The sequence below is a fragment of the Miniopterus schreibersii genome (genome assembly GCF_964146895.1).
Source record: "Miniopterus schreibersii genome assembly, chromosome: 16".
Lineage (NCBI taxonomy): Eukaryota > Metazoa > Chordata > Mammalia > Chiroptera > Miniopteridae > Miniopterus > Miniopterus schreibersii.
The window spans coordinates 12,372,906-12,426,728 of record NC_138116.1 but is presented as its reverse complement, the minus strand read 5'-3'; the positions used below and the strand labels follow the sequence as shown (position 1 = coordinate 12,426,728).

General features: G+C 40.1%; 2 protein-coding genes and 2 pseudogenes across 4 annotated transcripts; 2 read left to right on the top strand and 2 right to left on the bottom strand.

The window, feature by feature from the left end:
• Nucleotides 1-4,929: 4,929 nt before the first annotated feature.
• Nucleotides 4,930-8,617, top strand: CHCT1 (CHD1 helical C-terminal domain containing 1; the record flags this gene model as incomplete). The annotated part of the gene is made up of 4 exons (XM_081161995.1): nt 4,930-5,028; nt 5,310-5,485; nt 5,945-6,044; nt 8,483-8,617. 4 exons carry the CDS (start codon nt 4,930-4,932, stop codon nt 8,615-8,617), a joined length of 510 nt encoding a protein of 169 aa, XP_081018121.1.
• Nucleotides 8,618-16,402: 7,785 nt separating this feature from the next.
• APPBP2 (amyloid beta precursor protein binding protein 2) lies at nt 16,403-51,315 on the bottom strand. The gene is made up of 13 exons (XM_081115746.1): nt 50,851-51,315; nt 44,860-44,948; nt 42,277-42,428; nt 38,320-38,443; nt 32,604-32,772; nt 31,706-31,795; nt 29,636-29,703; nt 29,454-29,559; nt 28,171-28,295; nt 26,746-26,831; nt 24,735-24,925; nt 23,617-23,782; nt 16,403-20,976 (listed from the first exon to the last, which is right to left on the bottom strand). The coding sequence occupies exons 1-13, from the start codon at nt 50,986-50,988 to the stop codon at nt 20,723-20,725; spliced, it is 1,758 nt and encodes a 585-aa protein (XP_080971872.1). The 5' UTR covers nt 50,989-51,315; the 3' UTR covers nt 16,403-20,722.
• On the bottom strand, nt 30,648-31,125 carry LOC308568991 (ubiquitin-ribosomal protein eS31 fusion protein pseudogene; annotated as a pseudogene). The gene has a single exon. The product of its transcript is annotated as a ubiquitin-ribosomal protein eS31 fusion protein pseudogene (transcript).
• Nucleotides 43,604-43,919, top strand: LOC308568485 (small ribosomal subunit protein eS27 pseudogene; annotated as a pseudogene). Its single transcript has one exon. The product of its transcript is annotated as a small ribosomal subunit protein eS27 pseudogene (transcript).
• Nucleotides 51,316-53,823: the final 2,508 nt, after the last annotated feature.

Below are 53,823 nucleotides of genomic sequence, written 5' to 3'. Positions count from 1 at the left end.
TGTTTTCCATGTCATTAAATATGGAGTAGTGATGTAAAACTTTAAAATTTTCATTAGTATCATATAGATATAGAGAGTAGCATTTTAATATCTAGTAGTATTTTAATAGTAAAGTATTTTTTTAATTAATTTTAACTTTAACATTTAATAGAGTAGAGTTTTTAAGTATGGGTACCACCATCTATTTTCCCTTTCCTATTGATACAGAGTTAGAATCCTGAACACAGATTTTCAAGGACTATCACGTAGAGATAGAGAACTATTACAATAGTCAGTGTAAGGAGATGGAAGAGAGCAATAAAGAGAGAAAAACAAGAGATCTCCACCCGAAGATTCAAGAAATAAAAAGGAAATTCCCTAGCTGGGAATGCCGGATGACCAAAGAGAAAGCACATTATCTGATCAGGAGAAAATAAAGGGAAGGTGGAAGCAGTGCACTGGAAATTTACACAGAAAAGACAAAAAGATGACAGATATCTTTGAAGAAGATTCCTCGGAGGAAGAACCTGTAATTCTAGAAAACTAAGGGAGAGCTGCCCTGAAAGCATTGGGGAGCAATAAATTACCAGGGGTAGATGGAAAACGATAGAATTATTTCAAGCCACAGAGACTGAATCTGTCAAAACCCTAACAAGAATGAGTCAACAAATACGGAAAACAAAACAATGGCCTACAGACCAGAAATGTTCTACATACTCCCCAGTCTTCAAGAAAGGAGGTGTCAAGGAGTGTAGTAACTATTTGCTCTAATTTCCCACACAAGTAAAGTGATGCTCAAGGTGATGCAACAAAGGCTTCCACCTTTCATGGAGTAAGAAATGCTGGAAGTTCAAGCTGGATTTAGAAAAAGAGGCACTCGAGATCAAATTGCAAACACGCTCAGTGCAGTAAGTCAGAGAAAGAAACACCACATGACTTCGCTTATATGTGGAATCTAAAGAACAAAACAAACGAATGAGCAAAACTGAAACAGACTCGTGGACACACAGAGTGGACTGGTAGGGCTAGACGGGGGGGTTGGTGGGACTGAGTGGAAAGAGGCGAGGGGATTAAAAAGCACAGGGATGTAGAGTGCAGCACTGGGAACACAGTCAGTAATGTAATAACTACGTGTAGGGCCAGGTGGGTGCTGGAGATATCGGGGGAACGCTTTGTAAGGCACGTGATTATCTAATCATTGTGCTGTACACCTGAAACCAATACAAAATAATATTGAAAGTAGTTCATAATTGAAAAATAAAAATAAAAAATGGAAAAAATTCGCAAACATTGGTTGGATACTGAAGTGCTCCAAAGAATTTCTGAAGGAGGTTAGTCTGTTTTATAGACTCCAGTAAAGCTTTGGCTGTGTGGATCATGATGAGCTATAGGTTGTTCTGAAAGAAACGGAGGTGCCTCCGCACTGGATTGTCCTCATGGGAAACCTGTACTGTGGACAGGAAGCCACCGTCAGGACAGAGCATGGGGACGCAGTGGTTTCCTATAGACAAAGGCGTCCAGCGAGGGCGCATTTTATCTCCCTATTTGTTTAATCTGTACACAAAACATATCGTGTGAAAAACTACAAATTGCTGGAAGAAATATCAGTGACTTAAGATATGCAAACGACACCAACATACTGTAGGAAAGTAGCCGTGGTGGTTTGAAATGACTTCTGATGAAAGTGATAGAAGAAAGTGCCAAACCAGGACTGCATGTGACCACCAATAAGAAAAACTCATGACTGCAGAAGAAAGACACAACTTTAACATAGACAAAGGAGACACTGAACTTGTTAAAGATTTTGTTTACCTTGGTACAGTCATTAATTCAAATGGATTCCGCAGCCAAGAAATCAAGAGAAGGCCAAGACTCGGAATGGCATTAATGGAAGAGTTAGGAAAGGTCACCAAGAGCAAAGATACGTCACTGGAGACCTAGGTTAAGGCTGTCCACACATCGTGTTCCCAGTTACTAGGCACAGACGTGAACGCCGGACAGGGAAGAAGGCCGATAGGAACAGCACCGGTCCACTTGAAACAGGGCGGTGGAGGAGAGCTCCGCGCGCCCCTGGACCGGCGGAAAGACGCACAGGTGGGCCTGGAGCGAACTCAGCCTGAAACACCGCTGGAGGCAAACATGACAAAGCTGCGGCTGCCCTACTTTGGGCACATCATGAGAAGGCGGGGCTCTTTGGGAAAGACTAATGCTGGGAAAACAGAAGGCAGCGGGGATCGAGGGAGACCGAATGAGACGGGTGGACTCCATGCAGGAAGCCACAGGCAGGAGCCGAGCGGGCTGCTGGGGCCAGGACCCTGCGGACGGCGCTCACTCGGGTCCGCGTCGGCGCCTGCTCGGGGCCTGCAGCGCTCGGCGACGACACTTCAGTTGTGTCTAAATTGTCACCGCTGTACCGGCCCTCCTGCAGGCATCTCCCCTTGGGACCGACCCGGAGAAGGGGGCCAAAGGGAGCGCCCGCTTACACTGTGCATGGCCGCGCAGGTTTCCGAGCGCCGCTCCCGGGCGGGCGCGCGGGCCCCTTCCTCGCCCTTGCCAGTGTAATCATCCTCAGTAGCTGCCAGGTAATTCTGAATTCCTGCTCAGAGAACGACTCCCCCTTGTCCTGCAAGTATGTCAAGAGCCACCGCCTCCCTACAAGGCGCGGGTCCGCGGTCCGACGGCGAGGGGGGCAGGGGGGCTGGGGGTTGGGGGGCTGGGCGGCGGGACCCGAGCCCCGGCTTCCGCCCCTCGGCCGGCGGCAGCCCCACCCGGTGCCCGCCAAGACCCGGGAGAAAGGGGGCAAACTGGGCGAGGGGACGGGACCCTGGACCGCGAGGACCAGGGGCGGGGCCGGGAGATGGGCTCAGCGCCCCAGGGGAGACGCGGCGGGTGAAGGCGGGAAACGGGCCGCAACGGTCCTGCCGTGGGCGCCGGGCCCACGGACGCGCGGGGGGCCGTTGCCGCGTCCTCGAGGGGGCGCCCCGAGGACCTGAGGCCAGCGGCCAGGTGAACGCTCGCCCGGGTCCCCCAGGGCGGCGCCGGGGGAAGAGCCGGGGCGACCCGAATCCGACGGAACCGCCGCCCGCTTGGCGGCTGCGACTCGAGGCGAGTCCCGTCGGGGCTCCTTCTCCACGGAACGGGATCCGCTGGCGCCCGGCCCGGGGCGGGCTGTCGTGAGGGTTAACTGAGATAAGACGCGGTGGCGAGGGCTTCGTACACACCCCTGAAGGCACCACCTCGCCCCCCGACGCCCGACGCGCCGGGCTCCGCAGCTTCCCCCGGCGGGAGGGCGGAGCGGCGCCAGCCCCGGGGCTCGGGTTCCATGCGCTCGGCGCCCCCAGCCTTCGTTCCGAACCCGGAATGTTACAAGCCCGTCCCCGCCCTCGGGGAGCCCGCGGTGTGACCGAGGAGGCGCGAACGACACACGCGGGAAAAGCACTTCCCAGTCCACAGCACCTGACGGCCTCGCGGGAAGGGGCGCGGCCTCCCCGCCGGCTGCGCGCTCTGACCGGCCCGGTCCCCCGCGCGTCCGCGCGCTTCCCGGGTGCTGGTCCCGGTCGGGGGTGGGGGGCGCCCCTAGGAACCCGGGCGCCAGAGGGGGGTGCGGGGAGGAGGGGCGCGGGAGGGGAGCGCGGGGAGGGGGGCGCGGGGCTCAGCTGGCAGTTGCCATGGTTTTGTCCTGGGTTCTGGAGCCAACCTGCCCACTGCCTGAGACACTGAGGTCACAGAAGCGGTAGGTCGGGGCCCGAGGGGCCGTGAGGAGGGCCCTCCGGAGCCCCTGGCACACCTGTGAGATGGAGGCCTCGGGCGGGCACGGGGGTGAAGAGAGCCAGCCGCCGGAGGAGGTGAAGGGGGCTGCGCCCTGAGGGAGGCGGGAACGGCCCCGGAGGGGCTGCTGTTGGGAGGCGGAGAATATAAAATTCAAGGAAGAGGGGAAATTAATGAGGTGCGTGAGTTAGCAAGAAACCAAAAGACCAAGAGAAGGTTAATTCATTCAAGGAGATGTTTATCAAGGACATACGTACACCACTGGCAAGATAATGGGAGGATTCCTGGTGAGATGGCTCTTGGTTATGAAGACCCAGGGCTCCCGCGTGTGCGTGTGTGTGCGTGTGTGTGTGCTGTGAGCCCTATGTTTATAAAGTTCATCAGCCAGAGTCCCCTGTCTCTGGGGCTGGAGGAACCCGTGTCCTGTACCCTCTCCGTCTACTTCCCTTCCTTTCCCTGATCTCTCCCTTCAGAAGGGTCTGGCCTGGGGCTTCCCTGTTCCCCTGAACACAAGCAGGAATTAATGGCCATGATTCTGAGAGGCTTTTAAAAGGTCAGGTGCAAATTCAGCCATGTCAATCTAATTCTGTGCTCTGGCTTCAAGCCACTTTGTCTTCATTAATTAGATCTTTTGCCCCACTTGTGCTGTCTGAAAATTCCTTCTCATCATTCCCATGACCAGCGCACATTTTCTCAGTGCCCGCTAGCATGGCATGACCTGAGGGTTAGGCATAGAAAGAGGGGGCCTGGGACTTAGGCACTGGGCAAATGCTTGCTGAAGGAGTGAATCCCTCCTCATTCCCCCAAGGAGTGAGCTTAATTCCTTGGCGCCTTAGTGCTCTTATCTGTGACCAGGGATTATCATATCTAAGCTCACAGAATTTTGGGTGAATAAAATGAGTTAATGTTTATCTAGTGCTTTGAAAAGTTAGCTAGTGTACTATGCTATAATTATTATTTTTTAAAATGAGTTGGGAATTGTAGGTTTTCTCAGCAGGGATTCTCAGAAATGGGTTTTTTTGCCCAGGACTCACTCGTCTCAGTGCTGGGTCAAGGAAAGGTCTCAGGGAAAATGGAGGCTGGCTTTGGCGGCATTTGGATCAGTGCTTGTCCAGCACTGCCCCTCAGGAGCAGTAGCCCAAGCCCCCCAGCTGACCACTGCCCCCTGCGTCCTCCCAGGTGATGGATGCACCCTGCTTGGAGAAGGGCTCCAGCACCATCGCTGCTGGAGACTCACTTGTGAACCAGGCGAAGGGCCTGGACCAGTGTACCTTCAGAATTGTGAGTAAGGGGCCATCCCAGGACCCTGTCCTCTGTTCCTCACAGGTCAGGAAACCTGCATAAGAAACTGGTAGGCTTCGGGCCCATAGCTCATTGCCCCATTTGTCACACTCTTGGGAAAGAAGTGGGATAAGACATTGACTGGAGCCTCCTCACTTAACATCTGTAACCCTTCCTGGGTCCTGAGGGCTGCAGTTGGACCAACCTGCTGGTTCCTTGGGGCTACCCATCTGCCTCTTCTTTTCTCCTATGGCCCCTCGCTTCACCTGTTGCCTCCTTAGTGTAAAGAATGTCTGAGGCCATTAAAGAAGTGTCTGCGAAAGTTGTACCTGCCCCAGGACCTTCCCCAGAAGAAGAAGCTGAAGTACATGAAGCAGAGCCTGGTGGTCCTAGGTGATCACATCAACACCTTCCTGAAGCATTACTGCCGAGCCTGGGAAATGAAGCACTGGAAGAAGTAGGGCTGCCTCCTTGCCCTTCCCACTGTACCCACTCCTGGGTAACCCCCTCTAGATTCAAGGTCACACCTCAGTCAAGACCCCCTAGTCCTTCATCTTGATGTGAAAGAGTCGGGATCCTGGAGCGAGCATGGAGACAATGGGGTGGGAAGGTCAGGGTTCTCTAGTCCATCAGGGCAGCATTGATTTACCACAGCTGCGCGCACAGTGAACCAAAAACTCTCCTGACCCTGAGGACAATGATCTCTGATTGAACAGCTTCTATACGGTGTGGGTGCTCATCACCAGGACAGGGTATTCAAAGTCTGAAAAATCCCCATATCTCCATGCCCCCAACCAAAAACCAAGGAGGCAGCATGTGGCCTATTTTTCTTTGGGTGGGTCCTGGCCACAAGACAGATGCTGGAGGGACAGGGGCTGTGCTCTGCCTCCCTCAGCCTCAGGTTTCTCCCCTGTAGGATGCTTTGGCGATTCGTCTCCCTCTTCTCGGAGTTGGAGGCAAAGCAGCTTCTCAGGCTCTACAAGTACACCAAGAACAACCAGAACACCAAGTTTCTGGTGAGACTTTCTAGAAAGCTCCTCCTGGGCCCAGCTGAGGGTTGGTTGGTGTGTCCTTGGATTGTGGATTGGCGGCCTGGGACTGAGAGGCCTTCTGATAAAACCAGCACCCCTCCAGTCCTTTCCACAGCCCACTGCCTGAGGAAAACCCCACCACCCCTAACTTTACTTCTGCGGTGAGCACAGAGCGGGGCTGAAGAAGACAGAGACTCAGCTTCCAGTTCTTGATGCTTATTCACCCTCCGCACCCACATACTAGCATTAGCAGGAGCAAGACACATGCGTTCAGTGCCATGGGTGGGGATGGTTGAGTCCTGGCAGAAAGGCACAGCCAGCTTGGGAAAGGCTCCAGGGTCTATTCACAGAGCCTGACCCGGCTTTGTCAAAGTGGTTCTCAAACATTTTGGTCTCAGGTCACTTATACCCTCTTAAAAATCATTGAGAACCTCCCAAAAGCATTTGTTTACATAGGTTACATCTATTGATATTTTCCCTATTAGAAATTAAAGTTAAAGAAAAAATTCAAACTATGTATTTACTAATCCATTTAAAAATAAAAACAAGTAGCCCATTACATAAATAACATAAATAATTTTTATGAGAAATAACTATTTTTCAAAACAAGATCGTTTAGTGAGAAGAGTGGCATTGTTTTACATTTTTACAAACCTCTTTTCTATCTGGCTTAATATAAGATGGCTGGATTCTCCTGTCTGCTTCTGTAGTCCATCTCTTTATGACATATTGATTTTGTTGAAGTATACGAAGAAAACCCAACTTCATAAAGATATATAGTTGGAAAAGAGAGTAGTAGTTTATTAGCATTTTCAGATAATTGTGGATATTTTTCTCTGATGCCACACCAAAACTCAATTTTACTTAATTGCAGTGTGGAACCTGAAACCATATTAATGAACATTTTTAAATATACTTAAAAAAAAAAAGTATTGATTTCAGAGAGGAAAGGAGAGGGAGAGAGAAATAGAAACACCAATGATGAGAGAGTCATTGATCGGCTGCCTCCTGCATGCCCCCTACTGGGGATGGAGCCCACAACCCAGGCTTGTGTCCTGACTGGAAATTGAACAGCGATTGCTTGGATCATAGAGGTCAATGCTCAGCCGCTGAGCCACGCCAGCTGGGCTAAATAGACTTTTTTTTTTTTTTTTAGCAGTTTTAGGTTTACACAAAACTTGAGTGAAAAATACAGAGTTCCCATATACCACTCCCTCCTATACCTACTTATTATTAGCATGTTGCATTAAAGTAGAACATTTGTTGTTATTGATGAGCCAATATTGATATAATTAACTTATAATGTCCATAGTTTGCATTAGGGTGTCCTCTCTGTGCTGTATGTTCTATAGGTTTTAGCAAATGTATAAGGACATGTATCCACCGTTACAGTATCATGCAGAACAGTTTTGCTGCCCTATTTCCCCCACCCTGGTGCTCCACCTGTTCTCCCTCCTTCATTCCCTCCAAACCCCTGGCAGCTACTGATCTTCTTACTGTGCCCATAATGTTGCCTTTTCCAGAGTACCATATAGCTGGAATCATACAGTATGTAGCCTTTTCAGATTTGTAGCAATGAACTTTCAACATTAGGTCACATGAAAATCCACTGGTTCCTCTCTCACACTTTTGAGTGGACCTCACTTTGCAGGGGGTCTGTGAGATCAAAATATTTTAGTGACCCCCAGGGAGCACACGTTGAGAACCTTGTCCAAAATAATAATCATAGGTAATAGTTTCTATGTGCCAGATACTTTATATTCCCTCCCGTAATCTTCAAAAGTAACCCTAAGTGGTAATGAGAATTCTCGTTCCGTGCATAAATGAAGATACCAAAGGTAGGGAGGTCGAGTAACATGGCCCAGACCACACAGCAGGTGGGACTGAAGAACTGGATTCAAACAGCCTGGTACAGAGAGAAGCCCTGCTCTAACCATGCCCGAGCCCCCCCGCCCCCACTCTCTAGCCGCACAGCTTTAACCAAAGCCTCTCCCTCCCCGAGTCTCCGTTTCTTCCTCTGAACAGGGATGGTTGGACGGGTCAGTGGTTCCTCCTGTGAATACCAGGAGCTGCCATTTAGTGATGCCTGGATTTCACCAGCCAGGAAAATTTCCAAAGATATTTCCAGGCTCTGAATTTTAATTTTGCAAAGGACTTTTAAAAAATTGCTTCACTACAAAACATATAAGACACTGTAACTCAAAAAAGAAATGGAGGACCTACCTCAAAGTAAAGAGCCACCCACCAACAGACGGTGGCAGCCCGGCCTCCATGTCTCCATGATCCTTTCTCTCCCACATCAGTGCCTCTCCATCCTTCTGGCTGGGCAGGTGTTTGGTGCAGCCAGACCGCAGCAGTTTCCCAACAAGGGCACGGCTGGCTCTCTCTTCCACACTCCTCTTCACACTGTGGCCCCATTGCAGGCGGCGTTCTGCCCCTTGGATGCTCCGGAGAGCTCCTTGCTGGCTGACCAGGAAGACAGTCTGCCCAAGCTCTGCAGCGCCTGGGGGCTGCACAGCGACATCAGCGGCATGAAGGAGAGGCTGTCCAAGATGTAGGCCCCCAGCAGCGAGGCCTCCCTGCTGGCGGAGCCAGGATCTGGGGCCCATGTCAGGAGAGGTAATGCCCCTAGATGTGCGGGGAGTGCCTGGGGAAGGGCGCTTGTGAGCAGAGCCTGCGTGGTCCACCCTGGAGCAGCCTGACACGCGCCCCTTCCCTTCTTCCCATCTTCTCTTCACCTCTGCATTTATTTTTCTGCCCATTTTCCTTCTCTTTCTCCACTTTGTTTTTTCTCTTTTTTCTCCCCATCCTGGGAGGAATGCTCATTATAGAAAGTTTGAGATGCACAGATAAATATAAATCAAAAGAGGGAAAATCACCCATCATCCAGAGGCCATGACTAGTAATGTTTTGGTGTTTCCTTCAGTGTTCTGTGTGATTTCCCCCAGAGGTCTCATGATACATAGTTTTGAATTCTGCACTTTTCAGTGAACAATTAAGTGAAGACACTTTCCCATCTGACCAGAAGCAGAACAGAGACTGTTTCTAGTGGCCACGAGTGGGGAGTCCCAGGAAGTGTCCTAGGAGCCGCAGGACACCCACTGTAGGTGTTGGTTGGGGTATGGGCTAAGGGAGGGTGTTCATTCCCATAAGGAGAAATCCAGCCAGGTGGCCTGGGGACAGCCTTCCCAGCAGCTTTGGCCTTGTGATGATTGCACTGCCTGACCCTCTGAACGGAAGCTGTGGGGACAGGGGACAGAGCCTCTTCAGTGGGAGGGGCCTCAGCCAAGGTTGGAACCTATGAAGACCCACCCCGTCTGTGCACTAAGGTGCAGAGCAATGTTGGAGCCACCCACCCCTCACCCTTCTGGAACTGGCTTCCGGGGCCAGTTAGCTGTTCTTATTTAGCTACTGGGGGAGAAAGTGAAGGCAAACAGGGTTGCCCAGGACCTCAGAGCATGGTCCTAAGTTGGACCCAGGTGTTTCCTCTGAAGGCCGGGCTGGCTGGGGCTAATGCAGACCAGCAACCCTTGGGGGTGGGGGAGGCCTCGTCCACTAGGCACAGCTGAACTGAGTGGGAGAGCAGGGGTGAGAACAGGTAAGGTGCAGTGGACACGGGTTAGGCAGCTACTGAGACCCAGAATCCTGCCCGGGTTCTGCGTGGGCCCCTGGCCCCAGTGCCTACAGTTTAGTTGGGGAAGTTGAACCTACAATGGAATGAAGACCAGTCATTAAGATGATCTAAGCCCAGCAGTCCATGAATCAGATGAGGAAAGTGAGCTCCCGGCTTTGGGCAGCCCTTCCCTGTACCAGGTGCTTTGTATCTCATAATTTCATTTCAGCACAGCAGCATCCCTGAGAGTTGGGTGTCATCCTCATTTTACCAAGGAGCAATCTAAGGCCTTAGGGCAAAGGGCAGGGCAGGCTGTCCCGAGGAGGCCAAACCAGGACAGGCTTTAAAGGAAAGGATAAGGGGAGGAGAGGGGGAAGAGAGGAGAGGAGGTAGGAGGAGAGGCATGTGCAGACTTGAGGGGCAATGAGTAGACACTGGGTTTAGAGGCAGGTTGGAGAAGTGCAGGTAGGGGGGTAACCGAAACGCCTTGGATGGTAGGTTGAGAAGTTTGGCTTTCACGCAATTCTTAAAATAACGTTTTATTACTACAAACGTAAGCATATCACAGAAAATTAGATAATACAGATAAGCAAAAATAAGAAAATATAAGCATCACATTGTCCTACCACTGCTAGCACTTTTCAAATGTTTTTTATGCATATAAAGCATGTATTTTAACCAAAATGAGACCACAATGTATGTGTACACATATATATGTGTGTGTGTGTGTATATATATATATATATATATATATATATATATTTTTTTTTTTTTTTTTTTTGAGAGAGAGATTTCTTGTTTCACTTCTTTATGCATTCATTGGTTGATTCTTATGTGTGCCCTCACCTGGGCCCTCAACCTTGGCGTATCAGAAGGACACTAACTAACTGAGATACCTGGCCAGGGCTACAATGTATATATTTTTTATTTGAACTTGCATTCTTCAGTTAATTATATTAACCTTCCATGTCAATATTTTTATTTCATCTAATTGTTGGATTAAATAATACTCCATATTCAAAATTTCCCAGAAGTCAAAGATATGTTTTGCACTGTTTTCCCAAACCATGCATCTCACCAGGCTATGTGTCTTAAGCCTCCTTTACCCTAACAAAGACCCCTTTCTTACTCCCTGACCCGCAGAAGAGATCGGGCTGTTGTTCAGCAGAACATTCCACTTTCTGCTTTTTTCTTGTTTCTTCCTTTTGGCACCTTTTAAGCTTGCTCCTCTATCAAAAGTCTGGATGAATTCATGTTAAACTGGTTTTTTTTTTGGACTGGGAGACATTAGAGATAATGTTATGTTCTTCACGTATGTGTTACATAAGAAAACGCATAATGTTCTATCTGGTGGACCCACCATGATGAGCTGAGTTCTATTGTGCAATTGAAAGTGTGTGGTGTTTGTTTGGCACTATGTTTCTAAGTCAGTTCTCAAGTAACACAATGGCAATGGTGTTTGCAAACAGTCCAGCAGCAAAGTACTGGGAACTGGCGTATGAAACCTACAGAGAGGAGTGGGGAGGAATCAGAGTCTGAAGCCAGATGTCGAGAAATGTGGGTCTGGTCTGCACTGGGCCCTTAACGTGCCTCAGGCTCTGGGTAGGCCATTTCCTTACCGCTAGCTAGGTGAGATCCCAACATCTGTAAACTGAGGTGATTCCATCCCCCAACCCCACAGATTTCTGTAAGGGATATAGGTTGGAAGTAAGATTTTGTCCTTCCTTTAGATCCCTACAAATGTTAGAGACTGAGATTCTCTTGGTATTTGTGATGTCTTCAGGGCTGTCTTTGACCTTCCCTTTTTCAGGTTCTTTAAGGAAACTTTCTCCAACACCAAAACTCAAGAGAAAGAGGGTTAAGGAAGCCCCAGAAACCCCAGAGACCTGCCCATAAGAAGACCTGGCTGGGGCAGAGGACAACTTACCCTGGGCCCCAGAGCACATGTGTCTTTAACACCTCTGTGCACCTGGGGAGATGGGGACCCATGAGGGGAAAGAATAAAATTGTCTTTATCAAAGGACACTTGGGTCTTAATTATACATAAATGGGATGAGACTGCTAATGCATGGGCTTGGGAGCCGCCTTGCTTGGTAGATCCCTGACATTGAGACAAGGACAAGCAGGCTGTAGGTGTGTCTTTGTTCATTGGGAGCGCTCCAATTTTCTCTACTCTGAGATTTTATTTACAAGGTCCCAGGGAGGTGTCTCCTGTGTGTGAGGCAGCACTGCCACCTAGAGGAATTATGAAACTGCTTTCTCTTCCAACCAAGGCAGGTGTGTGCAGAGTTGGAAGTGGAGGAGCTTCATATTGGCCTTGGGACAGTCAAGATGACTGAAGGCAAAATGGGCAACAGGTGAGGCATGGTTTGAGTGCCCTTAACTCTTTCCTCAAATTCAGTAGGATCTCAGAATTCTGAAAGGGCAGATCACTTGACATTGCTCTGCTCAAAATCCTCCAACAGCACAGGATACTAGTAGCATACTCTGTATGATACTAAAATGGTGGATACATGTTTTTTGTTGTTGTTGTTTTAAACATCTTTATTGATTTCAGAGAGAGGAAGGAAGAGGGGGAGAGATAGAAACATCAATGATGAGGGAGAGTCATTGATCAGCTGCCTCCTGCACTCCCCCTGCTGGGGATCGAGCCCGCAACCCAGGCATGTACCCTGACCGGGAATCGAACCACGATCTCCTGGATCCTAGGTCAACGCTCAACCGCTGAGCCATGGTGGACGGGCTAAAACGGTGGATACATGTTGTTATACATTTGTTCAAACACAATGTGCAACGAAGAGTGAACCCTAAAGTAAACTATGAACACTGGGTGATAATGATGTATCAACGTAGGTTCATCAATGTAAAAAATGTACCTTTCTGGTGGGGTTGTGGATGGTGGAGGCTAAACGTGTGAGGTGGCAGTGTACAGGAAATTTCTGTACTTTCTGCTCAATTTTGCTGTGAACCTAAATAAAGCATTGAAAGAAACAACCCCCTCCAACAGCTCTTCACTTCATGCGGATTAAAAGCCAAAGGCCCTCTATGATCTATCCCACAGTCCATGGTGTTACTTCTCTGCCCTAACCTTACATTCTCATACTTGTCAAGCATACTCCTGCCTCAGAGCCTTTTCACTGTGTTTCCTCTGTCTGGAATGTTCTTTCTCAAGATACTCACTTGGCTGACTCCTTAATTGCTCTCTCTGTTCAAATGTCACCTCTTCAGTGTAGCCTGTCCTCCTGTTTTAAATTCCATGCCCCAGACATTCTAAATATCCCTTACTCTATTTTTGCTTTCCTAAAGTATTTACACCCCCCCAAAAATATTAGATACTGTAGTTTATTATATTTATTGCTTATTGATGGCCTTCTTCCCCTAAAATATAAGTTCCATAGGGCAGAGCTTTTTATCTGTTTTGTTCATTGCTGTATCCTAAGCAATTACAACCGTACACAGCATGTAGGAGGTAATTAACAAATATTTGTAGAATGAATAATTGAATGAGTGAATGAAAGAACTCAAGTAGAGAATTTAACCACCTGGTTCAGAGGGGGGAAAAAAGAAGCCCAAAAAGAAAGATGACTTCTTCAAGGTTGTACGGGAAGTCACCACCAAAAGTGGCACTAGACTCAGACCTGATGACCCCAGGCCAGCACACTTCCCACACACTAATGACACAGACACGTGGCCAAAACATTTTCCACAAAAGGTAAATAACCCCCAGAACTTAATGTACTGCTTCTCCTGGGATCATTTGTATTTTCTTAGTTAAGAGATCTCTACTCAAAGTATGACTCACTAAGGCGGACTTGGGGAGACCAGAAACAGGTGGTTGGAGGAGGCTATTTGGAGGTGGGGAGCCTTGGTGGAAACCCCGAATCACACTTCAACCTATGCTGCCTCATGGGTAGGCTCACCCTAGGGAAAATGCCTCTCTGATGGCCAGACAGGCATCCCTCAAGAAGGGCCCTTCTGGAGAATGGATACTTTCCCTAAAGCCTAAAATGGGAGAGACTCCTGACCGCAGATGTAACGACCGACCACTGCCTGACCGACGACTCCCAGCCTACAGGAGCCACCTGTAGTCTCCACTGCAAAGTAACGCTGCCAAAGACGCATGTAACTCAGGAGAGATGGCAAAGGCTTGGTGTCCTTTACATCAGACTTGCGAGGGAGACTCCTCCCCACTACAGAGAAGAAAACAGGTTTAGGGGCTGGCACAGCTGAATTGAGATCTTGAATTTCCAGGTCTCCTGACACCATATCCTGTGTTTTGACTTTATGATTTTTCCTTTGTACATGCAGGCTTTTTAAAAAAATCCTTACCAGAGGATATGTTTTATTAATTTGAGAGGGAGGGAGGGAGGAAGGCGGGGGGGTGGGGGGAGAGCTGGATCAGTTGTTCCCCATCCGTGCCATGACCGGGCATTGAACCTGCCACCTTTTGGTGCGTGGGGCCATGCTCCAACCAACTGTGCCACCCAGCCGGGCAGAAATTTGATTATTGACACCAACATAACAGAGGCAGAATGTGGGCTGGCCAGTAACAGGAAAGGAAAAAACTGCACTCAAACTACAGGGTGGAGCAAAAGTAGGTTTACAGTTGTTTGCGTGGAAAGTAATAATACAAAAATAAACTCTCATGTACTCACTACTGTAAACCTACTTTTGCACCCCCCCCACATTCAAGTAGCACCAGGAGTGAAAAACAAAGCCTGATTCTGTGCTGAGCTGGAATTTAAATGCAAATCAACTTTGACATGTTACATCAATGTTCTAATTCAGAAATAAACTGCAGTTGAGGTTTAGCAAGCACTGTCTGGAAGTGATCAGATTTTTTTCAAACTTTATGTATCGTCTGATTTAACTGCTTATGCAAGTCGAAAGCCTTTGCCCTGAAATTTAAAAAAAGGCAGTAACTCAACTTTACCACCTTACTTGTAAGTGTCCAGTTCAGTAGTGTGAAGTATATTCATTGCTGTGCAACCGATCTCCAGAACTTCATCTTGTAAAACTGAAACTATACTTACTATGCAACCACTCTTCTTCCCCTTTCTTACTCTGACAACCACCCCTTTCCTTCTTAGGAGTTTGCCCAACTTAGATACCTCACATCTGTGGAATCATAGTATTTATTCTCACTTCCTTTTATGACTGGCTTATTTCACTTAACATAATGCCCTCAAGGTTCATCTGTGTTACAGAATGTGTCAGAATTCCTTTCTTTTTAAGGCTGAATTGTATGTATTATATATTTTTTTATCCATTCATTGATGGATATTTGGGTTGCTTCCATCTTTTGACTATTGTAAACAATGCTGTGAACACAGTGTATGAATATCAGTTTGAATCCTGCTTTTAATTTTTAGGTATACACCTAGATGAGGGATTGCTGGATCACATGGTAATGCTATTTTACTTTTTCCAGGAACCACCTGTTTTCCAAAGTAGATGCACCATTTTATATTCCCACCAATGCAATAATTCTAATGAGTATGCCTCAAATTTTCAAACTGTAGAAATTTGTATAAAGTGGTTACCAAAAAAAAAAAAAAAAAGTGGTTACAATTTGCTAACACTGTAAATTCTGTTAAGTTTGTTAAGTAAATGCACAAATCACCATAGCTTATAAACTGGAAACAGTCTTAATTCTGTAAGTTATACGATTATATGGTAATGGCCTTAGCAAAGCTTTAAATAAAATGCTGCGTACCAAGAGGAGGCAATTTAAGCCTTAAGGGAAAAAGCCTCTTGTCCATTGAGCTTAACAGATAAGACTTTACACAGGAAATAGCATTCCATATGAGAACAGCATGTTCTAAGTCACGAGGTGTAAAAGGAAAAATGTAAAAATTCAGCATCACCGAAGGTGGCAGGCGATGAAGCCAGTGCTGGCTGTTCCAAGTAAAGGTCGAATTTTGTCTAAATGTTGATTTTATGATTTTTTAAAATTTGATTTTATTTCCTGTAACTGTTTTAAGAATTGAGATTTATTACGTTTCATGGCGGATCTTTTTTGAGACTGAATTTGACCCCACCATTCATATGAGGAAATGAAACACAAGCTTATGACTCATATCTCAAATTCCTACTGTTCAGAGGCAGAGCTGGAACGGTAACCCAAAGCCAGGGTTTTCTCCACTCTGAAGCCAGCAGAATTCCACCAGGTCTCATCATCCATGTTTAGCTATTTAAAGTTAAAGGACTAGGGTAAAGACTGGTGTAGTTACTTTTGTAAAGTCTAAAAAGTCCACCCCTCCCTCCCCAGGCCAGCCTGGCTCAGCGCCTGAGCATGGACCTAGGATCCAGATTGCGGTTCAATTCCTGGTCAGGGCACATGCCTGGGTTTCGGGCTCGATCCCCAGTGGGGGGTGTGCAGGAGGCAGCCGATCAATGACTCTCTCATCATTAATGCTTCTCTCTCTCTCCTCCCCTCTTTCTGAACAGACATTAAAAAAAAAAAAAAAAAAAAAGATGCTTAACTTAAAAACAAAAGCCCCCTGCATTAATGTGTTTTGTCTTTCCAACATACTTTCATGGGCACCACTTCCAAATGCTGTTACAATGTGCCTCCTCTGCCACACAACTTACTTTTCTTGAACAACAGCACTTCTGTTCTGGTTCCAACACCTCTCACACTGTTCTCTAGTGAAAACAGTCTGCAATGTTTAAACAATCCCAAGTTCCAGTCAAAAGTGCTTAAACTAAATTGGAAACAGATACACTATGAATGCAGGAACACTATATTTATTAGGTCAATAATTCATTTTTAGCAATACAAGTACAGAATATATCACAATGCTGGTTACAAACATACTCAGTATGGTTTAATGGTTACAAAGAATGGTGGGTACTACAAGTTTGTGATAAAGATGATATGAAAGGTCATTCTGTCACAATGAAGAATTGTTTTAAAAAAATCTATCAATGACCTTAGGTATTTCTATAGAAATTACTGTGGCACTATTAGTGGGGATTCTCATGTAAAGAAATGTTAGTGATTTGCTTTTGTTTCATTAAGAGCTTTTTACTTTGAGTCTATTAAACTAAAATCCCCTGTTGCTTAATAAAGTATAAAAATAGTACTGACCTGGTAATATTTAATAAAATGTAGCATTCATTCACATCATAAAAGTAGAACTAAAATGAAAAGTTTTTAGTTACCATGGCAACATATCTTCCCATAAAAGGAATATACAGAAATGAGTAATGTTACACAAATGGTACCTGCAACAGTTATTTAGTGATCCAACATTTAATTTGTGCACCACAAACCGAGTTTTCTAGATATCTATATATAGCATATATTTTAATCTTAAATTTTACTCTTGAAAAAAAATGTACACTTCAACGAACTCACTAAGGCCACTCATGCTATCGATACCTAGGATTGCAATTAAAGAAGGGTATTAATAAATTCTAAAGTACACTCCTTCAGATCACCAACAGGGTAAAACCAGTTTCTGCCTAAAACATTCCTGAGATTTGTGGACAATACAATTAGTGTTCAAGCTGGAGATTAATCCAAATGTCAGATTTAAAAAAAAAGAATCTCCTAGCAAGATCTGAGGTTCTCCAAAGCCAAGAGATGAAATATGTTAATTTTAAAGTAAAAATAAAACTCTTAAAAAAGTTTGCACTAATTATAAATAAGTACTTTTCCAGTAGTAACTTTGCTATCCAGAAAAAGAACAGTTTGGAAGTACTAAGGCTACACATCGTGGGGGGGAAATAAATACCAACTGGCAGTTAACTATACCTGCTACTTAGCAAACGATTCTTTCAAAAGTATGGTCAAAAGCTTCAATCATGTTTTAGGCATGTGTTTACCGTTCAGCATTCTGTTTGCACTAGGAGCAGCCATGAGGCAACTCTTACTATTTATAAGGTTGCAGCCTCTGTACTTACTTTTCACCATATTATGAACGCTTCCCAAACAGCCTAGGAACAAAGATCTTTGTCAAATGTTTTATTTTCAAAAATGAAGGCATACTGGGATAACTACACTGGGGTTACTATGAAGCAACAGAGTTCATTCTTAAGCAGAGACAGGACTTTCATGGTAATAAGGGTCCTAATGCTTCCATAAGAATTATGGTCTAAAAAACCCAATTGGCTCTATTAAACTGAATGCAGAAGTGACTGACCACTGTGTGGCTCATGAGTGTTAGAAAGCTCCCTGATGCACCCAACTTGAGTAGCACCAAACATTAGGAAAAAGACTGGGTAAGAGAAATTAAAGTGAGAGGATGAGACCAAAGGCCCCTTCTTAACATTACTTTGCTGAACTTCCAGAAAAATCTTTCATTTGATCTAAGCTTCCTTACACACAACCCTACCATATGAGAAAATTTTGAAAGCTATTGTGAGGTAAGTTTTATTCTTTTCTTCCTTGGGAGATTTTTGTTAACCCCAGAAATCATGGTGCCATTTACCTCTAACTTATCCTAAACATTCCTACTGAAAGGATAAATCCCACACTATAAATTATTAGGGTATTATTCTTCATTAGAACCATAAATAATAGCATATTAAGTTAGTTACATCACTAACAAGCTGGCAATCTCTTTTCTCAATCTAGAGTATTTGTATTAAGTCAAAGTGCATGGATTTACAGAAAACTACATTAAAGTAGCAGTAATAAGGGAAAACTACCAATAATGATTTTTTATTAAAGATAAAACTGGCTGCCACTTAACATTATCACCCTGTGACCCTAGGCTCCTAATATCATGTTGCTTTTTCACACAGAGTGCGAGCTAAGTTACGCTCAAACTGAATGAGGCCTTAAGTCATTTGCCTGATTGCTTGATTTTATCCTAGGAAATGTTATATGTGCACAAAACCAAAAAATATAGATTAAAAAAAACTTCATATGGAAACATGTTTCAAAATATTTATTGAAAAACAATTACCATGACATTCCTATACCACAAACATACCACAGGACTCTAAATAACCAACAAAAGTATACAAAGCCTATCCTAAAAATATCTTTGGAGGTATTAAATATAGAGGCCCATGAGGATAGAGCTGAGTAACTTAAAAATGTTAGTCCTTGGTCACACAGACTATTTGGTAATTAATAAAGAGGTGCCTCTTGGCATTAGATTGCAATTAACTGGGAGGGGGGAGATGCAGGTGTGCCAATGTACTCTTTTCTAAATTAAAAAGAAAATAATTCAATGTAACAAATAAACTCAGGTTTTGAAATCACATACTTATCATCTCAGGATCTGGGCTTGTGTCATCTCTTTAGGTACCTCCCCCAGTCAATCCCCTCTTGGGGACTTAAAAATACTGGCTCATAGCTAACAAAACTGCAAATAACAATTTTAAACAAGGTTATATCTAGGAAGTCCAAAAAAGTGTTTAAAATCAAATTTATCTGAAATCTCCAATTAATTTTTCTGTATTGAATGTGGCGGACAGTTTAAATATTTCCCCCCTCCCATCCCAACATGCATGTTAAAAGAAAACCAAAATTCAACACACATCCACTCACCCATAGACTACTCCAGGCAGTCAGCCAGGAATAACATCTCTAACAGCCAAGTCATGAACCCCTGAAAATAGGGGGGAAAACCCTGATTCTTAACTATAGAGGCACCAAATAGGCCACTATAGTAAGAACTGAGGTAACAGCAAAAGACCTTTTCGTTGCTTGGATTGCTACATGTCACACTTGTCAAATCTGAATACTACCGCAACATTAAGTAATCTGACTTATAAAAAAAAAAAATCAAAACCCAACAAACAGAAAAAGACATGTTAGTGAAATAGACATAGTAGGGGATTTTTCCATTTGACTCTTGAATTTCAAATAAAATGACCCAGTTGTACTAAAATGACCTAGTTGTACTTTTACCATAAAAACGAAAGATTTCTAAGACATGTTTATTTGGGGCATTCATTTTTCTATTAATCCCCACAAACCATATAGTAACCTAAAATTCCCATCTGGACAAGAGAAATTTCATGACTCTTAGCCAGTATATTTGTTAACTGCATTGATTATTAGGGTAACATTTAAAATGAGGGGGATGGCTGCAGCAGATATTATAGACTTTCTTATGGCATTGCCATCTGTGTACCTTGACTAAAGCTATGCCACTTAAATTGCCAAATTTCTCTAGTTTTGTTGTCTATTACATGAATATAATTTTGCATTATCACTTTTCATTATACATCTAAATGAAATCATTCTACTGATAAAGGTAAATGCAGGGGCTAAAATAATAATCTAAAGCCTCTGGTCCAAATAACCCTTTAACCCTTTCTACATTAGGCTGGTCCTTTTTAGATCCTCCTGGTCCTGTTAGCAAATGCTATCAGAGCATCTTGCATTGTTGTACCAAAAGAAAAGAAAACAAAGAAAAACCAAGAGTTAAAATTGCTGGCCTATCAGCTTTTCTATTACTTACAGATCAACACTGGTCCAGTACAGATGAATCTGACAGCCCTTCCCTTGTAATAGTGCTCTGGAGTGCTTGTCTACACTACTCTGGGTCAGGAAGCCAAACCCAAGTCAGGATGTCCCTCTTCCAGTACTAGTCAACTAGTACTTCTGTTAACTTTCCTATACTGCATATAAAGGTGTTCCCCATGAAATTTCTTTATAGTACAGTATTGAATACCTCCACAAGGAAGAATTATATGTTAAAAAGTTGTTAAAATCATCCTTACATAATAAGAATGCAACTCTTAAACTCTTAAATAGTTTTATTTAGGGGTTCTTTTTTTCCTTTCAAGCTTTCTGCAAAATGAATTATTTTTTAAAAAGAAAAAAAAAAAATTCCTGTTGTTTGTTCTACTATGTTGAAAATATGGGCCAGACTACTTATACATGCGGTACATGCTGAATATAACTGAATATATGCTTATTCCTATGGACACTCTGCAAGATAGGGATCACCCAAATAGGGCCAATGGACTGGACCAGTGTTTCAATGCAAATTCCAGCCCCAAAAAACAACATGGTTTTGACTTCACAGTATGAATTCCCTGGAATCTGGGAAAAGGTAAATTAGTTAACTGAGGTCATGCCTCAGCAGCTCGGTCCCTCAGCATTCTGAGAAATCAGGAAGGACTGCACCACTTCTTCAGTGGACTGGGGGCTGGTGTTGACGTCTTCAAGAGCATCGGTCACTGAATACTGTCGATCTCGCAACCGGTTCCAGTTAGACAGAACATTGTGATATTCAAACACTTTCTCGTAATTTCCAATGGAGTTGTAAAGTTTAATGAGACCTCGGTAATCATATTCTAGTCCACTATAGCCTTCACCAAAAAGTTTCTTCCCTGAAGGTAACAAATAATAAAACAAAACAAAAAAAGAGAAAAGAAAAAGAAAGTTCAAATAATGAAACAAGTGATTTCTACAAGACAACACAAGTTTAGTTCTTTAAACAGGGTGGCTTGGTTTTAATCCACTGAAAGGAACAAATTCGTTTCTTGTATCAGAGCTTACCAATTCAGTCCTACCCATAAACTATCTCTAAGAGTCTCAAAATTTTTTCTGTCTAAAGCAGCTGACTTCACCAGAATAAAATTTCACAGTTTGAAGTACTGATTTGAAGAGATCTAAAAGAACAGCAGCAGCACCACCAATGGAGAAATACAAATGTACAAGGCTAATCACTATAGTACTACTCTTCATGATTTCAACATACTAGACACAAATGAGAATAAATAGGAAATGGTTCAACAACAGTACATCCGGTCAATGTTATATTATGCATCTGTACACAAAGGAGGCTCTTAGCTCTCTATGAACTGAAATGGAGTGACTTACAGGGTATATTGTTAAGTTTAAAAAAAAAGCAAAGTATAAAAGTACCTATAGTATGCTATCTTTTTTAAGAAAGGGAAAACAAAATATTTATATAGCTGAACATTTGTCCAAAAAAGATACACAGAAAAAGGTAAATGAGAAACTAATGAGATTGGTTACCCATAACAAGTGGGTGAGAAGTAGGTAGAAAAAATTAGGGGGAAATCACACATCTATGAACATACACCTTTCTACTGTTCTGACTTTTAGAACATTTAATATTTCACATACTCAAAAAACAAAGTAAGTATAAATGGGGGAAAAGTTATACAAACACAAATAAATGAACCTAGTTATGTTTCGAATAAATAATTACACTGACCATGAGGGACAGGGAAGAGTAATAACCCAAGTAAATTTTGAAGTATGCTGAGTATATACCTTCATGCTAAAGACAAAAAAAACTGTCAACAAAGATTGAACTCTAAGTAGTACATTTGTTTTTCATAGTACTATAGGTTAATTCTAAAACTACTTTATGTGTATGTTAGGGTTCAGCAAATCAAAATATTATGAATGGGAAACCCTCATATACAGAGATACATGATTTATGACAAAGGTAGCACAGCAGAAGGGAAAGGTCAATCTTTTGAAAAATGGTCCTGGGTTGCCCTTGCCAGGTGGCCCAGTTGGTTGGAGCGCTGTCTCATGCACCAAAAAGGTTTCAGGTTTGATTCCGGGTTAGGACACATACCTAGGATACAGGTTTAATCCTCGGTCGGGGAGCATACTGGAGGCAACTGACGTTTCTCTCTCACATCGATATTTCTCTTTCTCTCCCTTACTCTCTCTAAAATCAATTAAAAAAACCCCAACATGTCCTCAGGTGAGGATTTAAAAAAAAAAAGGGGGGTTCTCGGTCAGGGGAAAAAAGAAAGAAATTTGATCCCTACATCACACCATGAACAATCAATTTCAGGACTGCAGATCTATATGTGAAATGGTAAAATAAAGTTCCCAGAAGATAATCTTCTAAAAGAGTATCTTCATGCCCGGCTGGGCGTGGCTCAGCGGTTGAGCATCGACCTAGGATCCAGGCAATCAGGGTTCGATTCCTGGTCAGGGCACTTGCCCGGGTTGCGGGCTCGATCAATGACTCTCTCATCATTGATGTTTCTATCTCTCTCTCTCCCTCGCCTTTCCTCTCTCTGAAATCAATAAAGATATATTAAAAAAAAAAAAAAAAGTATCTTTATGACTTTGAGGTAGGAAAATATTTCTTAAACAGAATACAAAAGGTGCTAATCATAAAAGAAAAAACCCCCAATAAATTTGATTACATTAAAATCTAGAACTTCTGTTCTTTGAAAGGTACCATTAAAAAACAAGCAGTAAAGCTTGATTCCCTCTCCCTCCCTCTCCCTGAAATCAATAAAGATATATTTAAAAACAAAACAAAAAAACAAGCAGTGAGAGTTACCTACTACACATATAACCAACAAAGGACTTGTTATGTCCATATTATATTTAAAAAACTTCTATAAACCAGTAAAAAAAAGACACGAGTCAATACAAAAATGGAGAGTTTTAACAGGTACAACATTAAATGATGATCACAGTCTCTTATTTTGTGATATATAAGTCCGAACTGGAAACAATCCAAATTGTTCTGAATATCCATTAGCAGTAGAATGAATAAACAAATAATATACTTATCTAATAATATATTATTATAGCACTGGAAATTAACAAGCAATAGTGGTCTGAAACAACACTGATGATTTTCATTATTCATGTTCACCAAAAGAAACCAGAGATATAAAAATATATATTGTATGGCTCCATTAATATCAAGTTAAAAAACAGGTATGCCTGATGTATGATTAAATCCAGGAGAACAGAGGGGGTAATAATTACACAAATAGTTTAAAATTACCACTTTTGCCTATTAACTACCTTTGCCTATATTTGACATTGTGTCATACTTTTTCATACTGGTTTCAACATCAATAAATCATGTTCAGCAAAATGTTCCAGAAAATTTTTAGGTGGTTTCTAGAAATACTTGGCAGCTCTAAACTCATTTCAGTCTTGGTAACAACACTTCCCTTATACAACACATATGCTCATCTCTAATCAACTGACCAAGAAATTTTAAAATAACATACCAATTGCTATAGATCGCAAATAAAGTTTTTCAGCATTTTCATACTGATTCATGTCATAATTATATAAAGAAGCCAGATGTCCCACTGAAAGGGCGACTTCATAATCTTCTTGACCAAGAAGTTGCTCTTTAATCTGAATTGCTTTGATATGCATTTCTTCAGCTTCCTGAAAAAAATCATTAAGCCATACAAACCATTAGATTGTACTTTTTATGTCAACAATTCTTACCCAATTAGCAAGATTTTTCTAAATGCTAAAGATATTTTATGGATGTCATAAGGTAATCAGAACAGAGAATATACTATGCTATTCCAACTGTTAACTATGGGAAGCATTACTGGTTTTTGGAACCTATATACATAACCTGATAATAGTAATAGCCAAATAGTTCTATGCCAAAAATGACAGGAGAAAACTTGTCCCGGTAATAAAAAGTTGTTAGAAGAACATACCACTGAAGCATTCTAAAATGAAAATTATTTCTTTCAGTTAACACACTCTAAAATTTAACCGAACCTTGTGAAGCTTCAAGTTCCATACTATAGCATGTTAATTTACACAGGAGTACTCTTTTATTTTTTTGAGTTTTGACATTTTTTATTCTGACAAACTAAACTCAGGTGAATTGAGGGATAAGTAGATTGAGTTTCAGGTAAAAATAAATGTCTTAGGCAGCTGCTCTCATCCTTTCCTCACTGTGACCCTAAAATGGACTTTATTAAAAACTTATAACCCAAAATTCTATAAGGGAAATTCAGTAAATTTTATTGCTACAATTAATAATACTTCCAATATCTGATATTTCTTGCATACCCAGTATGTGCCAGACATTACGCCATTTGCTATACTTAACCTACATAAAAGCTATGTTTTAAGTTTAACAAGCATATTAGCCTTTATGGTTTGATATATTTCTTATTTATCCATGGTCTGGATTTTTAAAACATATTTTGACTATGTTGTTTTATACTAGATATTTTTTCAACTTTTCAATGAAATAAGATAGGAGTAAAGTAAATGTGTACTTTATTATTTAAGATTACTGAATATATATTTAAGATTATACTTTATTTAAGATTATTTAGAGAAAGAAAACTATAATAAAACATGCTTCTACCTTAAATTTTCTCATTGACTGATAAAGTCTTCCAAGGTTTCCATAGTGTTTTGCAGTCTGTACATTGAATTCCCCAAAAGCTTTTTTAGCTAGCTGGAGTGAAGATAGGTGCAAATCATGAGCTTCTTGAAGCAGCCTCTGTTCAGTTTCTTTATTATGACAGTCAATTGCAATCTCCTCTAAAATAAGTGCTGAATAAGAAAGCAATGAAATTAGTGCACTTCCAAACCATTTATCAAAGCTAATCTGCGCATATAATTTAAAATTAAGTGCTATAAATGTTTGTTGTATATATTTATATGTGGATATGATTTAAAACTGGTAAAGAAGAAAGCTTGGCACTTTACTGAAAAAAAGTACAGTTGGGGGGTCATTCTATTTTGTATAGTATTAATGAATTTCAAATTTAAGAAAAAACAATAATGTACATCAAATTAGTTTGCAGAATTTATTTATATTGCACTAGACTGTTATACTTTGCTGATGGGGATTTGTTTTTTAAAGGAAAAGACAAAATGTTTGAAGTTATGAAACTGTGTCAAGGAGAACCTAAGCACAGTTGAAAATTTTTGAAACTACACTTTTATAAAATATAACCTTTAACCAAATATAACTAACATAACTGGTTTCGCCTGGCCGGCGTGGCTCAGCAGTTGAGCATCGACCTATGATCCAGCAGACTGCAGTTTGATTCCCAGTCAGGGCACATGCCCAGATTGTGGACCCGATCCCCAGTGTGGGGTGTGCAAGAGGCAGCCGATCAACGACTCTCTCATCATTAATGCTTCTCTCTCTCTCTCCCTCTCCCTTCCTCTCTCTGAAATCAATAAGGTTATATTTAAAAATAAATAAATAAAATAATAAAATAAAATAACTGGTTTCCTCCTACTCACTTGACCAACCAAATCAGGCATGAAGACAGTTCAGTTTTAAAGTCACAATGAAGTTTTCAAATTTCACTTAAAGTCTTAACAATAGTCTTTTACCAAGTAATTTTATTTCTAGGAAAACTGTCCATGTGCACAAAAGTAAAAGAGATTTAGTTCACTGTAGCATTTTTAAAGAACAAAAGGTTAAAACAATATAAAGGTCCAAAAACAAAGGTGAGGATAAAAATATCAGAGAAAAGGATATATACCTACCATGAACTAATATGGGAAAGTGTTCATAAGTGTAAAAAGCAGATTATAAAACTAAGAAAAAATATATTCACTTATTTCATTACTGAATAAAGAAAAAGTCTAAAAATACTTCACCAAAATGTTGATTCTGGATTGGTAAAATTTCGGGTGACTTAATTTATTTTTTCCTCTTTTCTATCTTTTCATTTTTCACACTGATCATGTATGACTTGTGCAACTTTAAAAATGCAAACTGGGGGGTGGGGGAGCCCAGTTCCAGAATTAAGGTAAAATTTATCCAACGTGCATGCAGTTACCACATGTATGACCCAATTATGTTGCAAAATAAATGCCTTAAATGAAAGGGGCTTGGCAGTGATTATAGAAAAAATTAAAATAAAAAAAGAAAGTGGTATTTGTTAAGAGCCTTGCGGCAGGAAGGATAATATGATATATGCAGTTGAGTTTCAGAGTCCTGCACTATAAAGCTGAAGGCATGTGAAAAACCCATCTTCAGTTTGCTATCCATGTTACTGTGCAATAATCCTTTCTGTTATACATGAATGAATGCATGTAGAGGGAGGGAGGGAGGGAGGGAGGGAGGTTAGACATGCTTGCTTATTAACAATGTAATATGAGAGAAGCAAACAACCTTTTGTTAAGAACCACTGGAAATTCTTACATCAAGTTGCAGGCAAATACTTTAAATATGTAGATACAGTCTAATCCTAAGCACTACCCATGAAGAAATAAACAAATACCCCTATTTTATACCACATATCAATTTAAAAATATCAGAGACTAGACATCTATTACAGTTGATACCTAAAGAAATCTAAAAATACATACATAAATATACTGTATATTGGAGACTAAATTACAAAGGGTACCTTTCACCCTCTTTGAAGAAGCCAAAAGAAGATGATCTTCAGGTAGGATGTGGGTAATGATACCAATAGCTCTTTCTGCATGAAATCTGCAATACAAATAGATACATTCTGGCATTTCTTCCTCAATCCCCCCCCCTTCCCTCTCGGGCCTTCTTACCTCCCTCCCTCCCTCCAACACTGAGTCATCAAAATTAAAACTTCAGGCACCATTTGGACAGAAATGAACAACACAGATAAGTGTATTCTGGTATTTCTTTTTAATTACAAGTGATTTAAGCATTTTTAAAAAATCCACAATTTATAATACTGATAGAATTTCTAACACTATCTGTGGTAAAGAACAAGTTTTTTGTTTGTTTAAATGTCCATCTGCTTGTGAACTGAAATTTTAACATCCAACGGATTTCCCACCTCTCTCAGAATAAACTGAAGTTATTATAGCCTACAAGGTTCAAAATGATCTTTTACTGGGCTACCTCTCTAACCTCATCTCCTACCATTTTCAAAAACAACTCTCTCCTCCCCCTCTAGTCACACAGACCTAGCAGTTTTCTGAAAATGCAAATCATGTTCTTACCTAGGACTCTTACACTCCACTTATTGTCTCTGAAATGCTCTTCCCCTGAATATCCACATGGCTCACTCCTCACTAAAAGGCCTTTCTAGACCAGCCTATACAAAAGTCCCCAAATAACCTCCCATCTCTCTCTAAAGTCTTAGCTTACTTTATTCTTCCTCAATGCATGCATCCTTACCCAACAGGTTTGGTTATTTGTTTATAGCCCATCTCGCCAAGCAGAAGGTAAGGTAATTGTCTATTTTACCTACCAGTTCCTGGCAGGCATCATGCCCGAACACAAGAGTGCTACATGGCTGTAGTTATAAATTACCCTATGAGGAATTTATGACAAGTTCCTCTGTTGTGTCTCTTGCCGTTAGCAAAAATTTTTTTCCCTAGTCTATCCCTTCCCTGAGGGTGTAGCCTTGATACTGGCTTCATGTGAGGATTTCAGTTCTAAGTCACAGCTTCCCATGGGCTAAATGTTTTGTCTCTTAAACCCAGGGCTGCTGTTCAACCAAGATTACAGAAACTTGAAAACTTTCCCACCATCCCAGAGCAGTTTTTAGCAAGAGGCTACTACTGTATTACTCGAAGAAAAATTATTGAAAAAAATATTCAAAACATAAGTTATATTCTATATGAAGATATACAAGTCTCAATACTAAACCACATAAACTATAAATGAATGGCTTATAAACTGGTATGATTTTAAAATATGTCAAGAACATTTTCGGCATCATGTTAAAGCTCCAGGAAGACAAATGTAATGCATAAAGTACATTAAATAATGTGCATTAGGAAAAACAAAACAAAACAATAGCAACAGCATTTAACCCCTCACTAAAAAGGAACATGGAACTTACAGCGCATTGTCGAATTTCCCAGAGCTATACTGGTGAACATAAGAAGAATAAGCCAAGTCTTCATGAGCTGTTGCTACATGGATATTTTTGCCGCCAAACACCGACTGCCGAATGTCAAGGGCTGCCTGAAAATCATCAAAATAACTGATAATACTGTAAATCCTTAGAGACCACTACCCAGTAAACTTAAGTATCCTAGTACAGTGGAATCTCGGTTCTCGAACTTAATTTGTTCCAGAAGGCTATTCAAAAACCAAAGCATTTTTCCCCATTAGAAATAATGTAAATTGAATTAATCTGTTCCAGACCCCCAAATGATTCCATTTTAACCTTTCTTATATACAGTACATGACTATTGTACTGTTTAATCTATAAACACTTTAAAAACAAAAAAGACATGAAATGTAAGTGAAAATCTAACAAAAAGAAAATGAAATGTAGAATAAAAAATGAAAATTTACTAATAACAATAAGCAGCAACAAAAGCAAAAAAAAAACAAAAACAAAACCCCACAAAAATATCCACAGCACAATATCCTGAGATGTTAACAGTGGTGAACTGACTCATACTCCCGCATTCCTTCCTTCGTCACCTGAGAGACGTGTGACTGATCGTACAGATATCAGCATGAAAGCATGAAAGTTTGTCTGGTTGAGACGGGAGATGTTCGAGAAATGAGGTTTGACTGTAATTTAAATATATATAGTCTATACACTCAATCCCATCATTTTTAAGGGAAGTCCTACTGTATTTACATCACAATAGGACATAAAAGTTATCTATAATGCTTGATTTTCTGAAGACTGAGTCTGACTCAAAAGGCAATGGCTTAATAAAAACCATTCACATGTCTTGAGAATCACATCAATGTTTTTCCTCTACGTGTTTCTTCAGAAGTGAACTATAAAATCAAGGATATCTTGTCCAGAACAATGGCATAACACATCATTTACCTGAGAATAACTCAGATAAGGCCTAAAATAGCAGCTGTAATGACTTGCCTAGATCAACAAGGACACGCCATCACCTGGACAAATTAAATAGAAGAATGCTCTTAAAGATGAGTCCATAACCCAAGAACTCTTCCTGGATGATTCTCTTTAATTCCTAAAACATTAACTTTTAAGCTTTCTAGGTATTATTTAGCAAAATAATGGCATGCCAGATATGAAAAGGGGCTTTAGAAAGTTATTTTTTCAGAGTAGTTTATACACTGCAAACAAGTACAGGTCAGTAAATCAATTGAAGTTGAGGGGGGAAAAAAGTATAACTATTAACATACCTGATAAATTGCAACAGACTGACAGATATTATCTACATTGAGTAAGTAGAACCCATAATCTAGCAGTGTATCAGAATACTTTGGGTGTTTGGATCCAAAATGATCCCTGAAAAAGATACAAAACTATTAGGATATAAAGTAGAGATAGATAATTTGAAATGGTATTTTGAATAATCACCTACCGTGCCAAATACACTGCATGTTTAATTAACTGTTCTGCCTTCTTAAATTCACGCTTTACAACACAAGCCTAAAGATAAAGTGAAAAATTATTACATAACTCTCAGTGTGTTAAAATAAGTATAGTTTATATATTCAAACTATTATGGTCAAAAAGAGAAAAAAGCACCATCAAACACAAGCAGAAGCATTCTATTTGTAATTTCTTTCCTTCCAACTTGAAAATTGTATTATAAACAGATCTGTATATATCCTGGGAAAGTATACAGATTAAAATTTTGACAGCCATGCCCAAAACAAATCTGCTATAACAAAGTCACCTTACAAAGTTGGTATACTCCCATCTTTCCATATTATTAAAATAAAGTGGTGGAGGTAGGGCTCACCATGTTATTTTCTAAGGTACTTATTAATATTCCAGTCCTAGACTAGCTTACAACTATCTTGTAATTTTCATCTAACAATTTTTAAATGCACAGAATTTTCAGTTTTCCTTTTACTTCTTAAAATATTTTGATTCATGAGAATAGCCAGTAGTTTTAAAACTGTAAATACCATTTGCATATAGAAAAAGAAATCTTACACATATATTTAGATGTCTTTATATTAAATATATGCCCTGGCCAGGTAGCTCAGCTGGTTAGAGTGTCATCCCCAAATGCCAAGGTTGAGGGGGTTTGGTTCCCCGTCAGGGCACATATACAAAACAATCAATAAATGCATAAATAACTGAAACCAATGGAAGACTCTTTATCTCTCTCTCTAAAAATCAGTAAAAATATTTAAATAAATTTCACAGAAATCTTAGACTCTTCTAAATCTATAATTTTAGAATCTTTCTTCTAATTGAAATTTCCATAAGTAAAACCAACCAAAATGGAATATTCAACTGAAAAACCTCTGGGTATAGAGCATATCTGAAATGTATATCAACACTTTCAAAGCCTCAGTATACCAAAGCAGCAAAAAAATTTTTTGGTTGCTAGTTCACGTCTTTTTTTAACCCATATACAATTACTTGTCTTCCGGTTTGTTGAAGCAATAGATCAGACAACATTCGCCACAATAAAGTCTAAGTGGCTGGCCATAAAAACTCCAGCACCACATTCATCTGAAGGAACTTCCGACAAAGGCGACTGATTTTGCAATTCTCATCTACTTTGTCGTATTTCAGGACAGCCAGGTTTATCTTCTTTCTCTTATGCTAATTATTCTTGGGAGTGGTGTAAGATTTCTTCCTTTTCTTAGTACCACGATGAAGTCGCAACACAAAATGAAGAGCAGACTCCTTTTGAATGTTGTAGTCAAGGTATATCTGGCTTCCAACTGCTTGCCAGCAAAGATCAGTCTTTGCTGATTAGGAGGAATTCCCTCCTTATCCTGGATCCTGGCCTTTACATTTCCTATTGTATCTGAGGGTTCAACCTCGAGAGTGATGGTCTTCCCCATAAGGGTTTCCACAAAAATCTGCATCTTGATTGCAATTCCACTGCAGATGATGGATGGGAAAGGAAGAGTGCAGAGCAGGCCCACAGGGTTTCCCTTTCCAGAGAGCAATTTTTTTAACTGGCCTCAAGGAGGCATTTATTTACCAAAAAAAAAAAAAGAAACTAAAGAAAAAAACCAAATATGCATTGCCCACCAGGTCAATTACAGAAGGCTGTCATCCTGTGAGACTGCAATACCATAACCAAAAGATTTAATACGAGGCTATCCCTTTAGGAGATAAGTGACCAAAGCCCATACAACCATGGCATAAGGAATTCAGGCTATTGTAAAGGTTTATGAAAAACAAAAACAAAATCAAGCAGAATAGCATCAAAATACTATTTTGATCTGTACTTCAGGAGCTAAATTTTGAAAATAAAGTTTTTCACAGGTTTTCTGGGTGTAGTAAAATTAGCAAAAGTCTGTATGTGAGACAGAAACCATATTTCTAAAACTGACAACAGAAACTTAGATCTTGTTAGTCCACAGAGTATGTAAAACCTCATCTGTTAAATAATAGGTTAGCTAAAAGAAATTTAAAGCTTGCTAAATCCTATCATTAATTTAACATTATGCTCACTCACTTTAGAAGCTTGTCTTAAAACATCCACCACAACTTTGACTGGTAAGCCTGCTGTGATTTCTTTCATTGCCTCAATGCACCATTTGTAGGCCTAAAAAAAGAGAAAAGTATATATATATTTTAAAAAGAGCAAAAACTGTGATAAACCAGAATGACAATATTTAATGAAATAACTGTGAATTCTTCCTGCAAGCTTTCAAGTACTTGGATAAGAATACACATAATATTTATACTGAAAATTTTCTAATTTTAAGTATATGTTACACACATTCAGGAAACCAGAGGCAGTTCTCTCTTGGCCAGAGGCCTTTGTACATACTGTTCCCTCTGCCTTTTAGAATACACTTCTCCTTCCTCAAACCTGAAGGTCTACTTAGCAGGGCATGCCCATCAAACTAATTTAGGTGAGCCCAGTAGGGCATGGCTCAGCAGTTGAGCATCAACCTAGGATCCCGGAGATCATGGTTCAATTCCCCATCAGGGCACATGCCCGGGTTGTGGGCTCAATCCCCAGTTGGGAGCGTGCAGGAGGCAGCTGATCAATGACAACTCTCTCATCATTGATGTTTCTTTATGTTTCTATCTCTCTCTCCCTCTCTCTCTCTGAAATCAATAAAGATATATTTAAAATAAATAAATTAATAATTTAGACGAAATACATTTGGTTTAATTAAAAACAAAAACAAAGCAGGCCCTAAATCACATGTGTATATGTTGAAAACCCATCACACAGAATACATCTTTTGCCAGATTTTAAATATTCCATTACAAATGTGTAATTTTAAGTAAACCTAAAATGTGATAAAGACATCTATTAAGACAAATAAAAGAGAATATGATTTATCCTCTGTTTTATAAATACTTACTGGTCACAATGAAATGCACTTCAAAATACTCACCTCATCATAGTGGCTTTTTGCAAACAGGAGTGCACACAGTTCTCCATAGAGTGCAGCTTTGTTTGCTTGCTGGCCATGTTTTGAGAGCTTATCCATGTATGTCTGAGCTAACTTAAATGTTTCTTCACCCAAATGATATTTACAGTTTCCATTTCGAACATGAAGCAACCTGCAAAGCACAATAACATTCCTCTGTTTTTGGTATTTCCAGCATGGTTGACCTGATAACTTTACAGATCATTATGCAGCACCCGAATGAGTTAATGTAACTAGATAAAAAAATGAGGCAGCATTGGAAAACAGCTGTCTAGTCCAAACTGGGATCGACTAATGCACATGAAGTATATGCTCATCCAACTTGGATTCCGTATTTTCTCTAAATATTTTGTATATTTTGTGCACTCAGTATATACTACATCTAGTTACATCTAACATTTAACTGTGATCCAAATCCAAAAGTAATGCAGTCTCATTATAAAAAACTTGGAAGACAACAAAGAAAATAAAAGCCAATGTGAAATACTATTACCTATCATTACCTTCCATTCCTTTTTCTAGTATATTTGTGCGACACTTGATCAGTTACCACTCATTTTATGTTGCTTTGTGAATGCTCATTTTTGCTTATGTGAGGCCACTAAAAATAATGGTACTGCCAGGTGTTTGCTTTATAACCTTTATCCTCCACGGTGGGAAACAGTTCTTTATGCAAAGGAACCGCACAACTACGCTGCCTGTCTAACGCTACATGAGAGTAGTGAAATGCTTTAGGTCACACTGAAGTGTAGGTAGCAACAACAGACGTACAAAACAGAAGAGTGTGAGAACTGGACATCTACCTATGTTTCTATTATAATGCTGGCTAGAACATTATGTCCATACATCATGCCAATGCAATTTTCTGAAAATGGTCAGCCCTGGGAAGAAACAAGGCATAAAAATCACTGTAAAAAAACCAAAACCAAGCCCAAGTATAGAGAGGTTAGGAAGCATTCTTCAGGAATATATATTTCTTAAAAAGATACTTAAAATTTATTTTTTTCTATCTCCACCAAAAATATTAACAGATCAATGATAAATTCTAAAAATCTTCTAATCTCTATCAATCCTTTGTACTGTCAAAAAAAATCCTGAGTAACTTCAAATGAACCAGGACTATTCAATAAAGTAGCAAATATTACACAATGCTAGTGCATCCTCCTAACATTCACCATAAAGTTATCTGCTTTTAGAAAAGACTAAAATACTCAAGCAAAAGAATATACTAAGGTGAATAAAAAATTCTGAATGGAGCATCTTTTATTCACAATACCAAATTCCAACTTAAAGCAAAAGTGAATGTAATATTTATCAGGCTACTCCTGAATAATGCATTACTGGATTTATAGTTTGTTTTTGTTTGTTTGTTTGTTTTTAAATATATCTTTATTGATTTCAGAGAGAGGAAAGCAGAGGGAGAGAGAGAGCTAGAAACATCAATGACGAGAGAGTCACTGATCGGCTGCAGCCCGCAACCCGGGCATGTGCCCTGACCGGGAATCGAACCCTGATCGCCTGGCTCCTAGGTCGACGCTTAACCGCTGAGCCACACCCGGCAGGGCTGGATTTATAGTTTTAAGCAGAAGCATAAAAGTAGAAAAAAATGTATGTTCTCGTATACAGACATTTCATGTTAAAGTAAGTATACTCCTACAGATAAGGAGACAATGTCACTTTTACTGTCAAATTGCTGATCTACTGACCAGTTTGCAATGACCTGTCACAGTGAAAACCACACACAGGAAAATAAAACTGAAATCTAGTAAAAGATTACAGTAAAAAAATATATATGTATGGTAGTTTTGATACTCTCAGTCAAGTATTGATTGAGCATCTATTACATGCCAGTCGTTTTTCTAGGGGCAAGGGACGTAGTGGTAAATGAGAAAGAATCCATGATCATAAGAAGCTTCATTCTAGCGGGGAGACGTGCATTAGGGTAGACCAACTAATACACCAATAAATAAGACTTTCATTTAAAGATAAATGCTATAAACACGATAAAAATAGGGTAATATGATTAAGACCTTCATAAAGGAGGTGCTTCCGGTAGATGGGGAAGAATTCTCTTGAGGAGGTTAACATTTGAGTTGACACCTAAATGATAAATAGGCAATCATGATATCTTAGGGGGTGGGGGGTGAGACATGTTCCAAACAGAAAAACAAATGCAAAGGCCCCAAGAAAGGGAAAAAAATTCTGGCATAATCAAAGACCAGAAAAAAGGCCAATGTCCCTGGAGTCTTATGAGTAAGGGATTATATAAAGAGAGATGAGAAAGTAAATTCTGGTTGCAACAGTGAGTGAGATTATTTTATTTATCCTCCAGAACAAGGCTGTCTAATAGAACTTCCTGAAATGTTCTATACCTGCTCTGCTCAACTTGGTAGCAGCAGTGGCTTCTAAGTATCTTAAATGTCCCTAGTGTGAATGAGGTCTGATTTTTCATTTTAATTAATTTGAATTTAAATAACCACTATGGTTAATGGCTACCATACTGGACAGTGCAACTCTGGCTGCAGTGTGCAGAACGGATTATAGTAAAGCCAAGAGTGGAAACAAGGCAACTAAGACAAAAGACATTACAACAATTCAGAGAGAAAAATCACTGAAATAAAAAGAATTGGTATTAGAACTATATATTTCATAGTTATTCAAATGGTTGAGTAAGAAGGTTAAACCCAGGCATAGGTTATTAATTTATAGAATAAAAAGAACAAGTGTTACCTCTTGTAGGCATTCCCCCTAAAAATAAGGTTCTAGAAATTATTTAATAATTGGCACATGTTGGGGTAGCAAACTAAACATTTCATGCCAGAAAATCATAGCTTGGTAATTTCTCCAGTCCCTGATGGTTGTCTATCGAAACAAAAGGGCAGATTAAACATATGTAAACTCTTCAGGATCTGAGTGTCCACCTGGGTTTATACTGAGCAGGATGCAAAATCCCAGGAACTTTTGAACTGAGGATCTAATTTTGTCTCCACACACAGCCTAACGAAAAGACAGGTTAGCTTCTCAAGGTCCTTCAAATATGGCTCTAACCATGTAAAAACAGCATTTTATTATTTTTTAAAAATTGATTTTACTTTTTGGAGCAGTTTTAGGTTCCTAGTAAAAACTGAGTGGAAGGTACAGAGATTTCCCATATGTTCCCTACCTCATAGTATTTTCTTTTTATGACAACATAAAACTGCATCTACTTGATCAACAACTATTGTCCAAAGCAATTACTGTTTGATTAAAGTATTCATTGTTTGAAATGAAAAATATTACCAAACTGTATTCCACAGCAGCTGCTCCATTTTACATTCCCATACGCAATTCACAAGGATTCTAATTTCTCCACATTCTTGCAAACACTCATTTTCTGGTTTTGTTTTGTTTTTTAAATTACAGTCCTCCTGGTAGGTGTGAAGTGGTATCTCACTGTGTTTAACTTGTATTTCATTTCCCTAATGACAAATAATGCTGAGCATCTTTTCATGTGCTTACTAGACATTTACATACCTTTTTTAAAGAAATGTGTACTCAACACTGAAGATACAGCCCAGCCAGCATGGCTGGCATGGCTCAGAGGTGGAGCATTGACCTATGATCCAGGAGATCTTGGTTTGCTTCCCGGAAAGGGCATATGCCCTGGTTGTGGGCTCAATCCCCAGCAAGGGGCGTGCGAGAGGCAGCCAATCAATGACTCTCATCATTGATGTTTCTCTCTCCCCCTCTCCCTTCCTCTCTGAAATCAATTAAAAAAGGTTGAAGATACAAACAAATGGAAACATATACTGTGCTCATTACAGTTAAAATTAAAATGTCCATACTATTGCCCAAAGCAATCTATAGAATCGATGCAATTCCTATCAAAATAGCACTGTCATTTTTCACAAAACTAGAATAATCCTAAACTTTATATAGAACCACAAAAGACCCCAAATAGCCACAGCAATCTTGAGAAGAACAAAACTGGAGGAATCACTCCATCTGATGTCAAACTTTACCCCAAGGCTATGGTTATCGAAACATTTTGGCACTGGCATAAAAACAAGACACATGGATCAGGGAAACAGAATAGAGAGCCCAGAAATAAACCAACTCCTATATGGTCAATTAATATATTACAAAGGAGGCAACAACATACAATGGGGTAAAAATAGTCTATTCAGTAAATGGTGCTGGGAAAATTGATCAGACACATGCAAAACAAACAAAAAACCACGAAAGAAACTAAACCACCTTCTTACACCATATATGAGAACAAACTCAAAATGGATTAAAGATTTAAATGTAAAAGAAAAAACATAAAACTTTTAGAAGAAAACACAGGCAGCAAACTCTGACATTTCTCTTAGTAATATTTTTTTTCTGATATATCCTCAGGCAAGGGAAACAAAAAAAATAAATAAACAAATGGGACTAAATCAAACTAAAAAGTTTTGCACAGCAATAGAAATCAATAAATGAAGACGCCCTCCCTGGCTGGTATGGGTCAGTTGGTTGGAGTGCTGTCGAGTATACCGAAAGGTTGTGGGTTCGGTGCCCAGTCAGGGCATGTACAGAAAGCAATCAATCAATGTTCTCTCTCACACTGATGTCTCCCCCACCCCCAATCTGGCCTTGTAACATTAAATTTAAAAAAGACACTCTTACTCTTGCAATAGGCTCAAAGCCCCTGGGATTGGCCAAAGGATTTTATTAGTATTTGTTCTGCAAAACACTTCTTTTCCAATTCAATTAAACACATGGTTAACTAATACCTCAAATTTTTCTGCCTTAGAAAAAGCTAAATAGCCTGGCTGGGCGTGGCTCAGCAGTTGAGCATCGACCTAGCATCCAGGAGATCTCCGGGATTCCCGCAGTCAGGGCACATGCCTGGGTTGCGGGATTGATCCCCCTAGTCAGGGGCCTGCAGGAGGCAGCCGATCAATGACGACTCTCATCATTGATGTTTCTATCTCTCTCTCTCCCTCTCCCTCTCCCTTCCTCTCTCTGAAATCAATAAAGATATATTAAAAAAAACATAAAAATAAAAACTTTGATTTCTCTTTAGTTTTATTAAAAAATTCTTTTTAAAAAAAGTCAAGTCAAATTGGGAGATAGAGAGAAAGCCTAAATGAAAATAGCTAAAACTAAATGTTACATGTGCAGAAAAGGACAGTAAAAGCAAAGTTACTTCCACATTTGCTTTCCTTTCAGTACATCTGTTAAAAAATATATTTTTAAAGAAAATAGTTATAAGTAAAATACTAATCTTGTCATGCACGATTCTAGAAGTGTTAATCAGAGCGGGGGTTAAAAAAATACCACCACCCAAGAAAAAAGTGTATTTCTTTTCCTAGCATCTAATGCCTTGCACAGTTCCTGGTATATACTAGGCATTCAATAAATATTTGTTGAAGGAATGAAAAAACGAGTTCTCCAACAAAACAAATATATACATACACAGTCTGGCAAAAATATATATATACACAGTCTAGTTCATAATACTCTAAGCTAACTACAGCAAGTTAACTATATTTTGGGGATGAGAGACAGGAGGCCAGACTAGTGAAACTCTGACATTTAAACATCTTCTCAGAGGGTAATTCAAATGGTGATATACACTTGGAATCTGAGTCAAAACCATAAAAGCCACTAAGTACCATTATAGCATGTAATTGTAGGGTCTGTACAAACTTACCTCACACAACACTCTACTGCACGAAACCAATGAAGCATCTCATCATGTAGAGTACACAACTGAAGGCAGGACAGAAAAACTTTTTCAGCATCACTGTACCAGCCTGCATCGGAAAGAAAGCCACCTGAAGGACAAGAAAAACCAGTAACTTTAGATATAGTACATCACTTGTAAGTTAAAATGACACGTTTGTAACGAATATTATCTAAAACAGAAAACCCACAATATCAAAGTCCTGTGTTTAGCCCAAAACAAATAGACAAATTGTGAAATTACAAAAACAACACACTTTCAAACTAAAGGAAATAGATCAAAGTTGATACCTTAAAGGTTAACCCTCTAAGAAGATTCCATGCTCCAAGAGGTGAAATTTTCAGTTAATTAGCCACTATATTCTAATAATTCTAATATTTTCACCTTGAAGGCTAAGCATAACTTTTCAATCTCTTCATACCCAATCCCAAAGATAAAGAAATCTGAATAGCCAGACCAGTGTGGCTCAGTGGTTGAGCATCAGCCCATGAACCGGGAGGTCACTGGTTTGATTCCCGGTCAGGGCATATGCCTGGGTTTCAGGCTCGATCCCCAGCAAGGGGTGCGCAGGAGGCAGCCGATCAGTGACCCTCATCACTGATGTTTCTATCTCTCTATTCCTCTCTCTTCCTGACTCTGGAATCAAAAACATATTTTAAAAAATGAATTGTAAGAGCTCTTTCCACATTAAGAGAATTAGTTAAAAACAAACAAACCTGAATAAACTTAATCTTCTCAGTATAGGGAACAGCACACATCACTGAGGATACACAAATAAAAAGAGAAGGTGGTGCTTGCTCATCTTATTTTTTTTAGCAAGTAATTAAATTACTATCCTCTGATAGCACTGGGCATCATTTCCTCAGAATACTGTCCATCATTTTAGAGGCTCTTGGCCCAATAGTTTAATGCATTTTAAATAGTGTCAATAATGTATGAGTCAAGAAAATGTATTTTGCTTATATCCATGTTTTATGTTTAATTAAAGCTACATGTAATTAAACTAATATTAGTTTAATTGTAGAGAAGTACGAGTGAGAACATGCATGGCCCTCGCCAGGTGACTGAATAATACGGTTATTACACATATTCACACTAAGCAATCTTCTACTCACCATCCTAATATATTATGTGTAGTGCTGGTTATTAGGCTAGTCTCCCAGCTTCAAATCAACCCTTCTGGACTTTGTTTTATGACACTGGGGCTAGGACTCTGGAAACCAGCTTTCTCCTTTGCTGGCTGGATCCCTATAGTCTCTGTCGAAAGGAGGCACTAGAGTGGGAGGGGAGGAGCAAGAGCCACTCCTTCCTAGGCCCTGCTCGGGTAGCTCAGCTGGTTAGAGCATCATCCCGATACTCCAAGGTTATGGGTTCGATTCCCTGTCAGAGCACATACAAGAAGCAACCAACTGCATAAAAAGTGGAACAATAAATAGGTATTTCTCTCTCAAATCAGTCAATAAAAAAATATTTAAAAAAGAGACACTCCTTCCTGTTTGTTGCCAGTTTCTGTCAGCAAGGCCCCTGCCGGCAAAGCCCCCAGGATAATGCTCTTTACTCTGGCAGTGGCAATTCATTCCAATAAGCCAGGTCCAGTTGCAGTTTTCCAATAATGCAGAACTAGATTCACAGCACTCAGGTCAGGAGAGACCAGTACCAGCCAGTCCGGTCCGCTCGTAGAGATCTAAGTTCTAGACCCACTGGCCTACTTCTCAGAGGTCTGAGGCGCCTGTAGCCTGGCAGTACCCCAGCTGTGAGCTAACTCAGCAACCTTCCAAATTTTAATAATTCCAACCCATCCTAGGCTCCCTAAGCCCTAGGTGCAGTTGTTGATTCTTGCAGTTGTGTCCATAATACCCAAGTGTTCCCTTTTTGTCCTTTTCGATTCTTTAATACCTGTTTAAAATTCTTCATATTAAATTCTATCTCTATGCAACATGGACGGACTCTGAAAACATGATGCTAAATGAAACAAGCCAGCCACAGAAATAATATATTTTATGAGTCCATTTATGAGAAATGTCTAGGACAGGTAAATCTATGGAGATAGAAAGCGGGCTGATGGTTGCCTAGGGCTAGCGGTGTTGGAAGGAAATGAGGAGTGACTGCTAATGGGTATGGATTTCTTTTGGGGATGATGACAATGTTCTAAAACTTACTGCGGTAAGGTTTTCACAACTCTGTGAATATACTAAAAAACCTTTGAATTGGATACTTTAAATGGGTGAAGTGCATGGTATGTGAATTATATCTCAATAAAGCTGTTATTTAAAAAAATTATCTCCATCACTATATACTTCTAGTATGAAGTTTGTTCCCTCTTTTGGTAATTTTAACATTAAAACTGATAATGTAACTGAGTTTGCTAGGATTTGGCTCTTCTCCAGGGTATTTCTTCAACGTGGCTCATTTCAATGGCCAGATTGCTATATGTTTGTGGAGATAACAGAGGACCTTAATGAACACTAGCCTGCCTGCCTTTCACGTTCCTTGATACTAAATTTTCCCCACAGATTTTTACATGACTATCTAAGACTAAAGGAATGTCAACCTTAACATTCATCAAGATCACAAACACTCTATTGTTAGAGACATTCTTTGGTCATAACTCTTTGTTGCAACTTAAATTCCAGAGGACTAAGGATAAATGCTGAGGGTTCTTTACAGAAAAGAATGTTCTGAAGTTCCTCCAGCAAATTGTCTATGACTGCCACAAAAAAATATTCTAAGACTGAAGGAAATGACCATGAAAACTTGCTGGCAAAGGAAGTGTATGTGCACTTTGTGTGTGTGTGTGTGTGTGTGTGTGTGTGTGTGTGTGTGTGTGTGTGTGTGTGTGAGAGTGAGAGAGAGAGAGAGAGAGAGAGAGAACATGCATATGCACATATTAATGTGAGAAGTTAAAAATGAAAGGTAGTCTGTGGTGAAAGAACAGCCCTGTATCCTGATGTTAATCGTTATATGAATCTTTACATGGAATCAACTGCACAGAAACACGCACGCACTGTATGTGTGATAAAAAAAAACTGATGAAAATTAAGTAAGGTCTATAGTTTAGTTAGCAGTATTAAACTAGTGTCAACTTTCTGACTTTGATATTGCCTATAAATCTACAATCATTTCAAAATTTTTAAAAAATTGTTTTAAGTAAAAAAGGTAGTAACAACTTTAATAATTGCCTGAAACACTTATCTATTTAGATTTGCTGAACACCATATTATACAAACATTAAATAGTATTTTTCTATATACGGGGTGTCCCCCCAAAATCTATACACTTTAACACCTGACAGTTCAATTTTGAAAATGAAATGAAATTTAATAAACACTACCTTTACAATTATTCAAAGTATGTGTATACATTTTTTTGGGAACCTTATATATAGCATACAAAACCTCAAAATTCTTTTCTTTTTATGTTATCAGGAGTCTCGTAACACTCCCACAAAGATATTTAGAGTTATTCTCATTGTAGAAATGGAAAAACTGAGGTCCCAAAAGAATTAAGTCCCACGTCACAGCATATAGTGAGCTGGTCAAAGAGGCTGGTGGCAGTATGACACAGGAGAAAGATATGTGCCTTGAAATCATATAGACACAGGATTCTAAACTTAGCTCGACTACTAGCTATGTGACTTCAGCAAGTTACTTAACATTTTTTAGTCCATTTCCTCATTAGTAAAATGCTAATAATACCAATATGTCACTGGACTGTCATGAGGATTTACAAAGATAGCACTTAAATGCCTAGTACAGTGCTTGGCACAAAGTTAATGTTCAATAAATCACACCTAATTTTTCTAATGTTTTTCTCACAACCTCCTTATACAGACTTTGGGAATATCCTGAGAGAATCCTTTATTGTTAGCATTTAATTACAAGTCATGTCACAGACAAAACACTCCTCTATTTTACCATTACTTACCTAAAACAAAGCCAACCTGAATGGCTTTCTCCTTTACTGCAGCATCTGATTCTGCTATATAAGAGCACCTTCTACTAAATGAATAAGCTAAGACTGAAGCAACTTTCACACCATGATCCATCAAAGCCTGGAAACAATGATGAAGCAAATGTCTGAAAGAGAAGGAAAAGGTTATTTTATAAGGGTAATGTATTTTGTCCTTTTAGAAAGTGCTAGCCTGCTTTTGTAAAATAACAGTACGATTATTTTCCGAGATGGAGTAAGACAAAAAACTTTTTGCCGTATGAATTATGAGGCCATAATTCACAATTTAGTCTACCATCTTTACTCAGTGAATCATTTGGTGATCCTGTACGTGTAAATTGATGGCAACAAAGAATAAAACTAACTTTTTTAAAAAAAACAATCTGTAAATTAGTTTTTGTCGTTTTTTGTTAAAAATATGTTTTCATTGATTTCAGAGAGTGAAAGGGGGACGGGGGAGGAGAGAGACAGAGAGAGAGAGAGACAGACATCAAATGATGAGTCATTGATCAGCTGCCTCTTGCACAGTCCCCACTGGGGATCGAGCCCACAACCCGGGCACGTGCCCTGACCAGGAATAGAACCGTGATCTCCTGGATCATAGGTCGATGCTCAACCACTGAGCCACGTTGGCCAGGCAGAATAAAACTAACTTTTAACATCAGTTTTAAAAACCAAATTGTCTTATAATACAACAATAACCCAATTTAAAAAATTAGCAATGATAAGAAAAAAAAGAAATACTGCCATTCGCAGCAAGATGGATGGATCCTGAGAATATCATACTAAGTGAAATAAATCAGACAGAAAAGGTCAGGAATCACATAATTTCACTCATATGTGGAATATGAAACTGAAAGCAACGAATGAACAAACAAGAAAAACAACCAAGAACTCACAGACACAGACAACAGTATGGTGGTTACCAGAGGAAAGGGGAATAGGAACAGCAAAGCACAATGGGGGGGGGGTGTCAAACACATGGTGACAAAAAATTTGACTTTGGGTGGTGAACATACAATGCAATATACAGATGATGTATATAGAATTGTATACTTGAAACCTATATAATTTTATTAATTAATGCCACTCCAGTAAATTTAGTTTTTAGTTTTTTTTAAAAAGGGCAATATATTTCAATAGATCTCCAAAATATACAAATGGCTAATAAGCACAAGAAGTTCAACATCATTAGGCAGTAGGAAAAGCAAATCAAAATCATAATGATACCATGTCACATCTGCTAGGATGGCTGTAATAATTTTGTTTAAAAAGTAACGGAATCCGGTGTGACAACCTCCCCACGTCAATATGCCTCTCACTAAGGATCTCCTTCATCCCTCTCCGGAAGAGAAGAGGAAACACAAGAAGAAGCGCCTGGTGCAGAGCCCCAATTCCTACTTCATGGATGTGAAATGCCCAGGATGCTATAAAATCACCACCGTCTTTAGCCACGCACAAACAGTAGTTTTTTGTGTTGATTGCTCCACTGTTCTCTGTCAGCCAACAGAAGGAAAAGCAAGGCTTACAGAAGGATGCTCCTTCAGAAGGAAGCAGCACTAAAAGCACCTCCAATTAAGATGAGCAGGGAACCATCCCAATAAACACATTTTGGATACAAAGAAGAAGAAAAAAGTAACAGCAAGGATACAGAAAAATTGGAACCCTCACACACCCGTAGTAGAAAATGCAAAATGGTACAGCTGCTGTGGAAAACAGTTTACAGGTTATTTAAAAAGTTAAACATAAGGCTATCATATGTTTATACTCTAGCTTTATATACAAGACAATTGAAAACATATGTCCACATGAAATCTTGTCTATGAACATTCAGAGCAGCATTACTTATAATTCCCAAAAGGGGGAAACCACCAAAATGTTCATCAGCAGATGATTAGATAAACAAAACCATATATCCATACAATGGAAATTTATTCAACCATAAAATAGAAAAGAGTACTGATATAAGGAACAACATGAATGAACCTTGAAAATATTACAGAAAAAGCCAGTCAAAAAGACTATATATTGTATGTTTATTTATATAAGATGTGTAGAATAGGCAAATCCAGAGACAGAAAGTAGATTAACAGTAGGCCAGAGACTAGGGGTAAAAGGAAATAGGGAATGACTGTTAATAGGTACAGGATTTCTTGAGGGGTAATGAAAATGTTCTAGATAAGGAGTCACTGCTTTGCATAAAGGGGGAAAATGTCAAACTACATGCTTTTAGTTTCACAAATACAGGGTGGGGCCAAAATAGGTTTACAGTTGTGAGTATATAAAACACAGAGTTTATTCTTATATTATTTATTAACTACTGTATTATTTTCCATATGAACAACTGTAAACCTATTCTTGCCCTACCCCATATATTAATGTGAGAGAGACATATCGATTGGTTGTCTTCTGCATGAGGTCTGGGCCAGGGACTGAGCCTGCAACCGAGGTGCATGTCCTTGGCCAGAATCAAACCCAAGACCCTTTAGTCTGATGCTCTAACCACTGAACAAACTGGCTAGGGCTAGTTTACCACAATTAAAAAAAAAAGAGATTTACCTTTTATCCAGAGCTCTTAATACTTTAGCAAAAACTTCCAATTCACAAAATTCACTGCCCAGCTGACATAAGCGTCCCTGTTGGTAAAGCTGAAATAAAAAAACAAAAAAAAAAGAATTTTTAAAAAATTTAATTTTACTTTTTACTTTAATTATACTTACGAATATAATTTGATGAACTTAATATTTGACGAATTTAATGAATACTACTCAAAGTTGGTATGATTACATATTAGTATCAAGAAAGATGCTTGTGCTAAGAGAAATGTAACACTAAATTTACAAATTTCTACAATTCATATAAAAGCATTTTAAGTTATATATGGTAGTCAGAAATTAGTACTTACACATGATTTATGTGGATTCTGAAGAACAAAATAAATGAACAAGACTCATTGATGCAGAGAATTGAATATGTAGTATACAGTTCCAGAAGTAAGTCTAAAAGTCTCTACTTAAAAAAATTTAATGATATTGATAATAGAAGATACCTTATTATAGTCCCGATTTTAATCAGAATGCTTTGTTTTACCACTAGTTATTTTTGTTTAAGTATGTGTATTTAAATTACCTTTTGATTAAGTGTATGTTTAGAATGTCACTGTGTATTCCTTAAGTTCAATGGAAGAAACCTATGATAGTTTTCCTCTGTCCTATTAATGTGATGAATTATATGAAGAGACTTGTTGATTTGTACTTATGATTATTTTATCTAGAATTTTTGCCTCATGATTCACAAATGAGGTTTTCTAGAGACTTTCTTTTTATCTTAGGTTTAATTATCAGTATTACGTTGACCTTTTTTTTTTTTAATTGGAAAGAATTAGATTGGTCTGGAACAAGCTAAATAAATTATCAGTAGCACCAATGCTTCTTTGACTGTACCCAAGTATCTGAATATGGTGGGAGTTTTTGTCTGCTGAGGCACTGACCATTTTTCCCTTAGATTATCAAATAAAAAATGACAATAGCCATCTGGTGTGAATGAATCAAAATTACACTGATTTTTCTTTCAGACTAGCAAAAAATACATTTTTTTGGTTTGCTACTGAATTTTAGTAGTTTACGTGTGGCATGAGATGAAAAAGGTATAAGGTAAAGTCATGATACTTTTCCCCCTATATGGATACCTAATTGACTAATACCATTTATTTGATTTTCCTTTCCCTACTGTATTGCTATGTCACTTTTTCATAAATTAGGTGACAGTATACATCAGTCTGGCTCTGGACTGTTTTGTTCCACTGGTCTATTTGTCTATCCATGTGTCAATACCATATTATCTTAAATCGTTACAGCTTGATATTTGGTAGTGTAAGTCCTCCAGGTTTTCTTTCTTTTTCATGACTGACTTGGCTTGATACTGTATTTTAATTTGTCTTTCAGTTGAGCATCTTTTTTTTAAAACATGTTTTATTGACTTCAGAGAGAGGAAGGGAGAGGGAGAGAGAGAAAGATATAGAAACATCAATGATGATAGTCCTCATTGATCTGCTGCTTCCTACACGCCCCCCACTGAAGATCAAGCCTGCAACCCGGGCACGTGCCCTGACCGGGAATCAAACCTCCATCTCCTGGATCCTAGGACGATGCTCAACCGCTGAGCCACATCCGGCTGGGCTCATACTAATTCTTAAATATGCTTTGATTTCTATCTTGACTACTTTGTTTTTGTTTTGTTTTTTAATTTTTATAAGTTTATTTGAGCCAAAACTGATGACAATTTCTGGGAAGCAAGATCTCAAATGCTCCTGTCTACTATGTTCTAGAAATCAATTTCTCTCTCTCTGCTGTTTTTGTGCCAGGGCTACACTGTTTTAAAATACATAGCTTTCTGCCCCGCCGGGCGTGGCTCGGTGGTTGAGCGTCGACCTGGGATCCAGGCAATCGGGGTTCGATTCCCGGTCAGGGCACATGCCCGGGTTGCGGGCTCGATCAATGACTCTCTCATCATTGATGTTTCTACCTCTCTCTCCCTCTCCTTTCCTCTTTCTGAAATCAATAAAGATATATTTAAAAAAATAAATAAAATAAAATACATAGCTTTCTAATATAATTGACTGTCTTATAATGCACATCTCTCCTAAGTATTGTGCATCTTCAAAATTTCTTTGACTCATTAATTCTTAATTAATTCCTCGAGATGAACTTCATATTTTATCAGTTTCCTATATCCAATAAAATCCTGACAGTCCAATACAAATTGTGATTAATTTATAGCTTCAACTGAGGTGAGCTGACATATTTATAACATTACTTTCCCATCAAGATATATTATATGGCAGGCTATTTATGTTCTTTTGTGCCCCTCCCTCATAAAGTTTTCATTCCCAATTTATTAATCCTAAAAGTTCTTTATATGGAAAGATTATTAACTCTTTGGCTGTCCAATTTGTTGCAAGAATTTTTTCAATTTGTTACCAGCCTATTTTAAGATTATCAAAATATTAGTTGAAACAACTATTATACCTATACAACACAAATATACATAGAAAAAGAAAAATTAACTCTTATACTAAATCAGACATGAATTCATATGGTTTTCAGCATGAGACTTACAATGATTTTTAAAAACCATTAAGTTTAAGACTGAAAATAACAAATAGAACAAATTACTGAAACACTTCACCCCGCCAAAACTTAACTATGACAAACTATGTAATTGGAACAGGATACAAAATATACCATTCAGCAGTTAAAATGAAAAGGAAATATCACACACTTCATTTTTTTAAATTTTCATTTTTAATTTATCTTTATTGATTTCAGGGAAAGGAAGGGAGAGGGAGAGGAAGAGATAGAAATATCAAGGATGAGAGAGTCATTGATCGGCTGCCTCCTGCACGCCCCCTGACTGGGAATCGAGCCCACAACCCAGGCATGTGCCCTGACTGGGAATTGAACCTCGATCTCCTGAATATTAGGTCCATGCTCAACGGTTGAGCCATACCGGGCCAGGTACACTTCATTCTTTAAAGAAGCCAGCCCCTCATTCTATTTGCTTTCACTTGGTATACAATTTCACAATTCCTTCTATTCACCTCATCCACTACTATACCTAAATGGTTGAGCACCTCTGGATAAAAACCATTCACATTCAAAGACATTATTTTGTAGGGTATTACTTTTTATTGAACCATCTATTCCACCTGTCAATTTTTGAAAACATATTTTAGTGAACTTCCCATATATCTCATCAGCCATTTCCAACTTCGGTTTAGCTTTCCTACATCAAAACCTGCACTCCTAGCCCTGTCAGCAGATGATGCATCGGACCTCCTCATTCCTGACAACCTTCTTTACAAACTTTCCTATGTTGACACTTTATGTCCTCGACTCTTTCCACCTATTTCAGAGGAAGAAGTATTCTTCCCCCAACTCCAAATTATGACTGATACCTTAATCTATGCACTATGAAGGAAGGGGCAAGACTCATTAATACTCCTGCTTAGGGACTCTGCTCCATAATTTATTTCCTGCCTCACTTACATATTTACATAACCTCTTACTCTGTTTTGGTTTCTTCATTCAGTAAATACATATATTCTAATGTCTTCCATTCTTCAAAAAAATCCCTTCACATTTTACTCTTTGTACATATCAACACCTCTCTCCCTGCCCATTTTAGGGAGCAGTCAGCATGCCTACTTTTTCACCTCCCATTCATTCCACAATCCCACTAAAGCTTTATGTGAAACTGGACTGAACCAATCAAGAGGGATGGGGGAATTTTTGGTTCCACAAGTACTATAATTTTGTCTATGACTATGCCTATTGATGGAAGTTGGGACTGCTAGAGGGATCTAGTTATGAGTTTCTCCTTGGAGAAAATGCAACTGTAAACAGTAAGCCCCTTAAATTTTTCACAAATTGGGCATGGGGTGAGTCTATGTATTAAAATGCTAATAGTCTCTTATATTTATGTGTTGATACAGTGTTTAAAAGTTCCTTCTTATCCTTCCATTAAAGACTGAGGTTCACGGAGTGACTTTCACTCTAGCTACTTCCATAAAAGCAAATAAAAAAATAAGTTCTATAATATCTTTCATAAAAACAATCTACCTCAAGATGCGAAATCTTTCCAAGCAAGAAAGCAAGGTCTGAAGGAACTAAATACTAAGTATGAGACCTTGAGTAAATGACTTTCTCATCTCACACAGGGTTATACCCTACTTTACAGTTTGTGAGGATTAAAAAAGATAACGCATAAAAACACAGTTCCAGGTACATGTTAAATACCTTCCTTCACCTTAGCACAGTGCCATACTCCCAACAGACACACAACTACTGCGGGTAAAAGTGTACCAGAAAGAACTATCAAAACTTTGTGGACCATGTGAAACAGAAAATGTGGCAAAAGCACCATCTGTTCATACTCACTAATAATAACCTTCAAATGAAAAGCTTCAATTAGAAGCAAGTTACTAGAAGATATCCAAGTATTTTGAGGGAATTCAACTACTAAATGTACTTTGACGAAATTTCCAATGATTTTTCTCTAAAAGTGTAAAAGACTACATATGCTTTAATAAAATGGACAGCACACACACAAAGTTGAAGTTTCCCAGTTGAGAAAGACAACTCAACTCATCCTTCCCTGGGAGGAATGAATCTTAAATATACAATATTTCCTTAGACACACACAAAAGTCAATGTAGCAAGGGATTTGGAATGAAGGGAGGTTTTTCTCTACCCCCCCACCCCCAAATAATATGAATGACCAAAATGAATCTTCTCTAGATATTTAGGGGGGAAAATATTTGAATTTTTAGAACTGGTGTATAGTGGTAAGGGTTTAGTAGAATGTGGCAAGTTGGCTGCTTTCTGAAAAATTATTCTGGGGGAGAGAAAGCAGGCAATCTTCCCAATAAAACAACTGCCATAAAACACCATACATATATAAGAACATACACATCTGTTAAATATCAGTTTACATTGTTCCAGCCAACTTACAAAGCAAGAGGAAATATTTAAGATCTAAAAAATAAATCATGCTCTACTTTTGGTCAAATTTTGTATGACTGGCTACTGGAGAATAGGAGTTATCCACGCCAATTCAAGGCAAGAACTGAATAATAAATCCACTGTTCACATTCAACTGTGGGGGGAGAGGAAAAGGGAGGCTCCAAGCCCATAAAGTTCTCCTCCCTCTCTAAACACTGCAAAAATTGTCCACGTCTAAAGACTTTTACCCTTGAAACTCCTTGGAGAGTGACTTGGAGACTTTCTGTTGAGATTTTTGAGGGGGAGCGATTTAAGAATGCTGCAAGATTGCAACTTCCAAATACATGAACATAACTTAAATCCTGAAGTTTTTTTTTTTTTTCTAAAGATTTTTTCCCCCTTCCTTTCAAAATTTATCAACAGTCCCATATTAATAAAATTCCCAATTTTACTCCAAGTACAAACGAAAACCAAAGCTTTAAGAAATAGGCGAATAAAGCACACGACTGTTTCCAATAATTCCTCAACTCCCTCTCAATTAGGAGGAGAAAAGAGAAACCAAGGAACACGAAGCAGGAAAAAATACTTGGGAAGGAGGGAGGCGAGAGGAGAGAGTAGGAAGGGGGTCGGGGCGGGGGAGGGGAGAGGAAGCAGAGCAAAAAGTCCAGCTGATGCAGACACTTAATTGGGAAGAGGGGGCAGAAAATATCCCGAGACACAAGCCAGAAGGGAAAGACCGAGTGGGACAGGGGCGCAATAGAGGAAGTCCAGGCGAAGGCCTACCCACGGGGCACAGTGTAGGAGGCAACACCAATACGGGGAAACACTCATTTGGAAGAGATACCAATCAAGGCCCAAGAGCCTGAAACACACAGAATATAGACACACGATGTTTCTATACTGGCAACCCCGAGACCGCACCAGATGGGTCGGGAGGCCACCGTGCTACGAAGGGTGAGGGGTTAACCGCGGGGGTTCGCAGACGTGGAAGGGGGTGCGGCCCCACGGGTTGCGGCAGGAGAGCGGAGAGCAGGCCCACGGCCCGTACCTTGTAGTAAACATCGAACTGGATGTTCTCGGGCAAGGAGCGGATGTCTCGGCGGGAGCGGATGTAGTTGTCCACGACGGCGGAGATGGCGGTGTTGTAAAGAGTCTCTGGGATCCACTCTAGCTCCACGGCCGCCATCTTCCTTCCCTCCTCCTCCGCCTCCTCCGCCTCCTCCTCCCGAAGGCCCCCGCCTCCCTCCGTAGCGAACTCCTCTGCGGCCCCGGACGATTCGGAGGGGCGGCGGCAGCCACGCGGGCACACGGCAGAAGGGCACGGCCGCCCTGGCGCCTGCGGGGGCGAGCTGTGGGGCGGCGGCGGCGGGCGGCGGCCCGGGGGAAGAGCGAGGTAGGGAGCCGGGCAGGGTGGGCCGAGGCCTCACATTCCGGGTTTGAGAGAAACCCGGGTTCCGTCCTAGCGCGGATCCCTGCAGGGGCGGGGCTGCGTGAGCGCCGTCATGACGTCAGCGCACGCCGACGCCCTGGAGGGAAGGAGTGCGGCAGGCGGAAAACTTGGGAAGAGCGGAGACCCTCCCGCCGAGAACGCGCTTTCCGAGCGGCCGCGGTGGTGTGGGTGGGGTGGACCTTTCACACTGGGACGAGTTATTCCGGCATTTTAGCCGCACGTTCCGAGTCAGTCGGACGCATCATTCCCTTCAGCAGAACCTGCTTTAGGCACCGACCCTTTTGTAGCTCAGGTAAAAGTTTGGGTCCTCTTCTCACAAAAATGCACGATGTGAGTACCTTGAAAATGATGCGTTCAGAGAATTCACATTACTCTAGAAACCCTTACTTAGACTCCAGGCCCCAAGCCAGGTTGAGAGCCTTTGGTGCAGGAACTCCAGGGGTCAGGATGGAAGGGAGACTTGCCTTTCATTGTGTAGCCATTTCGCACCGTTTGAACTTTTTTTTAAAACCATATTTCTTTTTCCAAACAAAATATACAAAAAAAGGAAAAAGACTCTTGCCTTGGGAGAATTTGGTAGGAAGGTTAGCCTGATCATGGAATTAACAAATAGTGTTGCCCAGGCCGGTGGCTCAGTTGGTTGGAGCGTCCTCCCAATACGCCAGGGTTGCGGTTCGTCCCGGTCAGGGCGCGTGCGAGGACCAGCCAGTGAATGCGCAGGTCAGTGGAACAGCAAATGGATCTTTCTCTCTCTCTCACTTCCTCTCTCTCAAAAAAACAATAAAAATAAATAAAAGTATCTCTTAAGAAAAAGCAAAAACAAATAGTGATGCTAGGACTTGGTAGTAGGATAGAAATAAAGATTTCACTTTTTTCCAATTCTAGTGCCAGCGTCAGGGGGTTGTTGAATAATTAAGAGTATTTGTTTCAGCTTCTTTACTTTCTCAGCCTGAACATCTGCTATTTATGTAACTTAATTTTCCAAGTCTGTGATTTTAAGAACTTTATGTAACATCTTTCTGCTCTAGGAATTTAACAAGGAAGTTACTGGCCATAACTGGTGACAATCTCATAGTCATTCTGTAACAATGTAAACCTGAAGACAAGAATGATGACAATATCCTGATATTTAGAACTAAAGGAATTGGTTCTTCCAGTTCACCTGGATATTTCAATTTTAAGTGGTTAAATAATTTGATAAAAAAGAAAAACAGTCCTCTTCCCATCTATACCAGTTCTTACTTTAATCCATGTGCCTGAGAAAGCTGTGGTTGGCCTTAAGGTAGCGTTGCCAGACTTAACAAGTAAAAATAGATGAATGCTGTCCCTCGCCCTGTAGCTCAGTTGGTTAGAGTATCCTCCCTGTATGCCAAGGTTGCGGGGTCACCAAGGTTATGGCTTTGATCCTGGCTCAGGGAACATACAAGAATCAATTAATGAATGCATAACTAAGTGGAACAACAAATTGATGTCCCCCCAAAAACAATTTAAAAAAATACAAATGCCCACTTACATTTTAATTTCAGCTAAACAGTGATCATTTCTTAATATAGGTATGTTACATGCAATAGTTTTACCCACCCATTCTGAGATACTCAAGCACATCAGTTCCTTCAGCAAATCCTGCATCAGGAGTTCCTAGTTGCATACCTTTTGAGGCTGTTTGGACCTTTTCCCATAAAAGTGCATAATTATCCATGCAAATGTTCGTTGTTCATCTGAAATTCAAACTTAACTGGGCATCTGTATTTTATCCAGCAACCCTACCTCAAAGGATCCACGAACCCCCTGAAATTGAATGCAGATGTTCTAGGACATTTTGGTTGAGTCAGGACCTGGACTCAAATCCTATAAACAGATTGTATCAGACACATATTGATTGTTGTTTGGACCTTAGGTGCTGCTGGACAGAGTCAGACATCCAATAATGTATATAGACAATGGGGTCTCTGTGGATGAAAGGGCCTCTTGGTCCCTTCTTCATTGTTTTGAGATTGAAAGTTATTAAACTGTGTGTGATGGACTGGGAGGCCCTGATCAAGGGCAGACAGACTGCTCCAAAGGACAGGCCCCAGAGAAACAATCCCCCTTGAGGGGTAGAGGAGTCAGGATCAATGGGCTAGCATCTGTACAAAGAACTAGAGCATTGACTCAGAACTAGAACCCACATGTGGGCTTGGACCCTCAAGAACTAGCTGAACAGAGAGACCAGTGGAAACTACACCATTTTTGTTGTGGACCACCCTCAACTGAGGAAGAAACGTTCTCCCTTGAACCCTAGGAAATTAATGAATCCCAGCAGAGCTGGGATATGACAATAATTATATAAATACTGACTTTTATATTTTGGATGATAGCATAGCATCTGAGTTTTTAGTGGTCAGGGCCAGATCATGAAAAGGCTTAAATATGCTAATAGCCTTGGACTTTATCATGGAGACGATAAGGAGTCTTTAAAGGATTGTAAGTAGAGAAGTAAAGGATCAGAGTGTGTCAGAAGGAAAACAGCAGTTGTCTATTACCTGCGGAGCCAGAAAGAGGTCGAGACTTTTGCATTGCCAGCTGCAGAAG

Excerpts from the sequence above, each read along its gene's own strand:
- APPBP2 (XM_081115746.1), bottom strand. The coding sequence starts at position 50,988 with ATGGCGGCCGTGGAGCTAGAGTGGATCCCAGAGACTCTTTACAACACC. Across the intron at positions 42,429-44,859 it reads TTAAGAGCTCTGGATAAAAG|ACATTTGCTTCATCATTGTT; the intron begins GTAAATCTCTTT and ends CTTCTCTTTCAG. Across the intron at positions 20,977-23,616 it reads TTTGCGATCTATAGCAATTG|GGAAGAAACTTTTTGGTGAA; the intron begins GTATGTTATTTT and ends TGTTACCTTCAG.